The sequence below is a fragment of the Fundulus heteroclitus genome, chromosome 23 (assembly GCF_011125445.2).
Source record: "Fundulus heteroclitus isolate FHET01 chromosome 23, MU-UCD_Fhet_4.1, whole genome shotgun sequence".
In the NCBI taxonomy this organism is placed as follows: domain Eukaryota; kingdom Metazoa; phylum Chordata; class Actinopteri; order Cyprinodontiformes; family Fundulidae; genus Fundulus; species Fundulus heteroclitus.
Genome location: NC_046383.1, coordinates 7,521,551 through 7,590,504, shown reverse-complemented (window position 1 = coordinate 7,590,504; position 68,954 = coordinate 7,521,551). Strand labels below are relative to the sequence as shown.

At 40.2% G+C, this 68,954-nt stretch overlaps 3 protein-coding genes across 3 annotated transcripts; 2 read left to right on the top strand and 1 right to left on the bottom strand.

The window, feature by feature from the left end:
* Nucleotides 1-186: 186 nt before the first annotated feature.
* On the bottom strand, nt 187-4,507 carry ccdc85b (coiled-coil domain containing 85B). The gene is made up of 2 exons (XM_021316058.2): nt 4,399-4,507; nt 187-4,298 (listed from the first exon to the last, which is right to left on the bottom strand). The coding sequence occupies exon 2, from the start codon at nt 3,715-3,717 to the stop codon at nt 3,115-3,117; it is 603 nt and encodes a 200-aa protein (XP_021171733.1). The 5' UTR covers nt 3,718-4,298; nt 4,399-4,507; the 3' UTR covers nt 187-3,114.
* Nucleotides 4,508-11,089: 6,582 nt separating this feature from the next.
* Nucleotides 11,090-19,596, top strand: fibpa (fibroblast growth factor (acidic) intracellular binding protein a). The gene is made up of 11 exons (XM_012861856.3): nt 11,090-11,442; nt 11,535-11,619; nt 15,644-15,842; nt 15,986-16,112; nt 16,357-16,457; nt 17,573-17,706; nt 18,190-18,298; nt 18,416-18,479; nt 18,576-18,662; nt 18,763-18,860; nt 19,294-19,596. The coding sequence occupies exons 2-11, from the start codon at nt 11,535-11,537 to the stop codon at nt 19,361-19,363; spliced, it is 1,074 nt and encodes a 357-aa protein (XP_012717310.1). The 5' UTR covers nt 11,090-11,442; the 3' UTR covers nt 19,364-19,596.
* A 6,191-nt stretch (nt 19,597-25,787) lies between these two features.
* Nucleotides 25,788-47,367, top strand: efemp2a (EGF containing fibulin extracellular matrix protein 2a). The gene is made up of 11 exons (XM_021316067.2): nt 25,788-25,979; nt 35,750-35,976; nt 39,796-39,844; nt 39,947-40,135; nt 40,574-40,696; nt 40,796-40,912; nt 44,378-44,497; nt 44,586-44,705; nt 44,786-44,912; nt 45,364-45,559; nt 46,703-47,367. The coding sequence occupies exons 2-11, from the start codon at nt 35,875-35,877 to the stop codon at nt 46,862-46,864; spliced, it is 1,305 nt and encodes a 434-aa protein (XP_021171742.2). The 5' UTR covers nt 25,788-25,979; nt 35,750-35,874; the 3' UTR covers nt 46,865-47,367.
* The last annotated feature ends 21,587 nt before the right edge of the window (nt 47,368-68,954 follow it).

The following is a 68,954-nucleotide window of genomic DNA, read 5'->3' as shown; positions in this document are numbered from 1 at the left end:
CAAGCATTAACAGCCCTCTCGAGCCATCCAGACTGGGATCCAAAAATAAAACCGATGAACATGCGTGAAGTGTTCCTGCATCAATCAAGTGACGCTGAAGGTCAGGAGGTGCAGAAATCAATCACTTATTCTGTGTCATGCACATGTAAACACTTGTCTCTGCAGAAACAAACTCAGAAGAAAAGGTCAGAACAGCACAGGGAGTCATTTCGACTGTATTTAAAGCTCTTCGGCGCACTACGAGCATAGCCCACCGATAAACAGCTGACGACAAAATAAATCTTTTCTAATCCATGTGCATTTATCTATGCTTTAAACCGGAAAACAGTAATTCTATAATTAACACAGGAAAATAAAAAAAAAAAAACAAGATAAAGAAGCGTCAAAGTTAAGATTACCCCTAATGGTACAGATTAAATGCAAAGAAAAAAAAAGAAAAACAAGAAATTCAGCAGGTGCCAATTAAAAACCAACATCATAAGAAAAAGGGTCAAAGAAGCAAGCGTTATTGGCTTAGAAATCATTAATGTTTGTAGACTCTCCAGTTTGTTACAAAGAGATTCCAGTTGGATTTTAAAAACAGGACAAACTGACTCTTAGTTCTGCTCTGAGTGAGATTTACCTAAATATCTACCATGAACCAAAACCGTGCTAAATGTGCCAGCTGTATGCAGGCTCCGGCACATTTTCCCAACAGCACCACGGCCTGTAGTAAAAACAGTAACAACCATCATGCACATATGGCACTCCAATCCTGCCCTGAGGAAGAGAGAGAGTGCATAATATATTACACAGTTGGGCATCTATGTAGCAAAGGCCGATATCAAATCATCAGTGGACTAAATATGGCTCAAAACTGGATTAAAATCCACCATTAGATCTGTGATTTAATGATCTAAGACGAGGCTCTCCAGTGCATTAGAAAAGAAGGCGTCTACCAGTGTAGGCTAGTCCAGTGCATGAGATAAATTTATAGATGTGACCCACTTACTGGTCCCATTTTCTTTTTCAACAACAGATCACTGAAAAAGGAGAAATCTCAGAAGATTCAATAGAAAAACACTGTAAAACTTAGATACTTTGTCATCATTGTCTGCGTAAGATCCTGAAATGTGTAGTGTGATAAGGTTTCTCATTGTCCTGTTGTGGCACAGAAAGTTTGCAGCATTCTGAGAGCCTTAAAGGGACTCTTCGGGATTTCTCAAGTTAGGTTCATTTTAAAGGTTACAAAACGTTAATATCTTACCTGTAAGTAAATAAATAACCGTGCATTTAGCAAAAATCCAGATTATTAGACGGCATTGATGCTGGAGAGGCCAAGACCAAACTTCTACCATCGCCAAACAACTCCAGTATATCCAAAACGTCATAGCAGCTCAAGCTAACACTACTTTACAGATTCTTAAGCTGTATCTTTCACATAATATATATATATATATATATATATATATATATATATATATATATATATATATATATATATATATTGAGAACATAACATGTAAAGAAAGCAAGTCCAGTTAGATGAACAATGGGTAGAAAAAGTAACTTATATGGGTTATAACCATTTGCCTTTTTCTATCAGAAAGCTACCCTGACTGGAAACACTTTATACTAAGTAAAAAAAATCAGTAGATCCTCGTAAATATTTTAACTTTTTTTTTAAATCAACCCAATAGTTTGTCAGTTCATGTTTTTAATGTGCTTATATATGTAAAATAAGATGATCTGAGACATATGGGAACGCTTTTCTAGCCCCAACATGATGAAAATGCTAAAAATACTAGAATGAGATGAGTTGCATACTACATTTTGAATATAATTTCTGAACACATTTCACACTGTTGGGGTAACTAATAAAATAAGGTATAACTTTCATATCTATTTCAGAAAGACTTAAAGCAGAATGTGTTTATATTTCACACCGCAATGGTCTATTTGTTGATTTTCTACAGTAATAAACTTGACTTTTTGGCTGGAAAAACAAGTATGAGAAGTTAATTGAGTGAGTAACATTTATTCCAACCAAAAAGCATTAATTAAAGCACGGCAGTCATTTTGTGACAATATAAAAAAAAGTAAATTGGCATTAATTCTACATTTTCTTTTGCTAATGTAGAGTGGAACCCCATATTGTTGTATCCTAAAATCCTCCATACAAGATCTTGTAATAATTTGATATATTGTTCAATGATTAGTGCACAAAATGAATTGTTCTGATATAAAACTCTACATGATCCGTTCTCAGTACGCGTTTCACACAGGAAGATCATTGGTGGTGCGCCACATCCTTGTAATGTGTATTTTTGTGTGTGAGAATAACCACCCAGTCAGAACTTGACAATCTTTTAAATCATAAATGTTTTTTTTTATTTTTTTTTTTTAGATTTAGTAAGTGTTTTAAGCTGCAGAGATCTGCTTTGGTCTTGGCCTCGCTTGGACTAGCTGCTTACTTCAGCATCTGGGAGATACAGAGTTCCTCGACAGTCTTAAAAATCTGAAAATGTTTGAAACCAGATTTATTCCCCCCTAAATCTGGGCAGGTATAGGGAAATAATAGAAACAATGCTTGAGTTTCCAGTCATTGTTCTCAGTTACCTGAAAGCTTAAAATTTGAAAACTAGCATATTCTCTTTTACTTACAAGCAAACAAACTGTAAATGAAAGGATCTGTGTTTAACGTAGGATAACATAACCCAGATTTAACAAGTCTAAGAAGTGTAGATTTTGAGATAGAGCTGATTTAAGTTAAATGGGATGCCAATAAAAGCTGAGAAATAGCCCTTTACCACCATGTGGCTCAGAAACCAACTTTGCTGTTTTAACCCTTTTCTGGAACCCACAGGCAAAAACCCATCAAGATGAACGTTTTGCACTAAAATGTGCACAGAGTTGTAGATGCTGACCGATTTGAGTCTGGCAAAAATATAAAACTCTTTTTTTTTTTTTTTTTTTTAAATAGACCCTGGATTTATTTACTGCAGGTAAGATAATAACAACTAACAACCTTTTCACATCACCTGGCTTTAAAAAAAATCCTAAACTATCCATTTAACGCCTCCCATTCTGCCTGGAGTCCCTCTCTCCCGGGTGGGGAAGCCCGTCCACCGGCCGTCAGTCGTCCGGTGAGCACACCAGGTGGAGCTGGTCCGGACTCCCCACGCTGCCCGTGCTGGAGCTCCCGTCCCCCAAGTCCCGGGCCACCATGCAGGGCAGGTTGAGCTCCGTGGACCCGCCGGGGCTGGAGTCGCTCCTGCTCACGCACTCCTCCTCCAGCACCAGACACAGCTCCTTCAGGTCCAGGTTCTCCTTCACCAGGCCGTCCTGCAGGCGCTCCAGGTCGGCGAGCTTCTTCAGGTAGCCGCCCAGGTCCTCACGCATCACCTTGGCGGCGTGGTGGCCGAAGAGCTGCCACTCCCGGGCCAGCTTCTTCACCTTCAGCCTGTCGTCGTCCAGGAAGCAGCACAGGTCCCGCAGCTCGGTGTTCTCCTCCTGCAGGCGCTGGTTGATGACTTTCAGCTCCCGGATCTCCAGGAGGTGGCCCTGCAGCTGCTTGTTGACCTCCTTGATGAGCCTGCCGCGCTGGATCAGAGCCGAGATCTTCTCTGACTCCTCCTTACGCAACCGGCTCACCAGCTCCTCTTTGGAGCAGGCCAGCAAATCCTCATCAGAGACCTTTGACAGCTCCCTGTTTATCATCTCCCCCTCACTGCCCATTTTGTACAAGACAACCCAATAGTCCCTGAGAAATTACTGGGGGGAAAAAAAAAATTAAATGTTGTTTTGCTTGATGCTCAGCTGAGGTTTATCGCATCATCTTCTTCCTCTTCTTCTTCTGCGCCCACTCTGGTCCAGATGTCACCGCGCAAACACAGAGGCAGAAACATGTGATGTCTTTATTTCGCTTGATTTCTCCAAGGCACGCAGACAGCAGCTCCTTAATGAGGTCGGGAGGCTCCGATTAATGTCAGTCCATCACCTCCTCGGTAGCAGGCTGTGTTTTCCGAGGCCTCTGGGAGCACAGCAGTCCGCCTCCTCCTCCTTGTCGTCCAAGAAAGCAGCAGCAGTCCTCTGGAGGGGGTTGTGTTTGCGCGCACACGCTGAGATTTAGCCCAGCTCCCACGGATGCAAAAAAAAAAAAGAAACGAAAAAAAAAAAAAAACACCCCACGGATGTCGTGGGTTTTCACGTCGGTGGCATCGTGTGCTCTTTCTCCGCTGTGCTCGGGTTGAATGAAGGCAGATCTCCGCTGGCTCTTTTGGACGGAGGCAGTCCTGACGGTGCGGCGGCGGCGTCTTCTACCGGTACATAAAAAAATTATAATAATGAAAAATAAGTAAGAGAGAAAATAAATAAATAAAATAAAAATAAAGGAGGTGAAACGCAGTCCGATCTCACCCGTTATCTGCTCATTACAGGCGCTTCATCCTCGGAGCTGAGCCGCTACCACAACAATGTCTGCTGCCTCCTCCGGTTCAGCGACTCCGCTGCTGCGCAACCGGATGTACAGGTCAGCGGCCTTCAAAGTAAAAGCACGGCACCGTGCTTCAGCACTGAAGGAGCTGAACAGAAATATGTGACTCTCTACTGCAGGGGTGTCCAAACTTTTTGGCACATGGGCCAACATGATCAAGTCTTTCGGTAAAAGCAAAAGTTATGCTGTAATTTATTATTATTATTTTTTTTATCTCCACCACAAAACATTATAATTTTTAAATCAGGGGTCACCAACTTTTTTATAAACTGAGAGCTACTTTATCGGTACTGTGTCTTACGAAGGGCTACCAGTACTGACCTTACCATAAAAGAATCAAATGTTTCATTTTTAAATCTATATTAATGCCAGTGTAATTAAAAACAAGAAAAGCAACAAGATAAAATACAATATCTGATGCAGCTCACTGGTGGGTTGTGCTATATTTTGAACGGCCCGAGGGCACCACATGAGGTCCTTGGGGGTCCATGGGCACCATGTTGGTGACCCCTGCTTTATATGAATAAATTAGTCAGAGTTTCTGCAGGAAAAGGTTGTTGTAAATAAATCCATAGGTCATTTGCCTTAATAAAAGATTGTCCTCCAGTTTGCAAATTATTCTGGGCTCGATAGAAAAAAATATATATTTTTGGTCTGGCTATATAAGAACAGGATTTGGGTCAGCATTTCTTTGAAACCCCTTTTGGATAAATACATTTGAAGCAGATATTAATGCACCATAGTCTGCATCAGAGTAAGAGTCAATGTCGTCCTATTTATCATGAAATTAAAGAGAATGTAATAAAAGATGAATGCTTCATGTTGAACCATACGGGGTTCAACATGAAAATCATTTACTTTATTCTTTTTTTTAATTTCCCTTCAATGTCCCTTTAGGGGCTCAGTAGAACTGAGCATTTTGAATTGTAAGATTTTAACTACGAATTTTGCACATATAAATCAGTACAGGGGCCACAAATGGCCCCCGGGCCGCACTTTGGACACACTTGCTCTGCTGTGAAATAAAAACTAAGTACTGCAAATAGGTTTCATGTTCCATCTGCAGTTAGACCTATGTTTAATTTTCTCTGTGTTTTTTTACTTCATTAGTAGACTAAACTGGTTTATTTGTCATACTCATTATGTTATGTTCACCCCATTTTTAAATGCAGTTTTAATCTCTCTGCAAGAAATATAATATCTGTTATATATGTCAGTAAAAAAAAAAAAAAAAAAAGCAAAAATTAATGAATTGTGAATGTTTTAGTCTCACCTACCAAGCAATGAAAAAAAACAAAAAAACAATCAATATTTAACCGAAGTACAAAACTGACTTTTAAGCCATTGCAGTTCAGAAACATTCAAAGGGTCTTGCAAATATGCTTTGTTTAAAAAAATGCAGATAACGTTCTACATTTTTTAAGTAGACCCTTTTCTTATTTTCTTTGTCTGGTAATTTCTTTTTTGTCAATTTTCTGCAACAAGGACGGGAAACGGGGGACTCTTTCTTCTAAATATTTTTACATATTATAAATGTGTTTGCCTAACTCTGCTATTGAGTAAAACTCACAGCGCCGTGGTTTGAAGATCCTTGATTTACATATACATGAAATCCTGTTGCATCCAGAAAATTCAGTTTCAATTTATAATCATTAATAAAAACAAAGTCAACAATGCTAGGTTAGAAGGTATTATTTCAGTTTAATTTGTATTTGGTCTTTGAGAAAAATGCATTTAAGTGCATTTCAGACTGCACATAAATCTATCTTGAGCTGTAACTCATGGTCAAATCCCCCTGGATATAGATTACCATATGGCAAAAAATAAATTGGTTTTATTTTTGAGTCACTTTTCTTTACAGGAAGTTGGATAGTTATAATGACTGCTAACTTTACGGTTCTAGTAATCTGAAACGTTTGATATCTCATTTAATCTAGAGTGGTTATATGACATGCCATAAATATTTATTGGTTCGCATCAGAATATAGACAATATGTAATCATATCTTTTCAACAGGTTATCTTTGAGATGCAACGAGTCTGAGTTTTTCTTTTAGCAACATTAAAAACAGATTCATCTTAGAATTTCAAACATCCTGTTTTCGAGCAGTTTTTTCATTCTTGTAAATAACCACTGAGGAACAATAAAGGTTATTTCTATTCTATTTTATTGAAATTTTAGTTTTCTTATGCATAAATAAATACACATGGGTGTTTTGTAGATTACTTTAAATGATCTTGCTCAGTAGCAAAACTCTACAACGTGAGTATGCTATTTATAATAACTGTATTTTTTCATCATGTTGCAAATGTGCCCTTCCTGTACAGTCTCTGTATATTTTTCTTTTTATATCTCTATCTTCTGCATGCTTCCATTTGGCTTTCATTTTGCTGCTGGTACAGCTGCATTTCACCACTGAGGAACAATAAAAGTTGTTGCTACTCTATTCTATTGAAACTGAACCAAAACATTTGTACTTACTTCAATTTAAACTTGTTTTTTTTACCTTTTGCAATAATAGACCATACAATGGAAACAAATAGGAAAGACATTTTTGTAACCTTCCTTCCTCTGGATTTATTCATTTACAAGCATGATCTCATCCTCAGAAGCTCGGCCTATCTCTATTGTGTCCTGCAGGATTTTGGAGTTCACCAGAAAAGTACAGCACATTCTAGCTGTGTCGGGAGAAACTACTTGTTTCTTTTCAAAGAACACTGTTGGAAAGTTTGACTGCAGGCGTTTTTTCCCCCCCCATCGGTTTATGCTGAGGCATTCGGCCACATCCTTCCGCCCTCTGTCCCACCTCCATTGTTTCACTGAGGCCGTAACAATGTAGGGTGTTAACCGAGCTGGGAGGCATCTGGGGATGGAATCAGGGTGTCATGGGAGGTTAGAAATGAGATTGTTGATGTGCAGCGAGATTTCTGACAAAAAGACGGGCTGACTGGGGGCGGGGGGGTAGGTTGTTTTCTTTTTTTCTCCCTCATGTTGTAATTTTGAAGGACACATGCAGAAACACAGAAAAGGGAGGGTGAGGAGAGGGCTTTACAGGGATTTATGCGGATTAATCTCTGCAGGAAAAGAGAGCAGATTGTGTACAAGCATCCAGCGAGCAAAGTGCATCCTGTTCGGGGGTTCCTGTGGACGCAGAAACCTATCTTTGATCTGACACTTTCCCTACTAACTAAAAGTACAAATTAAAGGACAAAGGTCAGAGAACGGGTATGTCTTGCTGCCACGTGCTTTATATAATTTCAGTTCTCACATACTGTATTCATTCATTATAAGATTCTGTCTGGCCAATGATGACTCTCTCAGTAAAATTAACTGTTGGTGTTCAGTGGAGAAATTTCACATCACACTACCAATTTACTCCAAGTGTGAAGTTTCTTAAATAATGTGCAAATTCACTAACTTTAACTCCAGCTAAGTTTTTTTTCCCTGGTTTGAAGAGAAATAAAGAAAATAGGCTTTGATGCAGCCAGTGTAATTAGAGAACAACCTTTCAATCTGAATGCTGTTCTCACACATTCTCACATCCCTCTAATTACTAACTCCGACACTAACTTTTGCTGAAGTTTTGTTGTGACCAGTATTCAACATTCACAATAAAAATGTATTGAAAATAAAACCATATATGCGGTGAATAAAAGGCAGGGGGAAATACCTAAAATAAAGGCCCCATTGGTATTTTTTTAATCTGTTGTTCTACTGCATCCCACAGTAAAAGAGAGATATAACTTTTGACATTTCTGTTACTTTGCTTTTACCACTTAATTGAAAAAAAAAAAAGTGGTTTGAAAGTGCTTGTGCACTGTACAAAAATCTGGAGTCATAATTTCTTTCTTTATATTTTGCTTCCAAGGAGCCAGACTTGCTAGTAATACTTAAAATTAGGTACTTTAATTATAATTTGGTCTTTATAGCGATCTTTCTTGCTTCTCTTTGGACTTTTTACACTTCTTAACTCATTTTCAGTTTAATGCCTGACCCTTTTTCGTTTAGGATAAGATAAGAATACCTATATTGTCACACAATGGGGAAATTTGGGTGTGACTGTGGCAAACACACAGACAGTTACACACAATTATTAGCAATGGGGAAAAAAGAAGCAAAAAAGAACAAACTATAGTCTAATCTAAAGTTAGCTCTAAATAAACACCAAGAGTAGAAGATAAAAGTAAATATCAGAGTAAATAGTGCACAGTGGAAAATATTTGACAGTGAGGAAAAAAACTCCAGCCTTTTTACATGACAGACGATTATAGAATATGATATAAGCATAATAGTGCAGCAGCATTCTTCGCTAAGGCGTGTGGAAGTTACCTTAGCATCTGGGAATGGTGTGGAAATGTAATGGTCGGATCAGAACCTGTGCAATGATTAGACTTTAATATTAACATCGTTTGTTTTGCCACTTAATGGGTGATGGTCACTTCAATTAATTGTAACTTCGTATTTTTTTTTGTGTCATTTCCTACCTGAAAATATAAACAAGGAGCCACTTGCGTTATGATCTGAAGCCCATACACAGTAACTATGAAATTATATAACTACTTTCTCCCATCATCACGAGACATGAATGTTGGGTTTACTGGCCCTTTAAATGGCCCCAGCTGGAAATGTGTGCATGCATGATAGTTTTTACAGTTCGCCTCTTGGTGATGTCCAGTGATGAATTGGTGACCTGCCCAGGGTTTACACTGGCTTCTGCCTGTTGTTGGAAATATTCACCAGTCCCTCTTGTGACCCTATAAAAGGATGAAGTAGGTCCAGGAAATGAGTGGATAGATGTTTCTAACAGTTGGATATATAATATTCAATCCATGAAAAGGATGAATACATGAGCAATCAAGCAGATTAAATGATAATTAAAGTATTCAATAAGTGTAACTTGAAGGTAAGCTTGGTAATTATTAATTATGATTCAGCCTGTTGCTGCTGTGAAAATACATGGCTGCTATCAGAAGAAGACTGCACACGTTTCTATTATGTGAGGTGAGCAAAGAGAAAAGACCTTTGGTTTCTGAGAAAAAAAAAATGAAATACAGATTGAGGTTTCCCAGAGAGAATACAGACAACTGCCCAGACTTCTGGAATATTCTTCTTTGGACAGATGAGTAAAGATGAGAATTATTTGGTCACCAAAACAGAGGATATGTTTGCCATAAACCAAATACAGCATTGCAAGGAAGAACCTTATGGAGGTGGAGGTGTGATGTTGAGGGGTGCTTTGTTGCAGCAGAAACTCACCATTACAAACTCCATCATGAATTCTACTGTCATCAGAAGGATGCCTCAAATTACAATTTAATAAAATTAAAAAATGTTTTATTAATCCCAAAGGGAAATTATATAAATCGAGTATAAATCTCAGCCTTTATTTGCATTACTTGTGTACAACAAAATCAATGCATCCCCGTAGCTCATTAAAAAAAAAACATACAAATCTGGAAAGATCTTTAAATGAAATGCAAAGCTAAAGCAGATCTACAGTAGTGTAAAAAAGTATTTGCCCCCTTCCTGATTTCTTATGTTTGTCACATTTAGGGGTTCCAGAATATCAAACAAATTTAAACACTAAAATTTGTTTAATATGTTTGAACTTTTGTTAAAGACAACAAAAGTACAAACAAAATGCAGATTTTAAATGAAGCTTTTTTATTTTTAAGGGAGGAAATAAAAATCCAAACCTACATGGCACTGTGTGACCAAGTGATTGCCCCTCTGTTAAAATATAGCTCTGGTTTATCACACCTGAGTTCACCTCTTCTAGCCACACCCCCAGCCTGATTACTTACAAATTAGAAGAAAGTCATTGAGATCACTTCCAAAAGGGTTACAAAGTCATTTCTAAAGCTCTGGAACATCAAGAATTTTGGGGAAATGAGATCTCAGTCTCATGGAAATGTTTCAGGGTAACTCAAAACAGGATATACGGGATGCAAGGCTCTTATTTTAAAGGAGGGAGTGTGGAGTAAAGTGTTCTCAGACCAGTGTCACAGTCCCGTGGCTGGCTACAAGAAGAAAGTCACGGAATACATTTTAGTTCAAGATTACACAAAGTGTAAGGGTGTCATACCTTTTCCTAGGATAGGAGATATCTTTCTGTTTATAACTGTTTGATGAGTTAAAAACTGCTTTTCTTTTAGTTATGATCTCATAATATAAAATAAAATGTAATTAGACACCAGCCCTTGAACATTTGCATATTAAACATTTTAAAGGCTATTTAATGGGGTTTTAATTTTTTTCTCACATGACAGTGGGGAGGGGGGTTACCAGAAACCTTTCCACAACATAAATAGTGCCATGTTTATGATTTCAATTTGCTCCAGTGTATTTTCCTCCTAAATGTCTAATTTTGATCGCAGCGCCGAAACTCTTCGTTTGCAGAGCGACTTTAATATCACCATGGCAACCCTGGTCTACTGATCTCAGAGCAACAATTTCCTCAACCGTACAGCAATTTCTATTAATTATTATATATATTTTTTTTAATTCAATGCATGATCCTATGGTATTTGCGACTTATTGTATTGCTTTAGTTTTAGATTTAAAATTCTTCTTCTTCTTAACTCCTTAACTTCGCGGTGACGTCACATACCCGGAAGTATGTGCTGCTGATGCTGCGTGACCGCTGTTGTTGACACTGCGGACCTACAAAGCTGGAGCCACCGTTCGCCTGACAGATATTCCTGCTTCAATCGCAACAGTTTGAACCGCTTAAATGCCGCCATGTTGCCGATTTTTCCCCCATCCTAACACAGAGTTTTGTCCTCCGGTGGCCTGTTTGCTGCCGCTGACGGCTGCTCGGTTTACAGCCTTGCTAACCCAGAGGCTAACCTTGCAGGAATTTAGCTAGTGAGTAAAACTGCTTAAATCCAGCTGACGGAATGAACGTTTCACACTGAAGACGCGCGTTTTGTCAAAACTAGGCAGGTCTGGACACCCCCGAAATCAAGGTACAAACATGTTTAGCTGACAGCCATTTGTTGGTTATGTACGTAACTATTAACACGTGTTGATGTTAACTTCTGTTTTTGTTTTCTCGAAGATGGCCGTAGAGCTAGACGTGTTCGTTGGGAACACCACCATCATGGATGAGGAGGTTTACCAGCTCTGGCTGGATGGGTACACAGGTATGAGCAACGTTTACTGGCTGTGCTTACTTTAACAGGCTGGTAATTAAATAACAGAATTACTTTTTTTATCCCAAGATGAAAGGTTACAGATCAGCACTCCCCTTGACACAATTTGATGCTAAAAACTACAGAGCATACCAGAAACCTAGTTGTAGTTAACAGTTAACAGCCGTGTTATCGCTTCACAAGGACTGAAAACTTGGACTGCAATTATTACAAGTTTTTTATATAAGATAATATAAGACGTCCCTTCATTGCCCCACAATGGGGACATTTGGATGTGACAGTGGCAAAGACAGAGTTACACACAGTTTATTGTAATAGAAACAAACAAACAAAAACAAGCTAATCTAATCTAAAGTTAGTTCTAAAGTGACAGAGAACAAGCTTAATCAGAAACACAGAGAATCAAAGTAAAAACAAACTTACCAGAGTAAATATTTCAGTTATTGATAATAAGGCACACTTGGGTAGAAAAAGATGAATACCATGCATTCACTCAGATTTTGCTGTTAATTTACAGTATTTGCTCGTTAGGAAACTACAATTAATTTTCTTAAGAGTTGGCACAGCAGTTGCAGCCAGATGCAACCTTTCCAGTAAAACCATGTTAAGATTAGAATGGCAAATGTCAGTTTTTTTTCCTCTGTTGTTGTATAGATTATTCACTATATGTGGAATAGACCAAATACTTCTTTATTTATTGCAAGTCATAATGGTATTACAACATTCGCCACCGTTATTGCATGTTACATGTTTTCATAATGCTGTGCAGTTCTATTTTTAATTTAAATGTAAATATTTTGAAATTTATTTTTAAGGTTTTCTATGCCTCTTTAAAGCACAGTTCTATTCAAACAGGCTCTCCTTGCTTCTAACAATAAGCTGGATCTCGCAATACCTTTCCATAAACATTTAATGTTTACCAAGCATTAAAAATTCTTTCCTTATCTTAGTTCCTCACAAATTAATTCTTAACAGATGTGCAAACAAATTATATAAAAAATTGTGTAATAAAGGCAGAGGGCATTTATAAAAATGAGACATACTAAAACATAAATTTAAATGTGTGTCAACAAGCCGTGGGATGGTCCACACCATACTTTATAAAAATGCTAAACATAGCAAAGATAATTATGTCTTAATTTAAGCTCTCTCAGTAACATGTTATTTGAATAATATTTCAAACATAATCAGTGCTAAAAAAGGCTTTCCCAAAAGACTATATAGCCCCAATTATCAACATATTTAATCTCAATGCACTTTACAAGACAAATAGATCCAATTTATATACAGAAATATATAATTAAATTCATCTAATCAGTTAGATGGATTCCAATTCATTATTTACGTTCCTTTTGTGTGGTGTGTTTTTCGATTTTGTCAGTCGAGGACGTGGAAGACGTATACATGTTTGGATTTATGATACTTGGATTTCTTCTATTTGGATTCTGTCGATTTTTGATGTATCAGCAAATTCAGCTGATGTCGGTAGCAATTGTGGCCTTGATCAGGCTACCGGCTGCATATGACGCGATCACTAAGGCGGTGAACGAACAGACCCGTATGTTGGAGGAGCTGAGCCGCAAGCTGGATGCGCTGGAACGCAGACTGGCTTCGGTGGTTGAACTCAAAGGGGAGATGGGACCAAATCTGGATGTGAAATGCGGAAAAAAGCCCAACAAATTTGGAATATTAGATTTTCCACGTGGAGTCAGCGATGAAAGAACTTTAAAGCTGACAGAAAAGTTGGTGCAGCTTGTTCCCATAACAAATTGTGTATTTGGATTAGGCTTCCCCTTATCAATAAAACTCCCCTGGATGTTGTGGCGAGAGAGCTCAGAGCTGCTCCCCCCGCTCCTTCCTCACCCGTACGGTTGTACTGGAACTGTAATTTCCCTCTGGGATTATTAAAGTATTTCTGATTCTGATTTAAGGCCGAGTTATAATAAAAACTTCAGTTTATAATTCCAGTTAGTAAAAAGTTATCTGTGGTTGAACCCAGATACCCAATTTGTATAAAAAGTCAAATTCAGAAGTTTACGTAAAATTACTGTCTTTAAACAGTTTGGGAAAGCCCAGGTACTGATGTTATGCCTGTGTAAGCGTATTCAAGCGCTTTTTAATGCCTTCCTTTTCACCTTAAATATCATTCAGTTGTGATCTGTGTTAAGTGGAACTGAACAGCTTTGGTCTGAATTCCTTGTTACCCCCGTTCTGAGGTTGGGCTTTGAGCAACTCGTATTTGGTGTCGTCTCTTTAAACACAAAAGAGGCACTCCACACCTGCCCCCCCTCCACGCCGCAGAGCCTTACACTCCACCCCTTTCAGGCGTTTTTGTAGTATGCTGGGGGACGGTGAAATCAGTTGTGTGGATTAACACACCCCACAACTTACCATTTTGATTTATCCACTGGTAGATTCAGCATCCTTCAGCTAAATCACAGAGAAAAACATAAAAGGTTATTGTTCAAAAAACATAATGGAGAATATAGAGAACTGAACAGCTTAAAACAATTTGACCTAAACACAATATAAAGATATCCATGCAGCACCTGGACAGATTATTCAATTTTTCTGCACTCCTGGAGAATCCAAGCACACAACAAAATGTTTAAAAAAGTGGATTTTTCATATGTTCCCTTTAAGGCAACACCTCAAACACACTGCTTCCTTCTGCGATGTTATGGGAAAATAAAATAAAAATCAGACTTAATATCAGGTATATAATGTTGGACCTCCACCACGATTCTGTTTCGTCCTTGGATACGATTTCTAGGTGTGTGAGGATGCCTCATTCATCTGCTCAAACAATTATATGCAAGTATAACAAGTACAGCAATGTGTGGACAGATATGGTACTATTCAGGAAAAAGACAGGTTCTTTGTCACAAAGATGAATATGTTTTTATTTGGGTCTTTCAACCCAGAAAAAAACGGAGTATACAAGGCATTATCCTGTACCAACATTGACCGAAAGGCCCCTCAGAAAGGAAGAAGCCATTCCCTCTAAAAATAACACAAAAACTCACGCCCTCTGGTCTGAGGAAACCAAAGGAAACCAGAACTGAAGTGTTCTCGCCATGATGCTTTATAGATTTAGAGGAGAAACTGAGAAGTTTGCAGGCCTTAGAATACAACCCCACCTGTGAAACTGTGGAAGGTCTAAGCATCAATTTGTGTGGATATTTAACGACAGGAAGGACCGATGCACTCCATGAAATAGATGGCACCACGAGGCATGGAAATATACAGTTTAAAGGGCAAATCTAGTGTGTGGCAGAGCAGCATCATGTACTGAGGCTGTTAGTATGCCACAGCTGGCCTGCTTCAATTCCTGATCTCAAGCAATTCACTGCATGTCTCTCCCTTCTCTCTCCACCCTCTTGACTCCTCAAAAAAGGCCAAAAAAATAATAAGTAAATGGATGTAAACTTTAGAATTAGCTGAAATCTTTAAAAACGGTTGCACATTATTTTGGCCACAGCAAACAAAGATACAAAAAATAGTTGTAGTAATCCCACCTGACCTGAAAAATGAAATCTTTAGTCTGATTGAATGGCGTAAAACAACTGCGTCTTTTTACTCTGTGTATGTAAATATCTGGGTTCAACCATACGCTCGAGTTCTGTTCTTAGTTATAATACAATTTGGTCAAATTTAGTTTAATTATCAGTTGGTAACAAACTTATCTATGTAAGGAACATCGAGTCGCTGACTTTGGAGCCATTTCTTATCCCGAGAAAGCAGGTGGAGACAGTGGAAAGGAACAACCTACTTTAAACAGGAAGCAACCTGCAAAAGCAAACTGAGTCGGGAGGACAGAGCAGACACAAATATAAACACAAACGGATTAAAACACAGATCTACCTTTGCGTATTTGTTGATGTTTTCAGTGTCGCCCCCCCCCCCCCCCCCCCGTTGTCAGTCTGTGCAGATCAGGTTTTAACGTGGGCCGTATTCATTCCTCTGGGAACATCCACCCTATGCATGTTAACGAGGCTTGAACTTTACCCAACAGTGAACGACGCAGTGAAGGCGCGTATGGACGCAGGCGTGCTGGAGGAGTGTGAGGCAGACGCAGATGTTCTCCTTAGCGACACCATGGACCAGTACAGGACCTTCCAGATGTGCGAGCGCCTGCTCCAGAGTCCGGCCAAGCTCGCAAACCAGCTGCTCTTCCAGATCACACCCCACCGACAAGTCATGCTCATAGAGAGGTGACGCTGCCATTTCCACTTGTTTCGTTTTCACACTTCGCTTTTTGTGTCATGCAATTAGATCTTTAATTTCTGTTTTCATGTCATATGAGAATGCACCCCATGTGTTTTTTTTTTTCCTAAAGTATCGTGTTTTTGTTTAGGTACTATGCCTTTGATGATACGTTCGTACGCGAGGTCTTAGGAAAGAAACTCTCCAAAGGAACAAAGAAAGACTTGGACGATATCAGTGCCAAGACAGGTGTGACCCTGAAAAGCTGCAGGCGACAGGTAAAAAAAAACAAAAAAAAAACCCTCAGCCTAGAAGTGACGCCGTGTTTTTATTCTGTGGCTGTGAAACTCGGTGCTGCTTCAAATGAGACGCAGATCCCTTTCGTTCTCTCGTGTTTTTTGTTTGTTTTTCTGCGTGGAGTCATTTCAACATGAGCAAGAATTTATTGGCTGTGGTTGGCTCGCGGTTCAAGTCACGATGTCGTAATTCAGCGAGTGTTCTGCGTCATCTGCTGTATTTCAGTTTGACAACTTCAAACGTGTTTTCAAAGTCGTGGAAGAGCTGAAGGGACCCCTGGTGGAGAACATACGTCAGCATTTCCTTCTCTCTGACAAGCTCGCAAGGTATTGAATGAGGATAACAGAGTTTTAGATGTTTTGGGTGTATTTTGATTTGAGGGGACAGATCAACACAAAGTAGCGCTTAGTTGTAAAGTGGAAAGAGAACAAAAAACAGCCTCTGACATTTTCTCCCAGTATTGTCCTGCATTTATCCCCATCCAGCCTTACAGAAGGTCTGCCCTGCTGAAGAAAGGCCGACATGATGCCGCCACCATCTTGTCTTATTGATGCACATGTGGACCAGAAAGCAAACAATTTCCACAGGTTTCTGTGACCCTACCTAGTTTGTCCTGGCTTTCTGCCATTCTTTCATAAAGCCCAGGGAGGGTAGGATTAATACGTTTCCATTTTTTTGTGAACAACTGTAACATTAGTCTATAAGATGGTCAATGTTTGGGATATTGTTTCATATCCTAACCCTCCTTTAAAAATCTATAACTTCACTGCAAAAACGGAACTAAAAATAAGTAAAAAAAAAAATTTTAATTAGTGTTTCTGTCCTTGATTTGAGCAGGTAAATAAGATGATCTGCCAATAGAATAAGATTTGTGCACTTAAAATAGGAACAATTCATCTCCATCATCTTATTTCAAGTGCAGGATATCTAATTATCTTAATTTAGGGGTCAAAATACTCGTTCCATTGGCAAATGATCATATTTACCTGCTCAGATCAAGGACAAAAACACTACGTTTAAGAACATTTTGCTTATTTTAGATCAGTTTTTGCAGTGTTCAATCCTGGCTTGTCTGTCTGTGTCTCTTTATCTCCACGAGGCTGTTTTTTTTTAAAGATGTTCTCTAACACCTATTTTTATCAGATAGTATTAGAGTAAATGGGGCCAAATAGAAATAAAAGGCACACGTTTTTGACTTTTATATGTTAAAGCGATTGAAACCCTGCATCGTCTTCCTTCCGCTTTACAGTTACGCCCTGCTTCGTGTCCCTATGTATAACGTTAAAGTTTCTGGTGGTAATGCGACAAAGGAGAAAGTTCACAAGGCATGAATACTTTTTAGAGGCACTGCGTTTTCTTTTCTGTCTGTTTTAACCCTAAAATTGCAGCCCTGTGGAAACCTAAACCCATCAAACATTGGGCTGTTTCTGTCTCTTTTCAGGGATTACGCTGCCATTGTTTTCTTTGCCAACAACCGCTTTGAGACGGGGAAAAAAAAGCTGCAGTATCTCACCTTCCAGGACTTTGCTTTATGCGCCGGGCAGCTTATCAACAACTGGACAGTCGGGGCCGTTGGTGAGGGATTCTGCTTGTTTCCTTTGGCGCCTTTTGACGTCGTGAAAACATAAACTGCACACATATCGCGTTTAGCTGCTTACATAGCTCATTAATCAAATGTCACATTGTATTTGGACAAGATTTAATGTTTATATAGCTCCGCAATATTAAAGCTGCATGTCCAAGAAAAGCTTAGAGTTGATATTTATAAAATATTTATAAACCATGCAACATCATTTTAGGCTGAAAATGAGTGTTCACTGCGTGGGTTGGTTCTTTATAATAACAGTTTGAGCCGCGCTCCTTCAGTGAGGCTCACTGACCACCAGAGGTCCTTTGAGTTGTACTCGTCCCAGGTTGACTTAATTCTGAATCTGGAGTGTTTTCAATTAGGAACAACGGCCTGCTTACAGTTGGACTGTGTCTAACACAATGACAGTCCTGAGAAAATGATTTATTTTAAACTGATTCGTGGGGGTCTCACTCGATTGCTCTCTGTAGACAACATGGTGGAAGACATGGACGTCGATCTGGATAAAGAGTTTTTACAGGAGCTGAAGGAGCTGAAGATTTTAATCGCTGACAAAGATCTGTTGGATCAGCACAAAAGGTAAAGCAGACACTCTCCAATTTGTGCCGATGGCTGAGAAACACTCCGGCTTTCTCGCAAACTTTAATCGACATGCTTTTATCTAATTTCCTGTTTCTTTCCTTCCTGTGCCCTCAGCTTGGTCTGCACAGCTCTTAGGGGAAAAACTAAAGCTTTCGCAGAGATGGAAGCTAATTTTAAAGTAAGAAACGTTAACACTCCCTGGTCTAACGTAAATGTAATCTTTTGTTAACTGTTACAGTGAAAGGAGAAAAAGGGGATTATTTTTTTATTACAGAATCTCTCCAGAGGCCTCGTCAACATTGCCACAAAGTTAACAAACACCAAAGACGTCAGAGATTTCTTCATTGATCTTGTAGAGAAGGTCAGTGCAAACTCATTTGAGGTAAAGTTGTGTTTTAGATCGCCAGGAATCGGTCTGCCTGCGAGGCCGCGTGACTTCCCACCTTCCTTTTCTTTCCCAGTTTATCGAGCCGTGCCGCTCAGACCGATGGACGGCCGCGGACATAAAGCTCTACCTCACCCACTACACCAACTCAGCCCACATTCTGGACCCGTTCAAGTGAGTCAACATGCGCTCACTCCGCAGAGTTTATCAGGCCGAGTGTGGCACCAGGTCTAGCTGTCGCCCTCAGTCGATTTATTAAAATGCAGTCAGGAAACTTAAGAATAATCCAGAAAGGCTACATTCATCAGGGAGCTTATTGTTGAAACTGACATCTATGTTCTGCCATGCCTTACATATGGTTTCTCAAACTGTAGTCGCCTTGTTTCTCATGTAAACTCTCAGGAATGTAATTAAGGCTGTACACAGCTCTGCACCGCTTCAGGCTTAACAAAGAGATATTCATAAATAGAAGCAACGACCCCCCTGGATAAACTCGGGGGACTCCAATTGCCTCATTTACTCTCTTTGCACAGATTTCACAATTCCTGTTTGCTGGCTGTGATTTTTGCATCATTTACCCACTGATTGCTTGTTCTCTGCCCCTCAGACACCAGGCTGTGTGGGACAGATACATGGGCGTGATCAAAAGCTGCATCTTCATAATGTATCACGACTGAGGCGTTTCCCTGGCCGCCTGCCCTCTCCTCTCCCCACTCCTTTTTTTTTTTTTTTTTTTTGTTTCCTGGCTCGTCTGCCTCCCCCATAAAGCCGTTATTCTCTCTCTTCAGTTCTGCTTTCTCTGCAGTAATATTTTTTTTATTTTACTTTCCGTGTTGCATTATTGGCTCTTTCATTGTTCAGATGCTGTAAAATTGGTTTATAAATAAAATAAAAAAATTCAACCGCTGGAGTGTCGTACTGTTTTATTTTTCGATTTAACACGTCTTTGTGTTTTATGTGCAGCGTTAAACGGATGAGATGTTCCCATTAAAAGCCGCCGCAGATATAGGACTTATGATCCTGTGGGTGTTGGGTGGGAGATAAGGGACCAGAAGGAAAAAAAAGAAAACGGGAATCAAATCACGATAAAGCAATGATGTAAGGATTTGTTATTTTGTTTTTTTAAACCCTGCATTGGGAACATGTTTAAGCCAAGCTCTGAGTTGAGACTGTTTTGAGTTTTTTTTTTTTTTTTAAATGGGATCAGAACACATGTGATGAACTCCAGCCAGTGTGTGGGGTGTCTGTGTGTGGCCGTGGGGGTCCAGCATGGGGTGGCGGTGTGATCTATTTATTTTTTCAACAACATTCCCCGTAATGACAGCTGGCATTTCTGCCACCACACACACACAAGCACAGCACAGTCACAGATAAAAGGGAGGTTTACTTAAACCAGAAGTACAATTAATGAGAAAATGTTGTGATTCCTTATACATACATTTGCGTGAATTTAGGTAGTACTTACACCTCTTGTATTCCAGTTATGCTTCAATTTTTCAACTGTAATGAGGATAAGTATGGCCTTTCAGAAGCATTAACTTTTCAGATTACAACCACAAAAGTACTTGTATTTTACTTTAATTTTGTGTAACAGCCCATTGGAACACACACACACACACACACACACACACACACATATATATATATATATATATATATATATATATATATATATATATATATATATATATATTATAAAAGTTATTTTAAAAGGAAACAGCAAAAAGCTGGGGGCAGCAAATTAGCCTTTGCTTGACAAGGAAACAGTTTCTTTTAAATATAACATTGCTGTATGTCTCATCCCTGATTGAATACCTTTTAAATTAATAAATATAAGTCAATATTTCAGGCGTTGACCTTCATATGGAGCACTTTTTTCCATCAATTCATCATCTGACAACATGGAAAGACTATGACACGACTGCAGACCCACCAAGACATAAGCCTTCATCTAAACTGGCTGGGCAAGGAGATTATTAATCAGAGGAACTGGAAAGAAGAGACCTATGGTGGCTCGGGAGGAGATCCAATGATCCATAGCTCAGGTGGGAGAAACGGTTCACATGACAGCTATTACTTGTACACTCCACAAATCTGGCTTATGTGGAAGACTGGTCTGAAGAAAGCCCCCAACAGTTTACAGTTTGCTACAAGCCATGTAGGAGAGACGGCAAACAAATGTAAGGATGTGTCGAGGTCAGAGAAGACCAAAATTTAATTTACTGGCCTACATGCTAAGAGCTACAAGCGGAAGGAAAATTAGCACTATATTTCACCCTAGAGTGCCTTGTAAAAGTATTCAACCCTTTGGCCTTTTACCTATGTTACATTCCAACCTGTGATTTAAAAGGTTGATTTTTATGTAATGGATTTGTACAAAATACTCGTAAGTTGGGGAAGTGAGATGAGGTATAAAGAATAAAAAGCTAAAAAATTGGGATCTGCATATGTGTCCAGTCCCTAACCCCTAAAAGGTTAAGATGCAACCTTGTCTTCAGCAGTAACATAATGTGTGAAACAAAGCCATCTGTGTGCAATCTAAGAGTCACTGGACCCGTCAGTGTAAACACCGCTGAGGCTGCAGCACCACTGAGCAAGAGGCCTCACACCATGAAGACCAAGGAGCTCTCCAAACAAGTCAGGGACAAAGTTTCTGAGAAGTACAAGTCAGGGTGGGGATAAAAAACTATATCCACACTGCAAAAATAGAACTAAAAATAAGAAATATTTTCTTCAAATGTGAGTATGTTTCCTTGATTTCAGGGGTGTAAAAAAGATTATTTGCCAATGGAATAAGATTTTTGCACCTGAAATAGGAACAACTCATCTGCACCATCTTATTCAAGTGCAGTATATCTAATTATCTTATTATAGGGGTAAAAAGACTCATTCCATTGGCAGATAATTTTATTTACCTCCTCAAATCAAGGGCAAATACACTCATTTCAAGAAAGGTTTACTTATTTTGAGTTCTGTTTTTGCAGTGCAAATCTTTGATGTTTCCCTGGAGCGCCATCAGATCCATCATCTTCAAATGGAAAGCACATGGTATGACAACAAAACTGCCAAGAGACGGCTGCCCACCAGAACTCACAGACTGGGCCAGGAGGGCATTAATCAGAGAGGCAGCAGAGAGATCAAAGGCATCAATGAAGGAGTTGCAACGACTGGAGGATCTGTCCACAGGACCACAAAAAGCCGTACGCTCCGAAGAGCTGGGCTTCATGAAAGAGTGGCCTGAAAGAAAGCCATTAATTGGTCTTAAAATTAAGAAGGGCATGTTTTGATTTTGCCAAAAGGTACATGGGCAACTCCCCAAATATATGGAAGAAGGTGCTGTGATCAGATGAGACTAAAATTGAACTTTTCCGTCACCCAGGAAAACGCTGTGTATAAAGCAAACCCAACACCATGCCCACAGTGAAACACGATGGTGGCAGCGTCATGCTGTGGGGATGTTTTACAGCAGCAGGGACCGAGAAGCTGGTCCGAGTCGAGGGAAAGATGGATGGCGATAAATACCATTACGTGATTATTCTGGTCCGACTGGGACAGAGGTTGACCTTCCAGCAGGACAATGACCCGAAGCATACTGCTAAAGCAACACTCAAGTGGTTTGAGGAGAGACATTTAAAGGCATACTATGCAACATTTTTCAGTTAATTAATGTGTTCCATACCGTTTTGGATGATTAAATGAGTCATTTCAGGTCGAACAAAGGTTTTCTCGGCCGCCCTGGTGGTCTGTAGGGGAAATACCGCACTTGCAATTGCAAGAGCTCACGGCTCGCACCCACAGAAGTCTCGCTTTACGGCGAGAACTCCATGTGTTTTTGCCCTGCTATTCACTATATGCACGCGCAAAAGCAACAACAAAGAACCGCGTGTTAACGTCAAATAAACATGCAAGCATATCGAGTTTTATTATTATTATTATTATTATTATTATTTATTTATTTATTTATTATTTTTTTTGAATGCCGCGGCTGCCTCGCCAAGATAGCGCTGCGGGAAGCTTGATGTTCATACTTTCACTGTGTTAGTCATTGTTTGTACTGCCGTTTTTTCCACTTTTCGTTGCGTTCGCCTGTCTGCTAAGATCAAAACAACCGCGCCTGGCTTGACGGAGAAACCAGAACAGCTGAGCATCTTTATGACAGTGCACTTTTACTTTCGCCCTCTGGGGGGAGCCTCGCTGGAAAATCAACCCCGGTTGCATAGTATACCTTTAAATGCGTTGGAATGGCCCAGTCAAAGTCCAGATCTGTGGTTAGACTTGATGATCGATGTTCACGAGAGAAAAAACCATCCAACATGAAGGAGCTGGAGCAGGAATGGACAGAAATCCCAGAGGCAAGATGTGGCGAGCTCTAGAGACTCATCCAAAGACACTTGCAGCCGTAATTTCTGCAAAAGGTTTCTCTACAAAGTACTCACTTCAGGGGAGGTTGAACAGTTACGGACACCGATGTTTTCTGTTATTTTGTCCTTTTTGTTGTTAGCTTGAAAATAAAAAGTTATAAATCTTCAAAGTTGTGTCACTGAAATGATGTAAATTCTCAAAAACTTAATTTTAATTCCAGGTTGTGAGGCAGCAAAACATTAAAGTAGTTTTGAAAGGCACTGTATATACACAATTACTAGCTACGTTTACATGGACAAAAGTAATCGGAATAAAGGGCCGATCGAAATAAAAAAAACGTTATATAAACGAGCCAACTGGAATATAATGATTGGATTAAGATCAATCGGAATTAGATTGTAATCCGAATGAGAGGGGTGGTTTATACCGATTGATAATCTGATCAACATGCATATAAACGCTTGTCAGGCTCAAGTTATTCTGATTGTGACAAACTGACCAGAATGCGCATGTGCGCCCGACGTAAACGTGACATTTTTCCACGTTTATGAGTAGCGGAAATACTTCGGGAAGCAAAGCTGTCGGGGCTCCTGATAAACGTTTCTATTCCAAAATTTGTTGCTCACTCAGCAACGTTTTAACCTTAATTAGGACATCGTGCCTTGGTGCTCAGAAGACAAATTAACTCGTACAATACTGCTTTGTTTACTATTTTTGTAGTTTAGCAAAGACGTACTTCTTCTTCTGTGTTTTTTTTTTTTTTTTAGGGGGAATTTGATAGCTGAGCATATCTGAGTGGTTCTACTCTGAATAAAGCCAGATGCATATACATGTACATTATGATCGTATTAATTGATTGTATGCCCATATAAACGGTGCAATCCGATTTTATATTCCGCATACATTTTAATCCGATCGTGAAATTTTGTGCATGTAAACATAGCTATTTGCTACTTTGGAGCATGGTGGTGGCAGCATCATGAATTTGGGGATGGTTTCTTCATCAGACAAAGATTGAATGGGAAGATGGACGGAGCCAAAAACAGGCCAATCCCAGAAGAAAACAAGTTGGAGGCAGCAAGACTTGGGAGACTGCACTGCAAAAACACACCTAAAAATAAGTAAAATGTTCTTTAAATTAGTGTTTTTGACCTAGATTTGAGTAGTTAAATAAGATGATCTGCCAGTATTTTGACCCTTAAAATAAGATAATTAGACATCCTGCACTTGAAGTAAGATGATGGAGATGAATTGTTCCTATTTTAAGTGCAAAAATCTTATTCCATTGGCAGATCATCTTATTTACCTGCTCAAATCAAGGACAGATACACTCATTTTAAGAAACTATGACTTATTTTTAGTTTTGTTTTTGCAGTGTGGAGCAGAGGTTCATCTTCCATCATAACAACGACCCTAAACATACAGTCTGAGTTTTTTTATTGCCCGGTCAAATTCCAGACAGAAATCTATTTAAGAATTTGTGGCAATACACAAAAATGTAGACGTTCTCCGTCCAATCTGACAGAGTTTGAGTTATTTCTCAAAGACGAGTGGACAGAAATTTCAACCCCTGTATGTGCAAAGCTGGTGCAAACCTCCAAAGAATCGCAGTTGTTACTCCAGGTCAGCGTTCTTCTACGAAGTACTGACTCAATTTGCACGCCCACACATTTCAGATTTTGCTTTTTATTTTAAAAAAAGAAACAGAATTTCCTCCCACTTCACAAGTAGGCACAACTTTATTTTGGTATTTCACATAAAATCCCATTAAACACACACTTTTTGGGTTGGAGGGTGACAAAATGTAAGAAAGTGCTTGAGGGAAGAGAATAGTTTTGTAAGGAACTGCAGTTGAATTTGGTTTTATTCGGATAATCAATGGATCTTTGGGAAAAAAAACCCATTAATTTTTCCATTTCAAAGCACTTTTACTTTTACTTTGAGGAATCTTCTACTTTTTTCTTGTAACACGAATACCATTTACAATAGATCCCAAGTTGACTCACAACGACCACCTTTGGTTAAGCAACATCCCGACTAGTTTGCATCATATAATAAAACGGATTTTGCAAGAACAACATCCTGATCTCAATAGCAAAGATCCATTAGTCATGTACAAACAAGGAAGAGACATGTTTATGGTTTTCTGTGTCTAGAATCTGGAAGAACCTGAATTTTATTCACGACAAGAAGCTGAGAACCTTTCCTGAGAAGTTCTTTGGAAAGCCGCTCGCTCTCCCCGTCTCTGATTTTTGTCCACATTCCATTAACTTCTTTCTCCCCCTTCTATAAATATCCCTCATGTCAGATTGGATGAGAGCACGGGCTTAAAGTCGCTCGACTGTTGGAAAAACGAAGAAGAAAAAAAAAAAAGAAAAGACGAGGGTGGTGAGTATAGATAGATGGGGGGTAAATGGGAAGAGGGTGGGGGAGCTTGGGGCTTTTGCGGGGGTTTGGTTTAAATGAAACCAGGTGTGTTGTGGGACCAGTAAAAGGGGGCGGGGGCGGCGGGGGTACGTGTGTGTGTGACTCTGTGAGCTGTTGTGCCTGTGATTTGGACAGATTTGGAATTTCGGTATTTGGATATTTGGGCAACAGACCAGGAATTTCCACCCTGGGGGGTCAGGCAGAGGGGTGGAGGGTGGCAGCACAGGGGGCCCGAGGGGGGGTAAGAATGGGCTGTCCTACTCCCTCCTCTCCCTCCCTCCTTCCTTCCCTCCCTCCTTCGCTCGTCTCCTCTATCCCTCCCTTTGCCTGTGTTCATCTGCTCCAGCTGTCGGTCTCCCCGCTCACTCTCTCAGGGTCACACAGGCAGCGGTTCAAGGGATCACTTCTGAATGCCAACTCATCTGGGACGGACGCAGCCAGCAGACGGACACGCCGGCCACAGGGAGGCTTAGACGCAGAAGACCCATTGGAAAAGATCCAGGCGTGAGTTCAACGGCATGTCTTTAAATTGCTTACACGGACAAAAAAGGTAGATGTCATCAAAGCCAGACGCTGGCGGGTGACTTATGAAGCCTGCATTGCTTTTTTTAGGGAGGAAGGAAGGGAGGTGAGCTGTACCTCTTTCCCAGCTCTCTGGTACAGGCCATACACGTCACAGTTGCGCCGCTGTCTGCTCCGCTCCCCCCAGCTGCACTTGGCTTCTCACTGGAGCCAAGATAACGTGGCTGTATAGTTTACTTCTTGGCTCAGACCCTAGCTGGGGGTTAGACAGGAAGACAGGCAGTGAGTCACATCACGGGGCATGTTTTACGGTGCTGTATATTGCAAAATCCTCCCATCTCACCCCAGAAAGTCTGTCATAATCTCACCGTTGACGCTAGAGAAATGATGCCAAGACCGTTGGAGAGAAACTGAACTTCTGGGAGATAAACAGGTGCCAACGCGGCTCTAAACTTTGACGATGCTTCACTGATTTTTGACAGTATGTCGCTATGAATCAGGTGGGATTATAGAGGTGGACTTTTCCTTCATGCACAGCCAAACTTCTTGTTTGAAAACACTCATACATCAGCAGTGACCAGCATCTTGGCAGCTCAGAAGATTGGGTTTGATTTTTATTTCATCACACTCGGTTATTTAGTAGGTGTAGTTAGTCTCAAGCCAGACCTCCTTTTTTTTTTATATGTTTTCCATCAAAGCAGCTTGACCTTCCTGCTCTCTTTTAAAGTTGTCTTGACCAGTATTCCTCCAGGCCTTTTGAATGTTTTTGCTTTGGACTTTGGCTGCATTTACCCTAATTTTCTCGTCAAATAACCAACCATTTTCAGAGAAATGTTCCTTAAGACAGTTAAATCTGACCTTCAAATCATTCAGGCAAAAGCATGAGCATGAGGTTTGTGCTGTATGATAACCTTGAGTAAGAATACCACAGTAAACCTATATTAACTCTAAAATGTAAAACAAAAACATGTGACGTTATCTAATCATGTGCATATAAAGCAGACAAGCAAAGATTTATCCCATTTCTGCTGACATAACACTGTTTACAACTACTACTAGTAAGAATAGTAATAGTTTGTTTAATGATACCATGATAGATCTTTTTACAACTTTTTATTAACCTTAAATCTGACTTTTACCGTGTACAGCAAGATACTCGTTTAGTTTTATACTATATAATTAAAGGAGTACTTTGCTGAAGTATCCAGTATTCAATTTCTGACAGCTTTTTGCATTGTAGCAAATCTTAATTTGGCATTATTTGGCAACTCTTCCTCCTAAAAATGTTCCAGATCTTTGAGATTGTGAGCAGATCTGCTCACATCCCTTTATCTGATCACAGATTTTGAGTCAGAATCAGGTCTGGACTCTGCCTGGGTCATTTCAAAACTGTCATCTTCTTCTGGTGAAGTCATTATTATTGTGCCCTGCTGAAAAATTAAGTTCCTCTTCATCTTTTTAGCAGAAGCGTGGCTGTTTGTGCGAACACTAACCGCGCATAATCCCCTCCAGCTTGATTAAAGCTTCAGTTCGTACTGAAAAGCAGCTTTAAAGCACAATGCTGCCATCACCATGCTACACTGTGTTTATGGTGTTCTTTAGGTCATGTGCACTGTTTGTTTGTTTTTCAACAAAATGTTCAGGGTTGGTTTAATCAGATCCTGACACGTTTTCCCTTATGATTTCAGGAACCTTCAAATTTCTTTTGCCAAAATGTACCCAGGATTTAGACTTTTGAAAACATCTTAGCAAACTTACTGTTGCACCACATTTTCCTCACGTCATTTATGATGACGCCTTTTAACAGTCAGATCGCTCTGATGCTCAGGAATCTCTCAGTAGGTCATGACTTTTTATGGGAAATGTGACATAGAAAATGTCAGCTAAAGCCTGCTAGACCCAGAGTGTTATTTGTGGACTCTTAAAATGACGGCAGGTGGTTAATTCAGAGCAACATCCCCGGATCTAGAAGGGTGTTCACACTCATGCAACAGTTTTCTTTTCTTTTTTCTTGTAAGTTGTCTGAATTTTTGTTCAAAATAAATGGGAGAAAAGTTGTGAAATGATTTATGATGGTCAACTCTTTTCTACTTCACAGATATTTGCTATTTTAACATGGGGTGTGTAAACTTTTCTAATTTGCTGTATGTAATAAACACTCAAAATTGTCCTATTTGTAAGCAAGCCAGCTGGCTAGCAGTGCTCAGCAACAGGTGACAGAAACGTTTTGTTGTTTATGAAACCTCGGTATACATTGCTATGCTCCTAAACTTAAGGTGAAAATATAACAAACAGAAGAGAACCAGTGTTAAATTGGTTCTTTAGAGATTATGATACTATTATCCTGTCAAATAGGCAAAAATGGTTCCCACTTCTTTAATTAATTTGATAAACAAATCACATTAAGCTGATCAGCTAAAAGCTTGTCCTTTGTTGCATTATATTGGATTATTCCCCTCTTCTTGAAAACACAACTTTCACACACTGTGCTGTATATATGTAGCTTTATTTTACCTCTATAAACACAACATCTGCAATATATTTTCATGGTGAGATACCAAGACTGGACAGAAAAAAAAGCTGCCAAAGCCCAAAAACAAACTTTAGAAGTCCTTCAGAAACCTTTTGAGAAATACTGATGTACTCTCTATATAAATAAATTATAGTTGTTTAAAACTTTTTATACAGTAGTGTGTGAAAGACGGAGACCCCGTGGTTGGTGGGTTTGCAGGGTCACATCCACAGCTGAACCTGAGCTCCACGCCACACAAGTCCAGCTGTCTGTGCACCAAAAACAAACGCCCACCCCGCAGTTTACACTCCCCCACTACCCCCTGGTGTGTGTGTGTGTGTGTGTGTGTGTGTGTGTGTGTGTGTGTGTGTGTGTGGTCGAGCTATGTTTTGTTTCACTAGTTGTCCATGTGGTCATTTTTAAAGCTGCCTTGAAGTTTTTGGATTTAAAGGTGGGCTGACTGTGTTTATCTAAACAGCTTCTGAAGATAAATTAAGCCCCAGCATTTAGAAATAGGCATTCGCATGATTTTTAGTCTCAGACTAACACAATTGTTTTTGTGGACAGCAGTATTTAGTCATTGTTGCTGACCTATAATAAAGTCTTTATTTAGCCTAGGAGGTTCCAGTAGAGCTTCTCTTTTTGCATGGAGTCCACAAACAGAAACTGAAACAGTTTCAAGTGTCAGAAAAGTTAAACGTTAGGAATTTATATTTAAAACAAAAATGGGCATATATTACCACCTAAAAGCTAACTAAAACAATTATCTGTTTCAGAGCAGTTTTAAGGGCACAGTTGAGAATATGAAGGATGGGAATGTCTGAAGGGCCTGGTTTCTAGATAGTGGTACGATATAAAGTAAGTGAATTATCTTAGAAACAACTTAAAAAATAGCATCATCTGCATTTCTCTTCTCTGTTTTATGTGGAAACTAGATTAAGTAAAAGCATGATATTCTGAGTCAAGTCAATTCAGTAGAAAAATGGAAGCATGCATATAAATAATATCACCTTAGTCCAACACCTTAGTAAACTTCTTAGTCCGAGAGAAGAGAGGATATTTTTTTCTTTGGCTGTTAAGAGATGATACTTTTTTAAGATGAAATTAAAAAAACAGTGGTAGTTTAATTTTTTTTTTTAACTAAGATTAGCATGAGCATCAAAGAGTACATTTTTTTGAGAAGTTTTTATATGAAGTGATATTTCTTTTACCTGCAGTAACATCTGCAGCAATTAGCAATCTGTGGTCCTTTAGGGACTCAATTGTTCTTAATAGTTTTTGCTTCACAAAAGCATATATGATAAAGGTTGTGTTTATAAGTGTAATACAAAAAGACTAGTTTTAGTCGTTTTTTTATGTGTTGATATACAATATCTGCATAGACTTACAGAATGACACTCGTGGAATATATATATATATATATTTTGTAATTTAGCTGCAAACTAAGTACTTTTTTCCCTTCCATAAATATTGAACATTCTAAAAAAAATCATTCTCTTTTTGTAATTTTTTCCCCCTGCATTTAATCTAAATCCTGGAGAACAAAACAAAACTGTTACTTATTCTTTTGAGTTTATTTTTTTTTGGGGGGGGAGGTTGCGGCTCTTTATGAATTATATTTAAAGCATCATGTAAGGGTTGACCCTAGTATTAGCTTAATTTGAGATATATAAAATTCTTTTTCAGGTCGACATACAGCCCAATGCTCCATTTGGGCTGCCCTTCTCAAAAACTTGTCTATGTAATTGAGAAGGCCGGATCCTGAACGGGTCATGTGACCTGGAGCAGCGCTCTGCAGTGCAGACTTCAGACAGCCTTTAACTCCGACATCATTACGTGACAATAACGCTCATGGATGGTATGAGTCAAATCTGGGCCTACAGCCTGATTTGATGAGGTGGGCTGTGCTTATACGTCATATTATGCAAAGGTTTGTGGGATTCCTTACAGCTCCGTAGTGCCGGTAAGGGACATATTGAGGTTCTTATGCTAAATTAGCTGTAAGAGGAAGCATACAGGCTCCTTTTCCTACCTCCTTCCGTACTGACCGCACTATTCGGATGGCACTTATCATGTCGACTGCCGACGCACTTCTGCTTTGACTAAAGAGTCCTTACCCAATAGAGGTTTTCGGATGGAGTCAAAGTCTTTGTTGAGTTCAGAGTCAATCTCAGAGTGACTGAAAAGTTTCTTCTAAGCTGTCAACATTTTTCATCACTTTAGGGAGGAAGTAGTAGTATAAACTATTGTATCATCAACATATATCAAATATTTGGTTGTAGAAGTCTGTATTGCAGCTCATTTATCAAACATAGAGAATAAATAAGAATTAATCCTTTGTGGAAAACCCTTACATTTTGGCAGTGGCGTTAAAATATTGATTACTGCTGTCTTCTCTCTTATAATGAATTTCTGAACAAGTTCCGGACCATTTTACTGACTCCAGTAGCATTGAGTCTTTTCAATAAAGGTTTCTGATCTACAGAATGAAATGCTGTATCCAAATCCCCAAAGCTGCACAGTGATGTTTATTGTCTGGTGATGTCATAATTGTTAAAAACTTGGTACACATATTGTTAAGTGAGAGAAGTTGCTTCCGTTTGTCACTAATAAAACATTCAAAGACTTGAGCCTGTTTAGACAGTCTGGTAATTGGTTGGTAATTATTTAAATCCCTGGTAATGACTCTTTTTTATGAGGACAGGAAGACTTCTTTCAATCTATGCCCAGCAGAGCTTTTGCAGCAGTCCAGCCTCAACTACCTTAAAGGATAAAGTAGAAATTAGAAATGTCAAAACACATAACTAACGTTTGAAAAGCACAACAAAACTTATATTTAAAAACGAAAGCTTTGAGTTGGAAGCAACAAACCGTTTTGGTTAGACCAGCGTTTCAAATGATCAAATTCCATGACCAATCAATAATCTAATAATTGTTTCAGCTCTTTCAAACCCGGGTTTCTCATCGTCAGTGGTGGGAGCACCCGGACAATGAACTCCTGGGTCAGAGCCACATCCTCTGACATCCTCCTCCGCATCCTGCCGAGAGACGAGAGTTTAGGGGAACGGTGGCTGGAGGTTTTGGCTCCAGCTGTTCTCTCTTTTTTTTTTTTTTTTTTTTTTTTTCCTGAACCATGGGGGGTTTCCCAGAACCTGATACTCTGGGAACCACAGAAGTTGCGGGGCATCCCAGCTCAGAATCAGTACCCACATCCTTACAGGGCGTACCAGAGGTCCTCCACCCATTGATCCGAAGTCCTCGCTCAGCGGCCAGCGAGTGAGTGGACCCCAGACTGATGGTCAGTTTGGGTTGAGGTGGCTGCATTCTTGGTGGTTGTATGCGACTGTGACACCGATTCATAAAAGTCACGTACTGCGGTTGTGCGACGTTTTACCATCTGTGTTCTGATGGAGTTGTGGTAGTTTTTGTTTTCCAGAGGTCACAAATGGTGAACTGATGTCACTGGGCGAGTATTTGAGGCCGTCGGAGTCACCCTGTTAGTCTGAAGCCCAAATCCAACAATAAGCCGCTCCTGCTAACGTGGCCACTGGAATTCATATCCCGAGCGTGACTCCATGCATGGAGGCAGGCGGTGATTATAACTTTCCTGTCTTGCACTTTAGCTGGAGCTCACTCTCTTTGTAAACAGCAGTAGAGGTTTTTTTCCTTTTTTTTTTCTCCCCGGCGCATAAATTGGACTTTTTTTTTTTATATATACCTCTTTAGTTTGCCAAGGTTGTGAAGGGTTGATTTGTTTATTTTTAGGTTCGGTTTAAACTCAAAGCTTGTGTTCAGGAAAATTTAACTGAGGGAAGGTTGTGTGTGTGTGCCAGGAGTGAAGCCCGGTCCATCAGGATATTAAAATAATATGATACAATACAAACTCACCTGCAAAGTATAAGACACTGGATCCAGCATTGTGTAAAATATTAGTGATGGAGGAAGCACAGAGTAATCATTTACAGATGAGTCTTATATTGAATTGAAAACAAAGTTTGAGTTTCTCTGAGCTGTTTTTGTCAAAGTAATGAAAAGTATTCATGCCCCTCAAGTCTTCTACCATTTTGTTGGGTTACAACCCCAAACTACAATGTATTTTGTTGGGATTTTACATAATAGACCTACACAAAGTGATGCATTATCCCTGTGTGGTAGGAAAACCATACATGATATTTAATAAAAAATAAATTTACAATGAAAAATTAGAGACATTTTGTGTATTGTATGAATCCCCCTTTCAGTCTGCTTCCTCTTAATAAAAGCCAGTATGAGCTATTGCCTTTAAAAGTTACCTAGTTAGAAAAACAGGTAATTCAGTGTGTACTTTTAAGTAAAAATACTACTGTTCTGGAAATTTAGTGGCAGCATCGTTCTGTGGGTAAAGGGAAGCCGGTCAGAGTTTATGGGGAAAAGAACAAGCTAAATACAATTCAGTCCTGGAACAAAATGTCTTAATGGCTGCAAAAGACTTGAAAGTTGGGCAAATGCTCACCTTACAGCATGTCGACCACTCTCAACATACATTCAGAAGCACAATTGAATAATATAATATAGTATATGAGGCCTAGTCAAAGTTCAGACTTAAATAACATAATTTAAAACGTTTTTTTTTTTTTTTTACAGACATTCTCCATCCAGTCTGACTGGTTCGCATTCAGCGTTCCTGAGTTAGTACAGCTGCAAGTCTTTGGTAGTATGTCTGTGCTTGCTTAGCGCATCTAGAAAATTTCTGGCCTAGTTTTCTTTGAAAATAGCTCAATCTCATTCACATCAGACAAAGAGCATCTCAGAACATCAGCCTTTAAGTTTTTCTGTCGGATTCAGGTCTGGACCACTATATGACACGAATATGATTTGAATCAAACCGATACATCGTAGCTCTAGCTGCATGTTTAGATTCCTTCTTTCAGGTGAGTTTCTTGCAGCCTCTGGTTTTCTTACATGATTGTCCCAAGTTTAGCTGCATCCATCTTCCTATCAGGGCTGACCTGCTTACCAGTTAAAGCATCCCCACAGCATGATGCTGCCACTACCTCTACTTAGCAGCTGTGTTTATACTGAGACCAAATTAACTGAAAGCAATTGGCTGCACTGCATTTTATTTTGTGTGGGGCATCAGAGTAAAGGAGACTACAAACAGATACATCAAATACATTGATGCTTGTGGTTGTAATGTGACAAAATTTAAAGAGATACAATGTTTGACTATAGTTTTGCAAAGTAGTTCCATGCAAAATTCAGTTTTTATCCTTTAAATATATTTTGCTGTGCACTTGGAGTCTTAAGGAGAGCAGAAAAGTTAAATGTAGTCCTTCCAGCATCTGCGTAGATATCTTTATATTTTGTTTTGGTCATATTTTTAATACGTTCTGTTTTCTCTGTTTTGTGTATTATGTTTTTGAACAATAATGTCACAGTATTTCAAGTTAAAATTTTTTGCATTTTTTAATCTGCATTTTGCAAATTTTGTAGTCCAAGCTGAAGAATGCCGAAGCTACAGGTGGATAAGTATAAATGTTTGGCTGTTTGGTGTATTAACCCACACAATCCATTACACCGTCCCCCAGGATACTACAAAAATGGCCGAACGGGGTGCAGCGCACTGAGCTATATAATACACTGGAGTGCTCATCGCCCGCTGTTAGAACGAGTCGCTTTGAAGCCACCGGCCGCCATATTGGTACTCCCTATTTTCCTCCAGTAACTAGGGAAGATGTGCGCTACAGCATCGAATAACGAGGCTTTTCTCATGTTCAGGGGGGCTTAAAACTTTTAAAATGTCAAATGCCATATACTTTTATGTTATGTTCTAAAACTATCACGTAATGAGAAAGTCATGTGCTGAAATATTTTGCATTTTATTTATCTAAATATATATATATATATAGCATTTATAAATATATAAATAACAATATACAAAAACATATATTTACATATATGTATACATATATATACATATTTACATATACACATACTTATATCTACATGTATATATTTAATATGAATAACATGCAAAATATTTCAGCACCTAATTTCCTAGTAGTTGATAGTGTTAGTACATCCACTGACTGTAGAATTACCTGCGAAACGTTTTCAAACATCCAGAAAACTGCTTGTTGTTGCAGCCAAATCCTATGGGATTCTGTGAGAGTAGGGAGTAGCAAGATGGCCGCCAGTGACTTCAGTTTTTCGGCAAAATCAGCACTCCAGTGTATTATATAGCTCAGTGGGTGCAGCGGAGTGCTCTGCAATCTGGAAGGGGGCGGGATGTGAAGGCAGGCCTCCTTTAGATTTAAAGAGACAGCACCAAAACAAGTTGCTTTCAGATGAATCACAGAACAGGGGCAAAAGAGGGTCTGTGGGGCAAAAATAACGAGGAATTCAGACCAGAGCACTGCAGTTCCACTTTATTGAGACCACAACTGAATGATTTCAATGTGAAAAGTAAAGATTGTAAAGCACGACATGTCCCCTTTAAACTTCTCAAACAGAGCAAAAGTGACTTAGTTTCACAATGCTAGCTGTTTGTTTTTTTTTTGCTTTGTTTTAGGATAAGTTACAACTGCCTTGATCTACTTTGTGTTGTGAAGCGCGTTTCATCATTAAATTTGACTTAAATTGGTCTAATCGGCTACATTTTGAAACTCCTTATAAACTTGTGGGGGGGGGGGGTGCGGGGTCAGCAAGTTCGCACCAACTTAAGTTGTCAGATAAACATCTTATGTGACTAATTATGCAGTGTTTGATTTCCAGTTTTTGCCGCTACACTGAGACGCTTCAGCAAACACACTGAACACAGAAAGTTATGCATCATGTAAGGTTCAGGTTTTTAAGAGTCTCAGAGCCCCCTTTAAACTCTAAGGCATTGCCAGTTTGCAGACACAGGCGGCTTTCTGTAAGGGGCGCAAATGAAAGTATTGACTCGGTTATTTTTAGCCAAGGCTCAGAGTACGTCATAGTGTTTATGTTTTGCCTTGGCAGCAGCGTGTATTTCCATTTATTTATGTTGCGATTAAACTGCGTGGTTGACAGACGACGAACAAAGTCCACCAAGCTGACCGTCGTCTGAGAAGCTAATTATGAACCGGCTCCATTACGTTTTGCTTTAAATTGATTAACCTTTTTTTTTTTTCTCTCTTTTTGCCCAAGCAAAGAGTTTGAGACTGAACTGAACCATCCTGTGATGTCCAAAGTTTTAAGTTTGTCTTCTTTGTGTCCCCTCTCCCTCTCTGTGTTACAGATACGTCCTGCTCTGTCCATCGCAGGGTCTCGGCTTCAGAGCTCAGCTGCCTGTCTGACAGTCGTTGTGTGTGTATGTTTGTGTGCATGTTTTCCGCAAGATTGCCCATCAGATAGTGCATTAGTATGCAGGGCTCTTGTGTGTCAGTTTTGTGTGTGTGCATATGTGTGTCTGTGCTCCTCCGCAGTGCGATTTCACAGTCACATATAAGAACTAGCACTTACACGGTAAGGATTGATGAATCTCTGTCCTTTCTCTCTGCTCTCTTGTCTTTTTTTTTATTTACATCTGTGTTATTACTGAGAACAGCAACAAAAAGCTTAGTGGCTCCACATTATAATCGTTATTGCTGTGAATGCTTATGAGAAAACAAAATGTTACGAGTTACTTCTATTTTTGAGAAAGAAATAGAGAGACGCATGATGGATAATTGAGAACAAGTATTCCAGACTCGTATTAGTCTTTAAAAGCATGTTTTTAAGTCATGTTATGTGAATATTCTGCCATTTCACATTTTGTCAAGGGTCAACAACATACCTCAATGTATTTAATTGGGATCTTGTGTGACTGACCAACACAAAGGAGCAAACAACTGTGAAGTAGAGGGAAGAATTATAGATAATTTGCTAATTATCTTGCAAGAAAAACATGAAAAGTGTGAGAACAAAAAGTTTCTCAGTGATAGGGATCCGTCTTTGGAATGATTTACCAACAGAAATAAAAATAGAAACTGACCTGAAAACATTTAATAGAAAGGTGAAACATTGGCTGAAAGAAAATCAAATATGTGAACATTGAGTCATTATGATTATGTTGGATGTGAGGTGTTGTTTTGTGTAATGTTGTTAGGATTGTGTAAAATGTTAATGGTTGTCTTTTATAATGTATTTTATATATGATTGTGCAATGTGAGCTACGTTTTAGGAAAATGTATTTTATAAAGGCCTGACTGGGGACTGGGGTTGCAAATTAGCCTATAGGCTAGAAACCTTTCATGCAACAGATCTACACATTTTGTTATGGCTCTGCCTATTACAATTATGAATGTAATAATGTGCGCTGCATTGTCCCTGACAAATAAACTAATAAAAAAAAAAAAAACGAGAACCTGGTGGGAAGCTTGGCAGGCAGGCGAGGATGAATGCTGGATATTAACTCATGAGAGGTTTTCAATAGTCTGGCAGCAAGAGACTGTGGGGGTGATAGTGGTGGGGGGGGGGGGTAGGTGAACAGGTTGAGGTAATAAACCTAACGAGCTGCCGTCAGAAGATCACAGGTGAAGCAGATCATAATAATTAGGAGGTGCAGCAGGAACGTCTGTTCACAGACTCCCAGTTAGGGCCCCAACTAAACTTTGACTGGACCATTTTCACAACAACAACATGCTCCGTTGTAGCTCTAGATCCTGCTAGAAGGTGATCTCTAGCTCTGGTCTTTTGCAACATCTAACAGGTTTTCTTTGAGTATTACCCTGTTTGAAACTTCCTCCATCTACACATCACATCTGCCTCGCATCCTGGTCACAAAAACACCTCCCCACAGCAGGATGCTGCCATTAGCATGTATCATTGTAGGAATGGTGTGTTCAGGATGGCGTGTTATTGTTAGTTTTCCCCCCACACATAGCATTTTGCGTACAGGCCAAAAGGTTTAATATTAATTACTTTTATTCTTACCACTCTTCCATAAAGGCCAGATTTGTGAAGAGCATTTCTAATAAATGTCGTGTTACTACACCTGAGCAGTTGATCTCTGCAGCTCCTTCAGTTTCCCCTGGCTTCTCGGTGGTTTCCCTGACAAATGTCAGTTTTTATGAACCACCATGTCTTGATGGATTTGTATTAAAAAGTGCTGAATAAGATCTCCACAGTGTGGTATATTACCCAACTGTGCTTTAAACTTCTCTAAATCTTTACTTCAGACCTGTCTGCTCTGTTCCTCGGTCTTTGTGGTGATTTTTGTTCACTAACAAACCCAAAAAAACACATCTTAGGCCTTTACAGAATATATGCAATTATACTGAGATTAAATCCACACAGGTGGACTCTAGTTAGCGGTTTAGGGACTCTCTGAAAGTACACTAGTTAATTTCACTTTTTATTATAATTGATTTGATTTGTGCTGCACTTTATATTTTTCAGTCTCAATTTGCTATGATATAGTAACAACAACAAAAAAACTAAAAGCGGCAAAATTTAAAATACATTTAAACACTGGGAACTCTTTTAATGTCTTCAGTCCTCTCTTAAAGGAGTAATAAACCACATATTGACAGCAACATCAACCTAAATCATTCTCATTTGTCACCTAGGATGAAAGTAACATTCCTTATAAACAATCGGTCCTCTCCATCAACAATGTTTTAGTCAAGTTTTTCCTCTTTTCAAACCTAGAGGTACGGTCCAAAACTACTTTGGTTCATAGTGTAGCCCATGTTTACTTCCTGGTTCCTGAGCCAATCACATGAGAGCTCCCAGGGTTCCCAAAAGAGAGCGCAGCATTTGGTATTTATCTTAGCAAAAGAGCAGCAGCCTGCAAACATGGAAGCCATTAAGAGAAGCGGAGCAGAAATAGAACAGAATACAAACATGATAGACCTGTGGAAGTAAAGAATAAGTGGAGTTTCACTGCAATAACAGACCGTTGAGATTGCTGTGTTGTGTGTGTCGTTATGATTTGAACCAGTAGGTGTCATTATTACTTATTGCTCCTTTAAAACTCTCTGTAGCCTCTGGTATCTTCAGTGTGAAAAGGGGCTTAATGCAAATGCATGCCACACTTTTCAGATTTTATTCCTAAAATTTTAAACAGTGAATCATTTCCTTCCACTTTGCAGAAAGTAGTATACTTGAAGTTAATTTCATTAAGTATTCTTAAGTTTAAATATAAGCTGAAGTCCTTAATTTACTAAGACTTAGGCTTCTGTTTACCTTATAGTATAAGTCAAGTATTCTTCAATATACTTTTGCTGAGTTTCTGAAATATAGTTTATAAGTACACTGCCTAATTTTAAGTATGAAATAAGTATACTTGTAGTAATCTTGAATAAACTACTTTTTTGCTAAGGGTTGAGCTACAACTTAGAGTTGGTCTATCTTATAAAATTTGAAGTTTGTGGTTGTAACATGGCAAAATGTGAAAAAGTTACACTAGTCACAGTAGGACACTGAAACAGATGGTTGAATTCAATGAAATATTAGCAAATGTAGGAATTATGTTATAAGAAGACTTCTATAAAATATTGATTTAAATCCGGGTTTAATATCAGCAATAGATCATCTGACAGAGCGGGAGTTTTGACTTAGAACTTTGTGTTTTCCTAAAACATGAAGTTCCTAAAAAAACTGAAAGGCCGAACACATAAAAGTTGGCTTTGTCTCCAATTTTGCGCATGCCTAAAACTGGGGTGAAAGGTTTTAGTTTTACATTCATTCATTTGTGGAAATTAGTGACGCTTTTCTTGTTTAGCAGCTTGTCGAGACAGAACTTTTTCCCCTGAGGGCCCTAAAAAAAAAAAAAAAAAAATCAGCGTGCCGCTACGCCACACCTGTCAGGTGATGCTGCCGGCTTTCGGGTTGAAGTGTTAGCCTCAAGTCACCTCTCCTCCTCTCTGTGTAATGTTCCCTGTAAACGTCTCTTCTCCGGACTTTAAAGCGGTCATTGCTGGGGATAAATTTGGTTTTAATACCATGTTTCCTCACTCCTCCGTTTTTCTTTCCATGCAGGTCACATTGGTGTATTTTTCCCTCTCAGAGTGATAATGACCGTTTTTCCAAACCGAGACTTTAAACAGTTTGCCTCTAAGGCAAAAGTTTGGCGTCAGTAGGGACTTTTTGAAATGTCACAAATCTTTTAATGGATTTACCTCTCTTTGGCTCGGAGCTTTAACATGAATACCCCCTGCTTCGTTTTTTTCTTGTCCCACTACTGGAGATTTATTATGTATAATGAATATCTTATGCAAGTCCTTGGCTCGGGGAAGTCTGTTCACGTATTTTTTTCCAGTTTATTCTCACACGGTCTTATTTCGCTGTTGCTCTTTATAGGAATGCACAGATGGGTATCACTGGGACCCCCAGACTGAACACTGCAAAGGTGAAAATCTCACCCAGTCAGAATTTTTTTTTTTCAAGCTCTTCTCATCCATATTTTATCTGATTTCTCACACTGAATATCTATCCTTGGGTTTCCCGGCAGACATAAACGAGTGTGAGACCATTCCAGATGCCTGCAAGGGGGAAATGAAGTGCTTCAACCACTACGGAGGCTACCTGTGCCTCCCTCGCTCTGCGTCAGTCATCCCCGCTCCCGAGCCGTCCATCACCCCCACTGAGCCCTTTAACCCTTGCCCGCAGGGCTACGAGCAGGACGGAGACAGCTGCGTGGGTGGGTGCCTGCTTTTTCCTCTGGGTGTTGGAGGTGGGCAGGTGGCCGCAGGATGAGCGATCACCGAGTTAGTATTTGTGAGCGATTGTTGGTGGCCTGAGACCGCTGAGGGACAGGTGGCTGCAGCAGGCTGGTGCAATCTGTGTGGGCGTGAGTGAGTGTGTGGGAGCCCACAGGAGGTGGGTGAGCAGGACAGGAATTTAAAAGATTTCACACGAGGACAGCTGCTGCGGTTTTTTAGGAGCTAACTCGACAGCCAGAGACCCGCTTGTGCCGGAGGTGTCCACCATGACTTGCATAAGACAGCAAGCGTGACTCGACGTGATATTCTCAGCTGTTGGGTACAGGCGAGGCCAACCCTGCGGGCTGAACGGCGCCGTGTTTGCTCACGGTAAGCGAGTTTTAACATCCGCCTCTGGTCTGCTCTCACACACGCAGACGTCGACGAGTGTGAGCGACAGGAACACGACTGCCAGCCCAGCCAGCAGTGCATCAACACCCTGGGTGCCTTCGACTGTCAGTGCCCCCGCGGTTACAACAAGGTTGGCACGGAGTGCATCGGTGAGTTCGTCTCCACCCTCCAGAGCCTAAATCAGATAATTTTCCCCCACTGCGTTGAAGGAAGCCATTAACCCCCTGACTCATGTCTCTGCACCTCAGACATAGACGAGTGCAGGTACAGGTACTGCCAGCATCGCTGCGTCAACGTGCCCGGCTCCTTCTCCTGTCAGTGCGAGCCTGGCTTCCAGCTGGGAGGAAACAACAGATCCTGTGTCGGTAAGAGTGAAAATGGTTACTTCCCACATTAGCTCACCTTTAAATAAAAGTCCCGCCTTCTCATCTGCCTCGTCCAACATAAAATTAGACCAGAGAGCTGGTTTAGTAATGGTAAAATAATGAAAGTCAGTTGTTGCGTGTTAGCACATTCAGTGCCTTCCAACCGTGTCCATACCCCTTTAAACTTTTTTAATGTTTTTGCCACATTAAAGCCAGAAATGTTTGTGCATTTCATTGGGATTTTATACCCCAACATAAAGCTGTGAAATGGAAGAAAAATGTGGCAGTTATGTCTCTACCAGCTTTGACATTTTGCTCATTTCTTTTTGCGGAATAGCTCAGCCTCAGTCAGATTGGCTGGAGGGTCTGTTAGCGGCAAATATTAAGTCACGCTGCAGATCGTCTATTGGATTCAAACCTGGGCTTTGACTAGGCCACTCTAACACATAAATATGCCTCCATTGTAGCTCTGACTGTATATTTAGGGTTGGTCTGCTGGGAGGTGAACCTCTGGCCCAGTTTTGAGTCTCTTGCAGCCTCTAAAACACGTGTCAAACTCACGGCCGAATCTGGCCCGTCAAGGCAATTTATCCGGCCCTCAAGAGCCAAAAAAGGCATATCATGTCATTAAGTAGAGGCATATATCCTTTTAAAGTGTATAAAGTGGCTAAAACTGTGCCATCCTGTCACTAGTTGTCAGTTTTCCCACAACACATTAAAACAACCCAGAAAAGTCCAAAACGAGAAAAAGTGATGCAGAATGATGAGTTTAAAGTGTAACCCACCCCAGTATCAACTATCTTTGCAGATAAACTGTATTATCTGGGCCTGAGGTGCTACTTTTATGTTACTGTGCATTTTCTTATACTTCTATGTGAACTGAAATGAAGTCAAAAGTATCATCTACGCAGGTGCAACCGGCCTTTTAATGACTTCATGATGCCAAAATGGCCCTATATAGAAATTAGTTTGACACCCCTGCTCTAAAACCTTTATAATTAACTTTTTCCACCTCTCCACTAATTGCTGCTGTATAAACTCATCCCCGCAGCATGCTGCTGCCACCACCATGTTTCCCACTGGGAATAGTTTGTTCAGGGTGAAGCTCAGGCTTTGTCTGATCTGACTTAACCACCTCCCAACATTGCTGTGCCCTCTACAGCCTAATTTCTCTCGGTGCTCATCTTGGCATTCTTACGTAAAAGCCAGATGTTTGGACTCCACAGATAATAATAGTTGATCCTGTCAACAGATTCTATACCAAAGCTCACAGATCAACTGTATTCATACTGAGATTTAAAAACAATTCAAATCATTTTTCTTTCACTTCATCACATAAAATCCCCCAAATATGTCAAAGTTTGTAATTGCAATAACACAAAAAGTTAAAAAGTGCGAGGGGTATGAATGTTTTATTTTAAACCACTGTACTCGTCGCACCTCTATCCAAACGAGAAAATGTTTTGGTCTCATCCTGTTTTCCACACACCACTCCTCCCATCTTCACTTCAGTTGGGCGGTTTTGTGTTTAGTTGTAGCAGCTAAACTGTGATGATGGCTTGGCTCAGGTAATTATCTAAGTTTACGTAGGTGTACCCTGAAATTTCAATGTTCTCCAATTAAAATGTATCCAGTAAAACGTTGCGAAAAAAAAAACCCTCAACTTAAAAACTGTAACACATCCGTCGGTAGAGCCCGGTTTGTAAAAACAGGAACAAGAAGCTCCAGCAGCGCCACACTGAATACCAGGTTCTCCCCAGGGCCGTGTGCCCAGCCAGCCAGGTTCAACTCAGACCTAATCATCAAGCTCGAAGACAACGCTACAGCGGCGAGCCTCATCAGTAAAAACAGTGACCCGTTGTGCAGAGAGGAGGTGAAACACAACAGGTCCTCCCCACACTGCAAAAAGGGAACTAAAAGTAAGTAAAATTTTCTTGAAATTAGTGTATTTTTCCTTGATTTGAGGAGCTAAATAGGACTATTTGCCAATGGAATGAGTATTTTTACCCCTAAAATAAGATCATTAGATCTCTTGCATGTGAAATAAGATGATGGAGATGAATTGTTCCTATTTTAAGTGCAAAAACCTTATTCCATTGGCAAATAGTCTTGTTTACCTGCTCTAATCATGGCAAAATACACTAATTTTAAGAAAATTTCACTTACTTTTAGTTCCCTTTTTGCAGTGTAAATGTGGAGATGGTCCTGGACGTCGGGAGAAGCAGAACCACCAACACCACCGCCCTCGCCCAAAAAGCTCAGCAGCACTTTTACTTCCTCAGGAGACTGAAAAAGAACAAATCTGCCTCATGATTAATGGCATCATCCTATAGAGGGACAATAGAGAGCGTCTTGACATGTTTCATGCCCTGCCTGACATTTATAAGGACCGATGCGTCAGAAAGGCAACAAACTTCATGCTGGACGCGTCTCTCACCCCTCCCAACATCTTTTTTTGTTCTCCTGCCCTCTGGTATCCGGGCCAGAAGATCCAGACAGTCAAAGAGCTTCTTTCCTCAGACCGTCAGGACAATGAACTCTGTTCACAAGCCGCCCTGCAATCCACCTGTAAACACCAGGGATGGGTGACAGGAACTGAATGCACGCTCACTTTTAAATGCATCTGTTTTAGTAATAGTAATATCATCTTTATTGTCATTGAAACATACATTACAATGAAATTTGTTCTCTGCTTTTAACCCATCACCCTTGGGGAGCAGTGGGCTGTCATGTGCGGCGCCCGGGGAGAAATCTAGGGTCTTGCTCAGGGACCCAGAGTGCAGGCACTGGGGATCGAACCGGGTACTTGCATCCTTCTCTGAGTGCAAGCGCGCTGCTCGAACCACTAGGCCAACACTCCCCCTTATCAAATGTGGAACATTCAAATTGTTTCTCTCTGTCTGCATGTGTGTCTGTGGGCCTTCTTTTTTTTTTTTTTACTGAGCCCCACGCTCCAGGGAGAATGGTACACTGCAAAAACTGATCTAAAAATAAGTACAATTTTCTTAAAATTTGTGTTTTTGTCCTAGATTTGAGCAGGTAAATAATATTATCTGCCAATGGAATTAGTTTTTTGACCCCTAAAATAAGATAATTGGACATCCTGCACTTGAAATAAGATGATGGAGATGAATTGTTCCTATTTTAAGTTTAGAAGTCTTATTCCATTGGCAGATCATCTTATTTACCTGCTCAAATCAAGGACAGATACACTAATTTTAAGAAAATATTAGTTCTTTTTAGTTCCATTTTTGCAGTGTATATCACTATATGATGGAGGTGCACGATGGAAGCGACAACTAAACTGAACCCTTTATCTCAGCCATAAGTTTTGTCATAAAAAATATAGGTCTACCGAGTTTCGCTGCTTTTGGCAGAGAGGTGAATTTTCCCAGGAAGCAGCTCGGCTAGAAATCATATTTTTGGAGGCTTCGATGCAGTGAAATGTGCCGTCCCTGCTTTCAGATGTAAACGAGTGTGAGATGGGCGCCCCCTGCTCTCAAAGGTGCTTCAACACGTACGGCACCTTCATGTGTCGCTGCGATCAGGGCTACGAGCTCGCGCCCGACGGCTTCACTTGCAACGGTAAGAGACAAGCGCACGGCTCATTATCCAATCCACGCCCCCCATCCGCCGAGGACGGGCACTGAAACCTGATCTGGTTCCTTGTCAGACATCGATGAGTGCAGGTCCTCCAGTTACCACTGCCAGTACCAGTGCGTCAACGAGCCCGGGAGGTTCTCCTGCGTTTGCCCTGAAGGGTACCAGCTGGTGGGCATCAGAATGTGCCAGGGTAAGCAGCCGACACTGAGCCCCCCTGTCTTTGGGTCCCTGCACAGCCCAAAGCCTCACAGGCCTTTCTGTCCTCTGCAGATATAAACGAGTGTGAAACAGGCGACCATCAGTGCACCGACGGGCAGACGTGCGTCAACATCCACGGCGGGTACCAGTGTGTGAACGCCAACCGCTGCCAAGATCCATACGTACACGTCTCTGACAAGTGAGTGACGGCCCGTGGAAGGGTGCGTGTCCGCCTACACGCACTCAACACACCTTGTCCGAATTACCGAACTATGTGCTGGCCATCATCAGCTCTGAACATAATCAGCCCCTGTGAACGAGTGTGGCTCAGACTGCCAAATTGCACCAATTACTTTTTCCACGTATGAGTCCAGCTTTACGAGCTTTTCTTTTTGAACGCGCTCCAATGCAATAAGAAAACCTTTACAGCTGTGCACAAGCTGTAACAGGTGGAAATCGCTGTTAACGCGACAGAGGGGCGTAAAATGTGTGTCAGGAAAAAACACAAAGGCTACTGTTGAGTATTTGCTCATCTTGTGTGAGAACTTTACTCCCTCTGGTGGATGATAAAGGAACTGCTGACGTTATAATAAATTCACTTTTGTCATCAGTGTATTTTTTTTTCTTTTCTCTCTTTCTGTGTAAACCAGCCGCTGTGTGTGCCCCCATAGCCAGCCCGCCTGCAGAGATTTGCCTTACAGCGTGGTCCACCGGTACATGGCCATCACCTCGGAGCGCTCCGTACCCTCAGACATATTCCTGATTCAGGCCACCAGCTTCCTGACGGGCTCCCTCAACACCTTCCGCATCCGGTCCGGAGACGACAACAGGGACTTTTACATCAGGGTGAGGAACTGCAGGGCCTGGAGGAGCGCGGCGCGCAGCGTGTCTGCCAACTCTATCAACCAGCTCCGTTAGGTCCTAGAAAGACAAACTAGAGAAAAACATTGGCTATTTTTCTGTGTTGTAAGATTTGCACTAACAATAACATTTCAAATTCAGGTATGATTGTAGCTTTGTTCAAAAGTTCAGTTATTAGATTGTTGTAGCTTTACATATTTGAGCTATTTTATCTTTACCATTCAAGGAATCTCATGCCGTGGTTGGTTCTTGTTCCCTTTATTTCTATTAGTTAAACTAGTTTTTCTTTTCTTACCGTTTTCATGTTTCTTTTTAAGACAATGCGGCTTGTTTGGCCTGCTGGTGTTGGTCTTGTCATGTTCATGAAAGATGATGATATTAATACAAGAACATGTCTAAAATTATTTATTCAACAAACCTTTAGCCAATCCAGTTAAACACAAAACAAACTTGCTTTTATTTTATTTTTTTATGTTTAAAATTTTGTTAAACTCTTCTCATGTGTAATTTTATTTCTTGAAAACATTTTATATATATATGGAAATAATTCCATGATTGAATTTTTTGAATTTTAATTCACTGCCCCTCTTTGAAAAAATAAACAAATAAATAAAATAAATATATACATATATACACACTCACACACACACGCATATATATATATATATATATATATATATATATATATATATATATATATATATATATATATATATATATATATTATCCCAATTAGCTTTTCCTGGTTTATTTGAGTTATAAACTTTTGTTTATAACTTTATAACTGAATGAACTCCTCGCCTGGTTGCCAGTGATAGAAACGGACCTGTGTCACGTTATATTTGTACCCCAAGGAAACTGGAAGCCATGTGTTGCTCTAATTAGAAGTTTCCAGACACTCTTATCAAATTTAAAAATAATACAATTACAATTTCTTTTATAAATTATTATTATTATTTATAAATTACAGTGATTTTTACATGTATAATATAAACTACAAAACACATTTTTTCCATGTAATAAATGTACTCAGATTAATGTTTGCTTGTTTTATAGAAGCTTCCGTTGACTTTTGTTTCCTCTGCTGTGAATCTCTGTTTATTTGTGTGTGTTTCGTCTCTCCTTCAGCAAAACAATAACTACAGCGCCATGCTGGTTCTGGCCCGGGCCGTGTCAGGGCCCAGAGAGTACACGTTGGACCTGGAGATGTTGTCGGGTCACCCTCTGGTCAGCCAGCGGAGCAGCTCCATCCTCAGACTCTCCATCTTCGTGGGGCCTTACGCTTTTTAAAGCAGGAGCAGAGTGGAGGGACACAGATCCAAAAGTAGCTGTAAAACATAATTGGTCAATGCAGTTCAGCCAGTCACTGTGATATTTACATTATCAGCCTTTTTCTACTCATTTTGTCCACAGGAAGCAACACTTTCTATTCAGAATCCACTTGCGGTGCAGTAAACTCATTGTAGCACATCATCCAAGCTGCTACATCTTTTATTGGTTTTACTTTATTTACAACGACCTGAAAGTTTACTTCTGAGGTGATTTTACTCCGATCAGGTTGAAAAGGACTGAATTGTCATCAGATTTATCCGTCTTATCACCGGCTCACCTTTGTCCCGTTAATGTGGTCAGTAACCACTGACGTCAGACCACGGCACCCACACTTCCTCCGTCACCCTCCACTGTTCATTATCTGTGTTTGTGCTACTTCTCTGCTGTTTCTGGGTTTGTCATGTCGTGTTGTACTTTATATTTTGAAAGATTTGAGTCCAAATAAAACAATACTCCTTTCATCTGTGTGTCCCAATGAACATTTTTTTTTCAATATAAAAGGTTTAGCTCCCACCCTGTTAACCCTCCTGTTGCTGGTGGAATTAAAATATATTTTAATTATCAGATATTTTACCTGACAGAAGAGCTGCAATACCTCGCCAAATATCTGTACCCATTTAACCTTTTTACATATTTGAATGTAGCAGCAGAAAACTTTTTTGAATTGTAACACAAAGTAATAGTGGAAGAAAAATGACATATTTTAAATTTTCCTTGTTATATAGAAAGAGGGACGTGCATTATTATTAAGCTCCACCGGCTCTACATTATAAAAACAACTATTGCATAATTTACAGCTGGAAGTCTTTCTCAGTTAGATTTAGGTTTGCTAACACAACAAAGCTTGGATTCTAGACCATTTGCTTGCAGCTCTGGCTCTGTCCCAGTGGGACACAGTTTGTAGTCTTTTGCAGACTCTTGAGAGGTTTTATTCCCGGTGTTTGCTATATTTAGCTCCACACTCTTCTCTGATTAGCTTCCCTGTCCCTGTTGAAGGAACGCAAACGCACAGAATGATGGTGACACCACAGGGTTTCATGGTGGGCACGGTGTGTTGAAGGTGTTCGTTTTCCTCCACACAAAGTTCTGCTTGTATGCCATTGATCCATCCATCCATCCATCCATCCATCCATTCGTCCATCTGCTTATCTGCCACGCCCAGTCGGTTGTCCGTGCACGTTGAGCTGCTAAAGGGGAGTTTTTCTCTCCACTGTCACTACATGCATGCTCATTATGAGGGATTGCTGCAAAGTCAACGACAATCCAGGCGACCATCCACTGTGGCTCTACGCTCTTTCAGGAGGAGTGAATGCTGCTTGGAGAGACTTGATGCAACCTGCTGGGTTTCCTTGAACAGAACTCTTTTGACCAATCGGTCTCTATGATTTGATTGAACTGGATTGTAACAGGTCCATGAGTGGCACCAAGACATCCCGCTCTCCGGCGATGTCCTCCAGCTCATTTTTGGGGGTTCCCAGCCCTGATGGGACATATGTTCCCTCCATCGACTTCTGGGTCCTACTATGGAACGGACCACTTATGGCTTTCTTTCAGCAATCTTTTACCTCCTCCATAAAGGCAAGATTTGATGAGTGGACAAAAATAGTTGGCATTTCCATGGATTGTCCCACCTGAGCGGTTGGTCCCTGGTCTCCTCCTAGCGGGATGTACCCAGAGAACCTCAGGCACCCAGGCGGCATCCTGATCAGATGCCCAAACCACCTCGACTGACTCCTTCAATGCAGAGAAGCAGCGGCTCTACTTTGAGCTCCTCACCCTAACCCTAAGGCTGAGCCCTCAGAGGAAGCTTATTTCCTCCACTTGTATTGATCTTTTGCTTTCAGTCATGATCCATATCTCATGGCGAGAGGTGAGGGTCAGAACGTAGATGGACCAGTAAATCATGAGCTGTCATTTTTGATTCGATTTCCCTCACCACAACAAACTGGAGTAGCACCCAGAAGAAGCCCCAATCTGGCTCTTCATCTCCCGTTACATCCAACCATCACATGAAAAATATACCTTATACTCCCGTGGACTGGTTGTAAGCCAAAAAATTCTACTTTGGTCTCATCTGATCAGTGCATCTTCTTCCTTTTGGCAAACCTTAGTTGGAATTTCCATGGATTGTCCCACCTGAGCGGTTGGTCCCTGGAGCAACTCCAGAGTTACCAGCTTTGCTGCTTCTCTGATTAATGTTCAGAGCTTGTTTTTCAACCTATCTGTAACTCTGTAACTTTAACTTTCCGCAGTTTTGTCCCTGATCTGTCGGCAGTGTCCCTCAAGTTTAATCACACTTCCTGTTCTCTAGTGAAGGGGAGCAAATGCACGCAAATCGAAATGCATGCCCAACCTTTCAGATTTCTTTATTTCCACAATTAAGCGCTATTTTGTGTTGGTCTATCACATAAGATCCTAATAAAATGTAATGTAGTTTGTGGTTTTAATGTTGCTAAATGTGGAAAATCCAAGTGGTTTTGATACTTTTCACAAGCCGCTGTAAATTCTGTATGTCACGGTTATTTTTCAAAGTTTATAGTAAATAGTAAAAGTGTCGAAACCCAGTAATAACCAAAGAGGGTTTAATCACTTAAACAGTCTCGACCTTTTCCATGCCGCCTGTGGTCTGCGTATGTGTGGTTGTGTGAGTTGAACTACCTGGGAGCCAGCTGCTGCAGCTGAATCAGATCTGGATGTTCTCACCACAGGCTGGGAGAGAACCCAGGAAATATCACATTTAATTGAACAGGAGATTAAAATAAGAACAGGAAAATACACGAGGAAAAAGACAGAAAATAGGCATGTCCGACACCAAAAACGTGTGACAAAGTTTTAACACTTTTGCAAAGCCCGCTATGTGCCATGCTGATATGGAGACTACTGGGTGTTCTTTTGTCTGTTGTATGAAAAGGATTGTTGCTCAGAGTTCACAGATAAGTTTACCTTTTCTATCCTAAATCAATAGAATAAAGGGGAACAGACCACGGTTCTGAGACGGCCTGTTAGTAAAGATTCAACTTTTTAAACTGTTTGTGTTTCGATTAAAAAGGTTGTAAAGATCCAATGGATTTTTAAAGCCTTCCAGTCCATAATTTCCCCTTAAACATTCATTCTCAATCCAAAAACTAACTGTGAATAAAAGAAAAATTACAAATGCATAAAATAAAATAACAAACATAACACAGCCGGGTGGTTTGATTAAGAAACTAAGATGCGTGTTGTAGGTCTTCGGCATCCCAATGCAGGACTCAGAGTCAGTATTGCATCAGCCTGACAGTAACTGGAGAGTTTCTCTTGAGAGGATGTGTTAAAAAAAAAAAAAAAAAAACGTTTCAGTCCTTCTGCTGCACCCCAGTAAACATTTACAATACCATCTAAACCGTCTTTGACCTTTACTGACAGCCCATTAAACCAGCAGATAAAATAAAAGGTTAGAGGCTTTCAATAACGGCCGTATGATTACATAAAACAGTTAGACATAAAAATGCCACGCAATGATTCCTCTGTTGACTCCATGACAGTCAGGTCTGTGTTTGCATTAAGCTTCAGCCGAGACACACACTGTGCCAATACACATGAAGGCGTCCACATTGTCCACTTCTCATTGTAAATAATGTCCGGCCTAAGATCAATAATCCGCTCCCTCATCTTTAATAAGACCCAGGACATTGTCATCACCTCCAGGGCTGTACCCTTTTCTCTGATCCGGTTTCATGGACGTGACCTGAAGGTGACGTCAGCTTTGAAAACCTCTGGGGCTCATGTTTTGGTTTCTGCAGACGATGTGGAGGTGTTTGTGTCTGTGCACTGAGTGTGAAGCAGCTCATTTAATCAGAGTCTCCTGGTTCCTACCTGAAAAAAAGAATCTGTCTCTGTCCCAAGTGGTGGAGTCCAAGCATCTTAATGGGTTACACTGCAAAAACGGAACTAAAAATAAGTTAAATGTTCTTAAAATTAGTGTATTCGTCCTTGATTTGAGCAGGTAAATAAGATGATTTGTCAATGGAATAAGATTTTTGCACTTAAAATAGGAACAACTCATCTCCATCATCTTATTTCAATTGTAGGATGTCTAATTATCTTATTTTAGGGATCAAAATACTCATTCCATTGGCAGATAATCTTATTTACCTGCTCAAATCAAGGATAAATACACTAACTTTAAGAACATTTTACTTATTTTTAGATCCGTTTTTGCAGTGTAGGGTCCAAGGTAGAGTGCACCCACTGCTCCTTCTTATGAAAAGGAGGCAGCTGAGGAGTGTCTGATCAGGTCGCCTGCTGGGTGCTTTTCTTCTGAGGTTTTTCCTGGGAATGTCCTCTTGGCAGGAGATTCTGGGCAGACCCAGAACCTGCTGGAGGTACTATGCACCTCTTCTGGCCTGGGGACGTCCTGAGATCCCCCAGAATGAGCTGAAGGGTTGTCACTGGAGAAAGGGACGTCGGGTTTCCCGCTTCAACGTGTTAGCCCGGTGACCTGATCTCAGATGGGCTGAAAGATACTGGATGGGTGGAACGTAATGCATCACTACGACCTTTGCAAATTAGACATTCAGCATAACACTGCTTCATCCCTGGAGTTTAGGATTTGTGGGTCAGAATTAAGACAAAGAATAAAGAAAAAAACACTGAAAATGACAGACAAATATAAGATAAACATTTGTCCCTTCTCTTGAAAACAACATATAAAGACACGAGTGGAGACTCAAGACTTTTGCACTTTACTGTTGTGGCAGTGAATAAAGAAAATGTCACAATGTTAAATTTAGCCACAAACATTATTTCAATGGATCCACCGGCCTTTCTTTAGTGCAAAAACTTTGTAGGGTTCAGTATTCTTTATCCTTCAAAGTCATGTTAGTTTATCAGAGATTATCCAACGTTATCTAACCTAATGCACTGTTAGGTAAACCTACTTATGTGGAGCAAGTAAAGAGTAGCAATCCAACCACTAATATCAACAGTATTAACTCTCATATATGTAAAAAGAAAAGAGAAGATGAGTCCCTTTGCCGTTAATGTCAGAGAAAAGTAGGTTTCACCTGAGTTTGTAGGAAGATCCACCCTTCCAAAAAAATGCCAGCTCATTGTTACCTCCACCCACACTCCCATCAGGAACCTCCCAGCATGCTCATGTGTGCAGCATTATAATCTCCAGGATCCCAGTACTGTGACGCCTTCAGCTGCAGCCTGATGTTTCCCTTTAATCGTGTCTCCTCGCTACGTCATTAGTGGTCTAACGTGTGCTTCTTGTGCGTAAGAGACAGATTGAGACCCCAAAAAAATGATTCATTAATTGGGAAAATAGCTGCAGATGTAATTAAACATGAACGAACCTTTTTAGCTCTTTGTTCTATTTTTTACTCGGTATTTCACAGCAGCAACTGAAGCTCCTGGCCCACAAAAAAAGAGAAGAGAGAGAGAGAAGAGAGAGAAAGAGAAAGAGAGAGAGAGGGGGAAGCCCTTATTTAAGAGTCCATGGTTGTTTTCCTCCGCCCAGTCCCACACACAAACACCACACACACCTCCATCTGTCCTCAACGGGGGGAATGGTGACTCACACACAGCCTCTGTTTTATGTAATTGGACCAGACTCCTTTCAGCCAGCAGGGGGCAGCAGATCCCACAGCAGATCCTCTGCAGGGTCCAGAAATAGCAACAGCCTGAGGTAACAGTGCTGGTTTCATAACCCAGTCGACGACTGAGCCCACATTTTTCCTCCATTTCTCACAAACACACGCACACCTGTCGGACGAATTACTGAGGGTAACATTAAAAAAAAAAAAAAGTGGTGAAGAAGCTGTAAGGACTCCAAGTTCTGAGATTACGCCGTATTGCAGATCCCCCCCCCCCCCCCCTTTTCTTTCCTGGAAGGCTTCTGTGGTGATGGAGAGCAGAAATGACAGAGCCTGGAGATGGTGTTAAAGGGTGCAGTAGGGTAGGAGGTCTGTGTTCGGGTTGGAGGGGAGTGCCGTCCGGTCATCGCCTGCTTGGGTTTTAGACAGAAAAAGAAAAAGATCTGAGCGAAACCGAGAGACGCTGAGATCGGTGGAGGTCTTCATTCGGGGTTCAAGAGTTCAGAAGGCTTTTAGGCATATAGAGAGAGATGAAACGGACGATAAGGTCATTAAGAACATCTTGCGTAAATGTTTAAACATGTGGTGCAAAATAAATAACAAGCTCCACATGGCACACACTCAGATTAGGTAAATATATACTAAATTAAACGTATTAACCAGCGACAAAAAGTACAAGAACAATCCAGCCGTCCAGTTTTGCTCCTTTTTCACCACGACAGACCCGAGCAGCAACTTCACTACGATCCCAATCCATTCATCCGTCCTAGCATCACTCCTGAACAACACACCAGGATACTTGATCTCTACAGCTGAGACCCAAAACGAGCGATCCACCCTTTTACAGCCGAGAACCATTGCTTTAGACGTATAGGAGCTGACTTTCAATCCGGCATCTTCACGCACGGTTTACGAGCCACTCCAGTTAACCCAGAATGTCATGGCTTGGCACCAACAGGACAGATGAGACCCTGAGCTGACACTTTTCCACAGGACTTCCGATCTCATACATGAACACCAGGAACAGTACTGGTCACAAAGAGGCGGCTCAGATTGAGTCCCAACCCTGGGAACGAGCTGGACTGTGTGCCGAGGATGTGAACACAGCCCTTGATGTTGGTGTACAGCGAACAGACAGCCCAGGAAGCACATACACAGCATCCCCCACAACACACCTCCAGAGACACTAAACACATGTGGATCCATGACCCCCCCCTCTCAGCAATTCTGCTGGGGTCAAGAACTGGTCCATTGTTCAGCATAAACAGACCAGACCGACTGTATTAGAGTAGTTAAAGGCCTCAGCTTGTACCAGCTCATTCTTTGATAATCCTGACTGGATGCTGTAATATTTCAGAGCCGAACGTGTTTCCGTGAGTGTGTGCGAGAGCAGTAATCAAATAAAGCACTTAAATGTACGCGTTAGTCAGTCTGCAGTCGTATACCCTGTCTGCATACTTGTTATTATGCTTATTTGTGAGCAGGGCGTGGGTGTTTATGCTGGGAGAGCGTGTCTCTGAGAGTGGCAGTGCCCACGCGGATGAGTGGGAGGACTGTTCGGGACAGCAGAGAGGGGAAGAATGGGGAGTGAAGCCTCTGGGACTCCTAGTTTTTGGCACCTTGTCCGGAGTATGAGCTAATCTCTGGACACACTGTACCCTGTAGGGTGCGGGGAGACCGGCAGTGGCAGGAGGTGACGCGAGACTGGAAAGAAGTGAAGGCGGGGGGAAAAAAAACAGTTTTCGATGTTTTACACTTGTGCTCTGTCACTTATTATTCAATGCATGTAGTCAGGATGGAGAAGCAGCTTTATTTCTATTTGATCTCCTCCTATTGTATTGCAAAAAGCTCTCCATACCCCCCTACCCACCCTTTCCACTACACTACAATGCAGGTATTTCTGAATGAAAGAGTGAGGGGAAGTGTCATTTACCTCCACCCACAGCCCCGGGCACCTCAATTAGTTCATTGATGGAAAGAGCGGTCAGTGATAGCTGCAGAACCTGAAAACAACAATACAGAAAACGAGGAGGGCTGAGCGGTTTGAGGACGTGGATCCGTGAGGACTTGAAGCAGGAAATGTCTCTCTCCTCTTGATATTTACACCCTCAGATAGACGAGGGTGACCAACATTAAAAATTCAGCCACTGACAAAAAAAAAAAAGCAAATTTAACGAGTACTAAATCTGAAAGACGTCTGTAAGAACAAACTCCCTTTTGTGCAAATACAATGGTCGAGATGTTATCAAGATCATGAATCCTCGCAAGTAGTAGTAGTAGTTTCAGGGATATTGGGGATGTGAACCCAGAAGATCTTGTGACTAAGATGGCTGAAGCAGGTAAGAGACTGACTTTAACCCCAATGAAATATGGCCTGTACCAACATAGGCTGAAAGGTCACTCAGGGAGGAAGAAGCCACCACTCCTCTGTCTCAATCAGGGAAGTGTCTTGATGTCTTGTATATGACTGATGGAAAAACGGAGGAGGAGCAGATGGACAGTGCATCATGGCAGAGACAGAACTGATGCAAAGGTTTTACCAATTCATCAAAGCTCCAACCCGCACATACGGTAATGATATATAAATCAAGACTTAAAGAACCAGATCCTCGATATGAGCGGATGAAAGAGCTTCCTGGTATTTAGTGATACAAAATGAGGAACCTCATCCTCCAGGGGGAGCTCAGAGCTTCTGCAGCTCACATTGAAAGGTGTCACCCAAGGCGGTTCATCTGATCAGGATGTTTTAATTTTGGACACCACCCTTTTGACGTTTTCCAGGCATGTCGAACATGGAGGAAATCAGGGAAGAACTTAAACTCACTGGGGGGAATATAAAATGTTTATGACCGGGGGAAAACTTTAGCACCCCCTGTAGAGAGCCGTAGCAACCATTATTGGGAATAGGGACATTTTGGTTTTTACTTCTGGACCCGTTTCCATGAGTACCTGAGCTTGGATGAGCAGAAGACAATAAGTGTAAAGGTAAAGATTTATCTCGCAATCTCCAGCATTCTGTCTTAACCACTACAACTACATTTGTATCTGATCATCGTGTGATAAAAATATGATCAAACAAAATCTGGACTCTGTTAGAATGCCATCTGGTGGCCAGAAAGTAACAAAGATGGAAAGAATATCCAGTTTTGCCAACTATACAGGATGTCTCAGCTAAAATGGGAGAGTCATTCATCAAAAAGAAAACAAAACATAGATTTTCCAGGGATTTCCAACATAGGTAGGTTTGTAATGTCAGCCGTTGCTGAAACATGGCATCAAAGTAGGCGTTCCAAAATAATGAAATAAATGTTTCTCTCTTAATTCTCAATTTCTTGGTCTCAAAATTGACAAATTATTGTAATATCAGCACACTTATATAAATCAGTAAATCAACAGTACAACCTCAGTTACAGGGTTTGAATGTAAAAAAAAGTGCAGAGGAACACATTGTTGTTAGCTTGCATTGCTAATGATATGCAGTCTGGATGCTGAGCGCAACAGCGTCTCCAACAGGCTTTCTAACCTGCAACTGAAGCATAATTCATTTGGAGGTGATTTCATTGTGAGATTAAAGCTCAAAAACAGACTGAAAGCTGCAGGACGTAAAGTTAGCTCGGCATGCTAATTGCTAACAAGCACTAGGATGCTCAGTTAGCTTATGCTGCTGCACAAGATGGTCTATTTGGACCGCTGCAGCGTACAATCTCTGCACACTGCTTTTAATGTGGCACAAGATGAATGTGTGATTTTTAACACCAACACCAAATGGCTTGCTCTCCTCATAGAGCACTAGTAGCTAAATGGTGAATGACAGATGGCTGCTTCGAACACAGCTTACATTTTTGGCCCAAACTAGGATCTTAAGCAGCAGAAGCGTTAGTTATAGTCTGCAAGCACACATTGTGGGCATCTTAAAGGTTTGCCATAACTGGGAAAGTATAATGCAATCAACAGACTTGTTTAGTATTTTTTTTTTTTAAATCAAGCATTTAAAGCTCAGCCATCAGAAAACTCAGGAAACCCCTATACTTATGTCCTCTATATATTGCAAAGGGTTCACATGCCAAACTCTTAAGCTGCATTTTGTTATGCGTCAGAAGTCACTTTCTTGTTAAAACTGTAAATAAGAGGCTTATCTGTCTTGCAGGTTCGGTTGCTGGGCGTGTTCCTTACCTTGGGTCAAAATAACCTGCCGAGGATGGACTGAGAATTTTGAGCAAAATGATCGTGACAAAGATGCAGGACTCGGAGAACTTTGAAAGATTAAATCGGTGAGACTCAAATTAAAAAGAAAACACCTAACATGGCCATATTTTCAGATGAAACATCCACTGTCATGTTAAGTTGAGAGTTATTTATATTGCTCCATAAAAAGACTCTAAGCCAAACCCAAGCGCATTTTATTTCAGTTTCTTCACTCGTTGCGTAAATGTTGTTACCAAGAGACGACAGCTTGTTGCTATGGGTGTGTGGGTGTAGAGCGCCAAAAGAGGCTGATGCTGAAAAGACATTCAGCCCTGAGAAAAATAACAGAGAAGGAAAAAGTGAAAGGTTTATGACAATGGCAGGGTGCAGAAGGCTGGAGAGGAATTTCATGAATCTGAAAAACACAAAATGAATGTACAACAGATATTCAATTGGCTGCTGAGGCACCTTTTAAGAACTGGGTTTACGGAGAGAACAGACCGGATTTAAAGGTGATTGAAAGTACAGTAAGTTCAGAAAACTAAATTAGACGAGTTTTGAAAAATATTTACATGCTCAGACGTTTTTAAAATCAAGAAGTTACTTAGTAAAGTTTTAAATCTAATTCCCTGTTGAGCCAGGTTCTTATCTCGTCTCTTTAAGTGGTCTTGGCTAATGGTTCTTTAAGCTTTTGATTAGTGTTTTGATGCTTTTCTTCTGAGAAAGTGATGAGTGTGGCCCTAAAAAAAGAGGAAAGAGGAAAAATAGAAGACAAAAGAAGAACTGTCCGACCTAAAACCACTACAGCTAACGACTAGCATCTGAAAATCATGTCTTTAGTAGACAGTAAAAAATAGAACAGAGCACAGAACCTACACAGAACCTCACATCATGCTTGACTGCATCTTAAGGTTACAGAAGACAGCTCTAGGGTTGGTGCTGAAATACCATTTCCTGTCTGTCAGACTGTGTTCTTAGTTTCAGCTCAAGAAAGGGGAGAAGATTGTGTCTTTGTGAAAGTTGCTGGTAAAAAAGAGCCTTAAGGTTCTGTTTCCATTCATTTTCTTTCGCAGAAACTGTCTGTTTAAGAACACGCGTAAGAATCTTATTGGGTTTCAGTCCAGACTTTGACTAAACCGCTTTTTATGAGCCATTCAGATCACCCTGCTGCTGCATAACCCAAGTGTGCGTGAGCTCAAAGTCACAAACTGATGAATAGAAGTTCTCCTACAGGATTTTGTGATAGAAAGCCTGCTTCATTGTTTCAGCACTTACGACAAGTCGCCCAATTCCTGAAGCAGCAAAACATCCTCAAATCATCACACTCCCATCACCATGTGTGACTGTTGTCTGATGTTTCTCCATCTGAAATGGAGAAACTGTCATGATCTCGGCACTGATGCTGGTCTGATTAGTCACTCTACACACCTGCTTAGCTCCGCCCCGTTTCTCATTACCTCTCACCTGATCTACCTGCACCTGCCAGTATATAACCAGCCTTCAGGCCAGATATCAGTGCCAGATTATTACGAGCCTTTGGTGAGTCTAGTCCAGCGTTCTCAGTTTCTGTGTTTGCCTGTAGATATTTTGGAAAGTGCCTTCAGATGGCATGTTTCATGAACTGGCACTATATAAATAAAACTGAATTGAATTGAATACGACCCAATTTTGCCTCCGGATATTCTGAGCCTGCTCGTGTATCGAACCTGGACCTGTTTCTCGACTCTGAGCCCGGATTCTGCTCTGGACTGTCCTGCTCTTCTGATTACCCGGTTTTTGACTTAGAACTGTTATCGACCACAAACTCTGTCTTGTCCTGATTCTGCCTGTCCGTCATCCCGGCTCCTACCCTCAAATCTGTCCTTTAACAAACCTCCTTTAAATCACAACCTGATTGTCTGGCTGAATACTGGGTCCTCTGTCTCAGTTCATGACAGAAACATCCATTTTCAGACTTGGGGAGTAATTCTGGAAGACAGGTTCCTCCTGGGATGATTCCCATTTGTTGATAATGGCTCTCGCTGTTGTTCACTGGAGTCCTAAAGCCTTAAAAGCAACTTTGTAATCCTTTCTAGACCATCAGCTTATTGTCCGCTCTTGAATTTCTATCAGATCTTTGAGATATGTTTGCCTGCTTCATGTTGTCAGACAAGCTTCATTTAAGTGAATTCTGGATTCCACATATTGGCTGCTAATCTTGGTGTGGCTTGTGACACTGAATCAAAACAATGTGTTTAATCACACTTTTTGCAAGAGTGGCACTTGCTTTTACCACATTGGGCTAGAATGGTTTTGACAGTTTTTTCCATTCTCTATCATAACCTGAAAACCACTTATTTATTGATTTATCCAGGTTATTTTTGTCTGATATTAAAATCTGTTAGAAGATGTGAAATATTTAAGCAAGACACAAAAGCAAAAACTAAAGAAAGATGTGAAGCAATTTACCTCGGCCCTTTAAACACTTCAAATCAGTAGATACTCAATATGAGGTATATTGTTTTATTCTGTCCAAAGCAACAAAAATACAGAATACTTCCTGATGAAATGTTATGGCATGTATAAAGTGGAAAAAAAAGGTGGAAACAATGGCTGCTTTGCTTTAAACCGTGTTAATCTGCATTGCATCCCCCCCTCATAAGCCACAAAAGCTCACTTTGCTAATAGTGGCATCTCCCCTCTTTCCCCTTACATCTATCTATAGCTCTCAAGCACTAAAACAGAGCAAAAGCATTTTGGTACGTTGCACCATTGCCCACAGGAATGTTTACATCTGCTCATAAACACCTCCAAAAATAGATGCAATCTGCCCGACCAATGAATGCACAGCAAGCCTCCACAACAATCAGGCAAAGAGGAGACCATGCTGTTTATATTATTTATAGCCAAATGTGCCTTTTAATAAGTGTTAGGAGGTTCATCTTGACAACAAAAAACAACATCATCTACTAAAAGGTTGCTTCGCCGAGCTCGTCTGCAGCCTGCCGCTGTTTTTCCCACAGCTTTGTGACACTTTACTTGTGATGGGTTGATGGATGGATAGAAAAGAGGTCTTTGTGCTGAAGAAATAAATCACCCACAGCTGATAACGAGTAACAAGCCCCATCCGGCAGTGAATCAGCTCGGAGTGAGTGGATGAGGAGGAGCAGACAATATAAGAGGGAAACTAAAAGGGGAGGAAGTGGGGGAGTCGTGTGATTGGTTTTAAAATTACAGGGTCAATTGACACGTAGTTTAGACGGGGTTTCTAAAACCCCTCAGTCCGCTCCTCACGTCAGCCCACTTACTGTTTCTGTTATGCAAAACTCCATCAGTCAATCTGCCCCAGGCGTAGCCACAGATACGGAAAAAAAAAAAGAAAAAGAAAACCACTTCAAAGAATGTGTCCCGTTGGCTCACCATCTTCTCCCCAGTTTATCTGCACTTGACCTTTTGGATGGAAAATAGGAGGCTGAGAGCTAATCGATGGAGGGGAGAAAAAGGGAAGAGGAGCCTCAGCGAAAAGATCTGCAGCTAGGAGGCCTCTCATGATGTAACACATCTACATCATATCTCCATGGCAACCCTGCATCAGCACCAACCGAGTGTCAGGGAAGAGAACCACTGCCTGTGCTGGTATGCTGCTACAGTACGAAACACAACACCAGTTTAAATATCGAGACAACACAAACACACATTATATATATATATATATATATATATATATATATATATATATATATATATATATATATATATATATATATATATATATATATATACATATATATATATATATATATATATAAGGCAAATAAGACATTTATATGGATGGATCATTTCCAAGCTGACGTAAAGTATCTAGAGGTGCTACCTTGAAAACTTCAGCACATCTCCAACCTAAGTTTGTGTATGGACACAAAAGCAGGCACCACTGGCCCGCTCCATCCTTAATAAAACCCATCAAGGCTATTTACCGAAGCCATTGTCCCCATGTTCTCCTGAAAGTCTAAGTATAATCCGGGGACCTTGGAGAGACACAGAACTTGAGCACAACTCAAAAGAGCGCGGGTTGAAAAAAAAAACAACTTCTGTTCACTGACTGCTAAAAATAAACCTGATATTGAAACGGGAAGAGAAAAGGTACAAGGCTGTTCGCCTCACCGACAGGGAGGGGTGGGGAGGATGGATAAAAAGGCGGGAGGTGAGGAGCAGCAGTGTGGGTGGGCCTCTGCGAGGCTCACGTTCACAGGCTGTGTCTGTTTATCGGTAGATCCGAGTCAGCGGAGGCAAAACTGGGCTGAAGGTAAAATATTGCTCACCTATCCCCCAAATACATACTGATCAGCAAGTCTGCTGCATATACATGTATAATAAAACGTTTTGCCGTATCGCCAGACAAAAATGCAACAACAGAATATTAAATGCAGAATTGGTGCCTTTTCAAGCACAGCAAGAGAAAGATGCAGCTGTCCCCAGCTTGAGCTTTAACTCAGCGGGTAAAAATGAGACGCTGTGAAAAAAAATTAAGAAGCAGAAACACTTAATTTCTTCTTCTTGACAGGTGTCAGTAACTTTTTCCACCCATTTTATTTGAATTTGTCCACAAAAGCTGCATGTCTATTAAACAAAAAATACACCTTTAATCAATTAAGAGTTCATTGAATTAAATATGAATTAAGTAAAATGTGAAAATCAGTGGAAATTAAGAACGACGGTATTATTTTGTGCAATAGTATTTTTCTTAGGTTATAAAACCAAATTTTACAAATGAGATTATGAAAAGAAATGGATGTTTAAGGAGAAAGCATCAAAATCTTTTCAGCCTAACAACAAAAAAGCTGAAAATAAAATTTTTTCCTGTGCCATTAATGTTTTCTCCGTACTTTGACACATCAGAAACACATCTCACCTCTATTTGAGCCACCGTGGAGAGCCGCACGTTGCTCTATTATGTGCAAACACACTGACAGGTGTGAATCTGTGTGCTCTAATTTTAAATATATTTTTGACACAAGTTCAAAATGTTCATTATCTAGGGCAGGGGTCTGCAACATTTTCAATCCAAACAGACATTTTTATCCTGAGTCCATCTTAAAAAATCAACTCATTTAGAACCACTAATGTTACATAACTTGTGATAAAAACTGTATTTTTGATAAATAATGTATCTACTGTAGGAAATTTGCTATCATTCAAAAATAACCACAATTGTTTTTATATTTTAATTTTTCAAAATAAACAAAACTAGATTTTTGCCCAAAAGATACATTTTCTTCCTTGGGATGTTGATATTTTTTTGTAAACTTATTTTCAATCCTACTGGTGAGAAAAGAAAATATCTAATAAATATTTTTTTAATGCTTTTAGTGTGGCTCTGTTGTGCTAATTCATTGCAAATATTAAAAAATACTGAAAAACTGCAAAAAAATAAAATAATTAAAAATAAAAATAGGAAAAAAGTTATTTAAATAAATTAGTTGGTTCTTTATCATTACTTGATCTGGATCCTCAGGTTGCAGACTCCTGACCGAGGGAGAAAAAAATCCAAAGATTTGTTTCCAGTTTCCTCCAAAAGTAATCAAACTCACATTTTTTTTTATGTTTCAATCCTAAATAAAAGTCTGAGGAGTTTTGTTTGTATTCAGCCTCTTTCACACTGATATCTTGAAATAAAACAGTGCAAGCAACTGCCCTCAGAGGCCCCAAAAAATCACATAAAAACATTTCTGTTGTAAAAATGGCAAAATCTGGAAAACACATTTTGCAAGGCACTGCAAAACCATGAAACCTTTCCCCAGTACATCTGAAATAAGAATGTAATATGAGCTGCCTTTTTATCTCAAGTGTGAGGATGTGCAGCACAAGCCTTTGTGAATTATTGCAGTGGAAATAACAATAAAAAAAAGAAGCAGAAAAATAAAGCCATACGGAAACTGCATAAGCTGATGATTCACACGACAGCCATGACTAATTTTACTTGGTGTAATGTGTCAGGATCACACTTTGAAAACAAGACAGAAACCCAACAATAAAAAAGCACACAGAGAAAACTGTTAATTTCAACGTTTTGTTCACATTTCAGGATTGCTTTTTTTATTTTTTGCAAAACTGAATTATAATGCCCCAAACAGTGAGAAGACCTGGTGGAGTTCTGATGTTGGAGAACCTTTTTCTTACAGCGTTCTTGAGGAAATAGTCATCATATCAACGGAGAGTTATTGTTAATATTGTTAAACACATTATTATTGACTGATAGTGTTTCAGCATTAATAGCCAGACGTCTCAGGGTGAGATATTTTCTCTAATTATTAACAGTTGTTGTATTCATGGACCAGCCCAACAACCCTAACAACAGCAGCAGATATGGAAAAATGTTCCCCAACGGAACAGCACGGTGCTGCATGTGCAGCTAATTTAACGATCAAAGGTCTCATAAACACATAGGTTCTTATTTCCCACCCCTTTTATACCAGCACAATGCCAAACAACATTTTTGCTTTCATCCCCTCCTATCAAATGAGTGAAAACATGGTGCTAGAGGTGTGTCACTCACTGTCGGTTGAAGTTGCTGTGATCCAAGAGTCTCTGGCACAACTTATCCTACTTCCAAGGAGCATGGAGAAGGGCAAAGATCTGGTGGAGACATCAGCAACGCTTAAAACTCAGAGGAACCAACTCTATTCATAAATAACATTAGTAACACAAGTGGTGCTGGAGTCTTCATCTCGCTGTGTTTCTGTTGCAGAGCCCAGAGTTTCTGTGCAGTCTGTAAATATGAAATATGTCCCTTATCTAGTTTTCTTTCCAAATTCTCAGGTGAATTTGGAAAAAAAAGTCTATTTTGTATTGTTTGATATTTGACAAGCATATTCTATGTTTTATTTACCATGAAACAATATTGAGTGAGTCCAAAAATGTTAAAAAAACAAAACAACTGGACTTTTTTCTGAAGTTTGAAGACGTTTCGCTTCCTATCCAGAAAGCTTTCTCAATTCAAATGTCTGCAGTAGTGTGGAGTTCCAAGCTTTATAGTACTGCCCAACAAAGGCCTTGTAATGGCAGCTCCTTCATGTTGGATGGTATTCACGACCTAACCACATATACTCAATTGTATTGAGCTCTGGTCTTTGACTAGGCCATTCCAACACATTTAAATGTTCCGGTGTTTTTCCAGTACGCTTCAGGTCATTGTCCTGCTGGGACGTGGACCTCCATCCTAGCCTCAAATCCCAGGCAGACTGACAGGTTCTGCTCCAGAATATTCCCGTATTAAGCTTTCCCTCAACTTGGACCAGTTTACCAGTCATTGCCGCTGTAAAGGATCTCCACACCATGGCGCTGTCACCGCCATGTTTCACCATGGGGATGGTGTTCTTGGGGTGATGGGAGGTGTTGGGTTTACACAAGCTATTGCACACTTTCATCTCATCCGACCAGAGTACCTTCATCCATATTTTTAGTAAGTCGCTCTTGTGCTTTTCTGGCAAACTCAAAATGTAAAAGTAGTCTTTTTTTTCCCAGGCCACTCATGCATGAAGTCCAGTAGTGAATAGTTTATTGTGGTCCTATGGACAGATCCTCCAGTCTCTGCAGCCCCTTCAGGGTTACCTTTGGTCTCTGCTGCCTCCCTGGTCGAAGTTTTGATGGGGGTTCCTCTGTTGGCAGGTTTGTTGTGGTGCCAGGAGCTTTCCATTTAAAGATGATGGATTTGTTAGTGCTCCAGGGGAATGTCTAATATCTAAATAAACATTTAAAACCCCACCCTGACCTGTACAAACCAACTTTGTCCCTGACTTGTTTGGACTGCTACTAGGACTTAGTAACGCCTCAGCTTTAGACAAGCTGCGTTTATACTGACAGATCACGGTTGCACACACTTAATTATACAAATTATGTGACTTTTGAAGGTAACGGGTTGCACCAGAACCTTTTAGGGGTTTCACAGCAAAGGAGAGAGATACAAAAGAACATGACAATTTTAAGCTTTTTAAGTTTTGTATTCTTTTTTTATGTATACATTTCTTTAACTTAACTTGACCAACATAGACTATTCATGCAGCTCCATCAGCTAAAACAAGTTTAAAAATATCATCTGATTGACAGGTTGGAATGTAACAAACCCTGAGACATTTCTCAGGGTCCCAAACAAGTAATCTGAGTTTTACTGAAGGAACTAAAACTATCCTGGAGATTGGCATTTCAGATTTTAAATTCTGCTTTAATCCACCAGATTCTCTTGTGCAAAGAAAAAATAAGATGACGGTGTGTCAAATAGACTCCATTTAGGTTTTCGCTAAGGATTTTAATAATTCCTGACTCTTGGTCCACTCCCCAAGCTTTGCACTGTTAAATTTCCCAGGTTTTTCTCCCCCTAAACTCTCCTCTATTATTTTGCATCCTCTTTTGCTCTTGTTTCAATGCAGGAGTGGGAGGTGTTGCTACGCGACAGATTGGCTCCTTCCTCACAAGAAACAGAGTGCAGACCTTGACTGAGTGTAAAAATAAACTGAAATCATTCACTTATGCTTACCTTGAGCAAATTTTCCTATAAAACTAACCACTTTCTCCTCTCTTCAACAAATAACCCTGAATCGGTCCAAAAATAAATCACTTATTCACATGTGAGATGAACACAATTCATGTCTCATTATCGCAGCGATTTTCTTTTCTATCTGCTGTTAACTTTCGCACCAGAGGATGATGAAGCTGCTGGCTGATCTGAGCGCGCTGTTCTCCGCCATGCGATGACTAAGTTAGCGAAGGAACAGGCCGCTCGTCCCTCATCTGCAGTCGCTGTCAACGGCCGAAGCTGCGAAAATCACACTTGTTTTTGGACGCTTCAGAAGGAGTGTTATCAGAAGGAGCCAGAATAGTTCCTGCCCTTTGTGCATCTGCTCAGTGTGAGTGTGGACACACTGAAGGAGGATGAGAAGCTGTGTGTCAGGGGTGTGAAATCTGAGCAAATGAGTAGGATTTGGCGATGGCGTGTGGGTGAGTGACAGGTTGAACGTGAGTGAGAATGAGAGTGGACATAGGATGGGTTATTTTGGTTTTTGTTACCCTAATTGTTCAAACACGTGTCCTGTGTCACAGTGGTTGGACGGCAAACTCATCACGTTATGCTACACCATGCAGAGCATCTCTCAGATGTCAAAAGATTAAGAACTTCAGAAAAAATGACAATTTAAAACAATCTCAATCTGATTTCTTATATTAAGCTGCCTATACTTAAAAACTGTCCTTTTAGCCTTTTTAGATGTAGAGGAATCAAATGCACACTGCAAAAAGGTAACTAAAAGTAGGTAAAATTCTCTAGAAATTCATGTATTTTTCATTGATTTGAGCTGGTAAATCAGACTATTTGCCATTGGAATAAGATTTTTGCACTTAAAATAAGAACAATTCATCTCCATCATCTTTTTTCAAGTGCAGGATGTCTAATTATCTTATTTTAGGGGTAGAAATTCTCATTCCATTGGCAAATAATCTTATTTAGCTGCTCAAATCGAGAAAAATTATACACATTTTAAGAACTACTACTTTTAGTTCCCTTTTTGCAGTGCAAGACCTTTGCAGAATATATATATATATATATATATATATATATATATATATATATATATATATATATATATATATATATATATATAGTTGGTAGCACTGTAGCCTTACAGCAACAAAGTTCAGGTGTGAAATCCTGGCTTAGGGTTTTCTGCGCTGGGTTTGCATGTTCCCCCTCTGCATGCGTCGGTTCTCTTCAGGTGCTGAGAACACAGCAAATCCAATTTCTATTCTTTAAATGTGGCATATATCCTTCTCACTCAACTAAACTACCAATAACTCCGTTAGGAGAAGAAATGTGAAATATAAAAAGGTTCAACGATTGGACAGAGGTGCACACCCTGAAACTGAAGCTCTTTTTGATTAAATTTTAACGTTCAGTCTTACAGGGTGCACACCTGCTATCAGTGGGAGTTACTCTGATAAATGTAAAAAAAACAAAAAAACATTTCTGCTGCCACAAGAGGATTTCCTGGACATTCGCTAATCAGCATCCTTTAGCTGAAACCAGAGACGTTATTAAGGATCTAAATGATCTTATAGCATAATTTAAACCAGTTATAACAAATAATATGATATACACCACGGAGCTGTGAGGACCATCACCAATGATTAATGCAAATATTTAACAACAGCCACAAAAGACTTCTCCCTAACATATTAAAAACCCCATACAGAAATTTGTCAGGGAGGCTGCCAAGAGGCTGACAGCAACACAGGAGGCGCTGCAGGAAGTTCTGCCAAGTTTTACATGTGTGAAAAAGTTTCCAGTTTTCTCCACATGCCCAAAATCTAGAGCTGTTTATGTAAAACAGAAACATCTTTTATTAAGAAAAAAAAAACATTCATGACTGGCTAAAATCCTCTGAAACCTTTTGGCAGAACTTGTTGTGGTTTGATGAAACCAAACTTGTACTGTGGGTCACAGTTTCAATACTTTTACTAAAAGAACACGATAACCACATTGCACATAAAGACATAAGGAGGTTTATTTGTTATTTGTTTGTATTCCTACAACGAAACAGCGCAGGCTGACACAACATAGACAACATCACATATAACATATACTATAGGTGGTAATGTTCGGGTAGTGGCCATTATTGCATGTTCTGTTCATCAATATGGGGTGGTGGGGGTAACTGGGGTACTTTGGGACCTTTTCTTAAGAGGAAACAGTTTTTTGTATCATGGTGAATGAAGTGATCAGTTTTGACTAAGGATGCACGATATATGGTGAAATTGGCATTAACACCAGTATCGGCCAATGTTAGTCATTTAATATATATAACATATCTTATTGGTCTGATAAGTAAAACTGGGCTCATGTTAACAACCTGTCTAAAAATCAGTTATCGGAAATAATATTAATATCGGATATGGATATTGGCCCAGATTTTCATATAGGTGCTTCCCAAGTTTTGACCCAAAGCCTTTACATTTCTGCACTAGACAGCTTAGGAAGAAGAAGGATTTAGTTTTTTGGCATCACACTTAGTGAGGGCAAAAGTCCATATTAGGCAAAAAAAGGACTTATAATGAGAGGAAAATTACTGTTCTAAGTCCAGAGCTAAATCTGACAGAAAACCTGTGGGGCTACACGAACAAAAGCTGCAGATTTCCAGAACATTTGGAAGGTTAAGTGGATAAACGCTGACACGATCCAATCAAAAACGGCTGAGTGCTGAGATCGAATCGAAACGTGTTTCAGGATAGTATTTTTTTTAAGAGAGTATACATTTATGCGTGAAAGTTAAATGTGGTAAATAACAGCCAGACAGTTTCCCCCTGTGGACTGCTTGGTGCCTTTTTTCCTATGAACACGGCGTTTGACTCATTTGCAGAAACTTCAGTCATGAGGGACGACAACCTTCAACGCTGAAAACTACTTAACAGGCGGTTTCCTGCCTTTTTCAGATTATTCTGCAACAGAATCCCATGACCTGCACAAGCCAGGTTCAGATTATGCAATAGAATTGGTTTGACTGTTTTCTTCTTGTTAATTTTGAGTAAATATTTCCAATGTATTTACTATTTAAAATATCATGTTCTATCATGTTGACCGACGGGATATTTCTTTTACTTGTAGAACGCTTTAAAAGCCATCTTTAGGTTTCTTTCCACCTCACACTGCTTGCTGTTGGTCTAAAACATAAAATATATGGAAGGTTAGGATGTGAAATGGCGCGCAAAAAGTTCAAAGGCTATTACTATCTCTGCAAGGCATAGAGTATCTGTACCTGTTAACAAGCTGCACCAAATAAAATCACAGATCCTTTCTGCTATCACAGTTCTTTTCTTCTACGCAAGTACAACATCTTTGGCACAGATTTGTGCCCATAGAGAGCAAGTAAATTTAGGAAAAAGCAAAAGAGGCGATTGAATGAGAAAAAAGGAACAGAAACGAAGGAGTGAGTGCTTGAGTTAATAAGCCTTGATGAGTGGTGGTACCAAAGAGGATTGTAAGACAAAATGAGCTTCCTTATGAATACTGAGACAAATAGGAGTTTCTGGCACAAAGATGCCCCTTTAATTGGATCCATTTGAGTCCATTTGCTGTCAGGGAGATGGCACATTTGTTCCCCACAACCTGTCGCTCTTCTTCTGCCTGCCTCTTCACAGAATCGCACTCATCCATAAGACCGCCACGAGCATTTCTCATATTTCTCAGGGTTCTTATGACAACCGTGAGAATGGAGGTGCTCGAGAGAGAGCGGGACGTCGCTGGAACATCTGAAGTGCATGCA

Excerpts from the sequence above, each read along its gene's own strand:
- ccdc85b (XM_021316058.2), bottom strand. The coding sequence starts at position 3,717 with ATGGGCAGTGAGGGGGAGATGATAAACAGGGAGCTGTCAAAGGTCTCT.
- fibpa (XM_012861856.3), top strand. The coding sequence starts at position 11,535 with ATGGCCGTAGAGCTAGACGTGTTCGTTGGGAACACCACCATCATGGAT. Across the intron at positions 11,620-15,643 it reads CTGGCTGGATGGGTACACAG|TGAACGACGCAGTGAAGGCG; the intron begins GTATGAGCAACG and ends TTTACCCAACAG. Across the intron at positions 18,663-18,762 it reads TCATTGATCTTGTAGAGAAG|TTTATCGAGCCGTGCCGCTC; the intron begins GTCAGTGCAAAC and ends TTTCTTTCCCAG.
- efemp2a (XM_021316067.2), top strand. The coding sequence starts at position 35,875 with ATGCAGGGCTCTTGTGTGTCAGTTTTGTGTGTGTGCATATGTGTGTCT. Across the intron at positions 39,845-39,946 it reads CCAGACTGAACACTGCAAAG|ACATAAACGAGTGTGAGACC; the intron begins GTGAAAATCTCA and ends GTTTCCCGGCAG. Across the intron at positions 44,913-45,363 it reads TACGTACACGTCTCTGACAA|CCGCTGTGTGTGCCCCCATA; the intron begins GTGAGTGACGGC and ends TGTGTAAACCAG.